Here is a 72,089-nt window from a genome sequence, read left to right on the forward strand (position 1 = left end):
CACTCACTGCTTCAATCAACACTCACTGTTTCAATCAACACTCACTGCTTCAATCAACACTCACTGCTTCCATCAACACTCACTGCTTCAATCAACACTCACTGCTTCAATCAACACTCACTGCTTCAATCAACACTCACTGCTTCAATCAACACTCACTTTTTCAATAAACACTCACTGTTTCCATCAACACTCACTGCTTCAATCAACACTCACTGTTTCAATAAACACTCACTGCTTCAATCAGCACTCACTGCTTCAATCAACACTCACTGTTTCAATAAACATTCACTGTTTCCATCAACACTCACTGCTTCAATAAACACTCACTGCTTCCATCAACACTCACTGCTTCAATCAACACTCACTGTTTCAATAAACACTCACTGCTGCAATCAACACTCACCGCTTCTATAGACATTCACTGTTTCAATAAACACTCACTGCTTCAATCAACACTCACTACGTCAATAAACATTCACTGCTTCAATCACCACTCACTGCTTCAATAAACACTCACTCCTTCAATCACCACTCACTGCTTCAATCAACACTCACTGTTTCAATAAACACTCACTGCTTCCATCAACACTCACTGTTTCAATAAACACTCACTGCTTCAATCAACACTCACTGCTTCCAGCAACACTCACTGCTTCCATCACCACTCACCGCTTCCATCACCACTCACTGCTTCAATAAACACTCACTGCTTCCATCACCACTCACTGCTTCAATAAACACTCACTGCTTCCACCAACACTCACTGTTTCAATCAACACTCACTCCTTCAATCAACACTCACTGCTTCAATAAACACTCACTGCTTCCACCAACACTCACTGTTTCAATCAACACTCACTGCTCCACCAACACTCACTGCTCCATCAACACTCACTGCTTCAATCAACACTCACTGCTTCAATCAACACTCACTGTTTCAATAAACACTCACTGCTTCCATCAACACTCACTGTTTCAATAAACACTCACTGCTTCAATCAACACTCACTGCTTCAATCAACACTCACTGCTTCAATCAACACTCACTGTTTCAATAAACACTCACTGCTTCCATCAACATTCACTGCTTCAATCAACACTCACTGCTTCAATCAACATTCACTGCTTCAATCAACACTCACTGCTTCAATCAACATTCACTGCTTCAATCAACACTCACTGCTTCAATCAACACTCACTGCTTCAATCAACACTCACTGCTTCCATCACCACTCACTGCTTCAATCAACACTCACTGCTTCAATCAACACTCACTGTTTCAATCAACACTCACTGTTTCCATCAACACTCACTGCTTCAATCAACACTCACTGCTTCCACCAACACTCACTGTCAATCAACACTCACTGCTCCATCAACACTCACTGCTCCATCAACATTCACTGCTTCAATCAACACTCACTGCTTCAATCAACACTCACTGCTTCAATCAACACTCACTGTTTCAATAAACACTCACTGCTTCCATCAACACTTACTGTTTCAATAAACACTCACTGCTTCAATCAACACTCACTGCTTCAATCAACATTCACTGCTTCAATCAACACTCATTGTTTCAATAAACACTCACTGCTTCCATCAACATTCACTGCTTCAATCAACACTCACTGCTTCAATCAACATTCACTGCTTCAATCAACATTCACTGCTTCAATCAACACTCACTGCTTCAATCAACACTCACTGCTTCCATCACCACTCACTGCTTCAATCAACACTCACTGCTTCAATCAACACTCACTGTTTCAATCAACACTCACTGTTTCCATCAACACTCACTGTTTCAATCAACACTCACTGCTTCAATTAACACACTGCTTCAATCAACACTCACTGCTTCCACCAACACTCACTGCTTCAATAAACACTCACTGCTTCATCAACACTCACTGCTTCATCAACATTCACTGCTTCATCACCACTCACTGCTCCATCAACATTCATCGCTTCCCCCACGCCCGCCGCTTTCCCTTAAGCTAATTTTAAACCGTTCCGCATTTCACCTAGATTTTATCTTTGTATTTTATCTTTGTATTTGTTTGTACAATGTGTTGGATATCGCCTGCAGTGTGTGTGTGTGGAGGTGGGGGGTGATATTACATTTCAAATAAAATATTAATAAACAGAAGAAAAACCACCCTTTAATGACAGCCGAAGACAGCAAAGCGATAAAACATCTTCGAGTGGAGCAGCCCGGTGGCGTCTCCTCCGCGTCGCCGACAGATCACGCGATTGGGAGACAAAGACAAAGATCCCCCGTGTAGCCTTCACAGACGGCGGGGGCAAGTGCTGTCGGCGAGCACCGATAACGGCTGGAAAGGCACACGAGGGGGTGAGTGGCCAGCACCACGCCCGGCCGCCTTTGTCTCCCTGGTGGTCGATGTTTATTACACACCGCGCCAAGTACTCATTTGAGGCTGAGTCGACCTAGGGGACGCCCAGGACTGGTTCAGATAATCGTCACCAGTGTTGGCCGTGAGCGGGAATCAAACTCTCGGCGCCGGGTTCGTAGCGCAGCGTAGCGCTAACCACTACACTACCACTCTCCACACACACACAGTACACACACACACAGTACACACACACAGTACACACAGTACACACACACACAGTACACACAGTACACACACACACAGTACACACAGTACACAGTACACACACACATAAGTACACACAGTACACACAGTACACAGTATACACACACGCACACAGTACACAGACACAGTACACACAGCACACAGTACACACAGTACACACACAGTACACACACAGTACACACACACAGTACACACACAGCACACAGTACACACAAACACACACACAGTACACACACAGCACACACAGTAGACACACACAATACACACAGCACACAGTACACACACACAGTACGCACACACAGCACACACACACAGTACACACAGCACACATTACACACAGCATACATTACACAGTACACACAGCACACAATACACACACAGTACACACACAGTACACACAGTACACAGTACACACAGCACACAGTACACACACAGTACACACACACAGTACACACACAGTATACACACAGTACACACAGTACACAGTACACACAGCACACAGTACACACACACACAGTACACACAGTACACACACAGTACACACACACAGTACCCACACAGTACACACACACAGTACACACACAGTACACACAGCACACAGTACACACACAGTACACACAGTACACAGTACACACAGCACACAGTACACACACACAGTACACACAAACACACAGCGCACACACACACACACAGTACACACACACAGTACACACACAGCACACACACAGTACACACACACAGCACACACAGTACACACACAGTACACACAGCACACACACACAGTACACACAGTAGACACATACACAGTACACACAGCACACACAGTACACACACAGCACACACAGCACATACACACAGTACACACACACAGTACACACACAGTACACACACACAGTACACACACACACAGTACACACGTCCTCACAGAGCCGCATGCGGCTTTATCGACTGTTTATGATCTCGACAACCACGCTCGCGATTGTTTCGAATTCCTCGCGTGACGTCATGTCGACCCGTGACTCCGCAGCGGAGAGAGACGCTCCTCGCTTTGGACATCTGTCGGTTCACCGGCATTGATTTGCGATGAGCCTGCCGCTGCTGATGAGACACTTGCGTGTGGATGCCGGTCCCGAGTTGTTGCTTGTTCTGAGTCAATGCCCCTGAAATGACGCCCTTCCAGAAGATCCTGCGGCTGGTGGGTTGTGTAAGAAATTATTTCTTTTGTAGACGCAGAGATGATGAAGGCCCCTTGTGTTGTGGCCGAAACGTCGTGAGAATATTATTGTGTTATTTTATTTTATCAATTTATTATTTTATTCTCATTCTACGTGACTTTACCGAAATAACCAAAGAAGATGAATCCTTGCAGTCACGAAAGCTTTAAATCGAGACGTTCCTTGTTTAGTGTTGTTGCTTGTGAATTATTGCATCAACAATTGTGCTCATCGCAAGCAAATGATCACGTGGCTTCTACCTGTTTTCATGCTGTCTTTGCTGCACGTTCAGCATGGTGCATCCACTTCGACTGTTTGCTTCAACATTCATTTAGATGTCCGCTTTGTTACAAACAACCCTGCTCATAAGCATCCGTGATCGGGAAAACCAATCGATCGTCCGGTGAACAGCAACATTGCATAACTGCAACGTGACATTAACGGCGGAGATTCAGGCCGCACCTCGCTAAGCTTCTGGCGTTACTGAAAACAGAAAACTCCATCCGATGTATGTGGTAGCAATAGCGCCGGAGTCACGAATCGAACTACAGAAACTCTTCGACTTATGAACGAGTTAGGTGTTGTACGGCATGTACACAAAACACGGGGAATGGCTTTTAAGGTTGTATAATCTCATGCAGATGTAGATGCCACTGGTTCTTCACATTCAATAGAAGTAGATGCCACTGGTTTTTCATGTTCTGCAGGTGTAGATGCCACTGGTTCTTCATGTTCTGCAGGTGTAGATGCCACTGGTTCTTCACGTTCTGCAGATGTAGATGCCACTGGTTCTTCACGTTCTGCAGATGTAGATGCCACTGGTTCTTCACGTTCTGCAGATGTAGATGCCACTGGTTATTCATGTTCTGTAGATGTAGATGCCACTGGTTCTTCACGTTCTGCAAATGTAGATGCCACTGGTTCTTCACGTTCTTCAGATGTAGATGTCACTGGTTCTTCACGTTCTGCAGATGTAGATGCCACTGGTTCTTCACGTTCTGCAGATGTAGATGCCACTGGTTCTTCACGTTCTGCAGATGTAGATGCCACTGGTTCTTCACGTTCTGCAGATGTAGATGTCACTGGTTTTTCACATTCAACAGAAGTAGATGCCACTGTTTCTTCATGTCTTGTAGATGTAGATGCCACTGGTTCTTCACGTTCTGCAGATGTAGATGCCACTGGTTATTCACGTTCTGTAGATGTAGATGCCACTGGTTCTTCACGTTCTGTAGATGTAGATGCCACTGGTTCTTCACGTTTTGCAGATGTGGATTCCACTGGTTCTTCACGTTCTGCAGATGTAATTTGCGCATGGCGGTTGAGCTTACAACTCTCGCTCCGAACATGCAACTGGACATACGGACCAGGTTTGTTCGTATGTCTGAAAGTTCGTAAGTCGAATATGCGTAAGGAGAGTAGCCCCCTAACGCTCAACGAATGAACGTCTCTGAGGGTGTCTGACTTCAGCATGGCACGTGCGCTGTTGCGCCGACAAGACGCAGACGCTTTGTGCGTGAGATTGATTCTCCCAGCATACAGAGGGTGGGGGGGGGGGTACATTTGAAATTCTGTCCCTGGTTGAGTCCCCTTGATGTCCTGGGCCTGTGCCCAGCGACCGTTATCGAATCCGTAAACAACGAGACAACACCCATCGCATACAGAATAATAATAATAATGATGAGGGCAACGATCGGGGACGGCCCGAGGAGCACGTCTTTTGAAACAGCACGCGCACATCAGCGCGTAAGAAAGCAAACAGCCGCTGTGCAGCAGAAAATCGTCCGTCGGCATTCCCTGACGTACTGCACTCGTGGCTTCTTGTCCGAGGAGACCCCCCCCCACCCCCCCAGAATCAATAATGATCAATTTGAGCGAACGCGACCGACTTGCAGCAGCAGCAGCAGCAGCAGCGGTCGACAACCGTGGGTCCGGTCTCGTCAGAATCGCGACGCATCAGCACGGCGCAGTCTCAGGACGCTGAGCGCTGCGGAGTGCACCTGCAGAGACTCGCTACGCCGTGAATTCTGCCGGGTGGTTTTTTAAAACACGTTTTGTGTTAGTGTGTGCGTGCCATCTCAGTCAGTCGACCCATGGCACCTGGGTCTGTCCTGTGACCTGCCAGCGGGCGTTCGACACTTCACGTGACCTTAACGTGCACCTAGCCTGGTACAAGTGCTGTGGGGACGTCACCGCCACTTAGTGGCGAATGGCGGTTGTTGTTATGTGTGGTGGTGGTGTTGGTGGTGGGGAGCGGTGGTGTAGTGGTTAGCGCGCTGCACTACGAGCCCGGCGACCCGAGTTCGATTCCCACTAACGGCCAACACCTGTGACGATTATTTGAACTGTTCCTGGGCCTCCCCTAGGTCGACGCAGCCTCAAATGAGTCCCTGGTTCGGTGTGTAGTGAACGTCGCCACTTGGGATATGAAAGGCGGTCGGGCGTGGTGCTGGCCACCCACCTTCTCGTGTGCCATGCGGGTCTTCATAGATTATCTCGCTAACAGCACTTGCCCTAACAGCATGCCACAGGCTATAGGGGAATCTTTGTCTTTTTTTCAAACGTTATAAAACGTGTTTAAAAAAATAGCAATGAAACTAATTCACTCATTGGTTTATTTGATCGATGGTTGACTTGAGGCTATAAAAATCTAATCTGGATCTGGCTCTCCACCAGGCTTCGGCTTTGCGTGGCCTCTTCACAATCCAACCTCAGTGTGCTCGGTCTCATCAGGGTATCTCTGTCTGCCTTCCTCCACCCCTCTCTCTGTCTCTGCCTCTGTCGAGAGAGACTTGTGGCTTTTGACGGAGGCTCGCCAGGCTGGGAGATTTTTGCCCGCCGAGGAGTGAACATCTTGGGGAGAGATAAAGATCCCCCATATAGCCTTAACAGACTGTTGAGGGCAAGTGCTGTTAGCGAGCACCTATGAAGGCCGGAACGGTACACGAGGGGGTGGGTGGCCAGCACCACGCCCGACCGCCTTTGTCTCCCTAGTGGAAATGTTTACACACCGCACCAGGTACTCATTTGAGGCTGAGTCGACGTAGGGGAGGCCCGATACCGGTTCAGATAATCGTCACTGGTGTTGGCCGTGAGCGGGAATCGAACCCGGGTCGCCAGGTTCATAGCGCAGAGCGCTAACCGCTACACTAGCGCTCCCCGTCGGAGAGATCCCGACGGAGCGAGCCACCACTGGACCCTCGAGCCGCCCAAGTTGTTTCACACGCGTGGCGCGCACACACGCAGCCACCAGTGCCGGACGAAGCTACTGCGGGGCCTCTAGCATATCTTATTAAGGGACCCTAAATAAATAAATAAAAACAGATATTAAAACACAAATGTTTTACTTGCATTTGCTATACAGCCAGATAATACCACAAATCGCTAACCTTAAACACCCAGTCGTTCATAAAAGTTGAAGGCGGTATAGTACTATAGTCATAGAGCAAGTGCAGAATCACTGAACCGGAATTGATAGCTTGAAAGCATTTAGCGCGGGGCCCTTGAATGTGCGGGGCCCATAGCTACTACTACATGTGTAGTAGCTACACATGTGTAGTAGCTACTACTACACATGTGTAGTAGCTACTACACGTGTAGTAGTACTACACATGCGTAGTAGTAGCTACTACTACACGTGTAGTAGCTACTACTACACGTGTAGTAGCTACTACTACACGTGTAGTAGCTACTACTACACGTGTAGTAGCTACTACTACACGTGTGTAGTAGCTACTTTGCTACGACCATAATCCGGCACTGACTACGGGGGACGCCTCCGTTCGCACTTCGATCGCAGCGCTTTCTGCGCGCGATGAGAGAAGGCGATCGCGGCGGGGATGTCCACACCGGGGGTGGGGGGGGGCTTGATGCGAACGAAGGCGTCGGCTGACAGAGTTGTTGCTGCTCGCAAGCGGCAGGAGGGGACGGCTCCATCCACGCGCCGTGCTGCTCCCATCCGGGTCCAGCGTCGCTCGCCGCGTGGTTGCGCCGTGCTCCGAGGGCAGTCTGCGTCCACAAAGTTCGGCCCAGGGTGGCACGGGTTTCATGGCCTGATGACTGACACCGTCCCTGCACCCCCACGCCATCTCCAGAGCCACGCACGTGAATTGTTTACTGGCGCACTAACACGACGCCCCCTCGCGAGTAGGCACACACACACAATCTCTCATGAACACACACACACAATCTCTCATGAACACACACACACAATCTCTCATGAACACACACACACAATCTCTCATGAACACACACACACAATCTCTCATGAACACACACACACAATCTCTCATGAACACACACAGAATCTCTCATGAACACACACACACACAATCTCTCATGCACACACACACACAATCCCCCATGAACACACACAATCCCCCATGAACACACACACAATCTCTCATGAACACACACACAATCCCCATGAACACACACACAATCTCTCATGAACACACACAAACAATCTCTCATGAACACACACACACAATCTCTCATGAACACATACACAATCCCCATGAACACACACACACACAATCTCTCATGAACACACACACACAATCTCTCATGAACACACACACACAATCTCTCATGAACACACACACAATCCCCCATGAACACACACACACATAATCCCCTATGAACACACACACAATCTCTCATGAACACACACACAATATCTCATGAACACACACACACACAATCTCTCATGAACACACACACAATCTCTCGTGAACACACACACAATCCCCCATGAACACACACACAATCTCTCATGAACACACACACACAATCTCTCATAAACACACACACAATCTCTCATGAACACACACACAATCTCTCATGAACACACACACACACAATCTCTCATGCACACACACAATCTCTAATGAACACACACACAATCCCCATGAACACACACACAATCTCTCATGAACACACACACACACAATCTCTCATGAACACACACACACAATCTCTCATGAACACACACACAAAATCTCTCATGAACACACACACAATTCCCCATGAACACACACACAATCTCTCATGAACACACACACACAATTCCCCATGAACACACACACACAACCTCTCATGAACACACACACGATCTCTCATGAACACACACACACAATCCCCCATGAACACACACACACAATCTCTCATGAACACACACACAATCCCTCATGAACACACACACACACTCCCCCATGAACACACACACACACGATCTCTCATGAACACACACACAATCTCTCATGAACACACACACAATCTCTCATGAACACACACACAATCCCCCATGAACACACACACATAATCTCTCGTGAACACACACACACAATGCCCCATGAACACACACACAATCTCCCGTGAACACACACACACAATCTCTCATGAACACACACACACAATCTCCCGTGAACACACACACACAATCTCTCATGCACACACACACACAATCCCCCATGAACACACACACACACAATCCCCCATGAACACACACACACACGATCTCTCATGAACACACACACACAATCTCTCATGAACACACACACAAGCTCTCATGAACACACACACAATCCCCCATGAACACACACACACATAATCTCTCATGAACACACACACACAATCTCCCGTGAACACACACACACACACAATCCCCCATGAACACACACACAATCTCCCGTGAATACACACACACACACAACCTCCCGTGAACAGACACACACACAAATCTCTCATGAACACACACACACAATCTCCCGTGAACACACACACAATCTCTCATGAACACACACACACACACAATCCCCCATGAACACACACACACACAATCTCCCGTGAATACACACACACAATCTCTCGTGAACACACACACACACAATCTCCCGTGAATACACACACACACACAACCTCCCGTGAACAGACACACACACAAATCTCTCATGAACACACACACACAATCTCCCGTGAACACACACACAATCTCTCATGAACACACACACACACAATCCCCCATGAACACACACACACACAATCTCCCGTGAATACACACACACAATCTCTCGTGAATACACACACACACAATCTCTCATGAATACACACACACACAATCTCTTGTGAACACACACACACAATCCCCCATGAACACACGCACACACAATCTCCCGTGAATACACACACACACAACCTCCCGTGAACAGACACACACACAAATCTCTCATGAACACACACACAATCTCCCGTGAACACACACACACAATCTCTCATGAACACACACACACAATCCCCCATGAACACACACACACACAATCTCCCGTGAATACACACACACAATCTCTCGTGAATACACACACACACACAATCTCTCATGAATATACACACACACACATAATCTCTTGTGAACACACACACATAATCCCCCATGAACACACACACACACAATCTCCCGTGAATACACACACACAATCTCTCGTGAATACACACACACACAATCTCTCATGAATACACACACACATAATCTCTTGTGAACACACACACACACAATCCCCCATGAACACACACACACACAATCTCCCGTGAATACACACACACACAATCTCCCGTGAATACACACACACATAATGTCTCGTGAATACACACACACACAATCTCTCATGAATACACACACACACACAATCTCTTGTGAACACACACACACAATCCCCCATGAACACACGCACACACAATCTCCCGTGAATACACACACACACAACCTCCCGTGAACAGACACACACACAAATCTCTCATGAACACACACACAATCTCCCGTGAACACACACACACAATCTCTCATGAACACACACACACAATCCCCCATGAACACACACACACACAATCTCCCGTGAATACACACACACAATCTCTCGTGAATACACACACACAATCTCTCATGAATATACACACACACACATAATCTCTTGTGAACACACACACATAATCCCCCATGAACACACACACACACAATCTCCCGTGAATACACACACACAATCTCTCGTGAATACACACACACACAATCTCTCATGAATACACACACACATAATCTCTTGTGAACACACACACACACAATCCCCCATGAACACACACACACACAATCTCCCGTGAATACACACACACACAATCTCCCGTGAATACACACACACATAATGTCTCGTGAATACACACACAATCTCCCATGAATACATGAACATAAATCTCCCCAATCTCCCAATGAATAAAAAACAAATACAAAGATCCCCGGTATAGCCTTAACATACTGTTGGGGCAAGTGCTGTTAGCGAGCACCTATGAAGGTTGCCATGGCGAATGAGCGGGTGGTGTTTGCCAGCACCACGCCTGGCCACCTTTGTCTCCCCAATGGAGACGTTTACACACTGAGGCCAGTTAGCAAGTGTGCTAACCACGGCATTACCACTCCCAAAGACAAAGATCTCCCGTGTAGCACCTACGAAGACCGGCACGGCACACGAGGGGTGGGTGACCAGCAGTAGCGATGTTTACACACCGCACCAGGTACTCATTTGAGGCTGAGTTCACCTAAGGGAGGCCTAGAACTGGTTTATATAATAGTCACTGGTGTTGGCCGTGGGTGGGAATCGAACTCGGGTCGACGGGGTTCGTAGCGCAGCGCGCTAACCACTACACCACCGCTCCTCACGACTTTATCGCTCCCACACACACATACTTCATTATGCAAACATTTCCACTCTTATGTACATGCATGAACATAGCAATATGCACAGCCGTAGAGACGAGGAAGCGCGCGCCTGGACGTGTGTCACCACACGCGCGCAACGCCCTCAATTTATGACCCCAATTTCTCCCAGGACGAGTGGCCGGAATCGAACAAGATCGAAGGCGTTTGCCCTCAATGTAAAAAGTTGCCCCCCACTTTTGAGACATCTCAAAACGTAAAAAAAAGTCTGCGACGGGAGCCTTAAGCGGGGAGGCTTCGAACGGACGTGGGCCCCACAACGGGAGCGCCACGTGTTTTACCGCGTGTCGGTCCGAGTTGGTTGGGGTCCTGCCCCGGGTTGATACTGCGGGGTGTGTGTGCGTCCTGGGCCTCTCCTAGGTCGACTCAGCCTCAGATGAGTACCTGGTGCGGTGTGTAAACATCGCCACCGGGAAGACAAAGGCGGCCGGGCAAGGTGCTGGCCACCCACCCCCTCGCGTGCCGTTCCAGCCTTCATAGGTTCTGCTATTCGCTAAGTGCACTTGCCCCAACAGTCTGTTAAGGCTACACGGGGGATCTTTGTCTTTGTGCAGTGTGGGGAGTGGTCGTGCAGTGGTCAGCGCCGCACTACGACCCAGGCAGAGACACGAGTTCGAATCCCACTCACGGCCGACACCAGTGACGATTATTTCAACCGGTCATGGGCCTCCTCTAGGTCGACTCAGCCTCAAACGAATATCTGGCGCGGTGTGTCGTAAACATCATCACTGGGGTAGAGACAAAGGCGGCCGGGCGTGGTGCTGGCCACCCACCCCTTCGCGTGCCGTGCCGGTCTTCATAGGTGCTCGCTAACAGCGAGCACCTATGAGACTCTACCTGCCTGTTTTAAGGGCCTGTGTGTGCGTATGCATGATGGCTTGTGTGCACGTGCGCGTGCATGAATGTGAGTGTGTCGATAATTCTAGGAGCGTGCGCGTGTGTGGGAGCGTGTGTGAGATCTGGGCACGGTCCCATCGGTGAGCTCCTCCGGCGGGCAAGGCTGCGTTGGCTGGGTCATGTAGCCCGCATGCCCAGCCACCGCATGCCGAAACAGCTTTTGTTCAGCCGGATCGAGGGGGCTAAACGGGCACGGCACGGGCTAGAGAAGAGATGGAGTGATGTGGTACAGGAGGACGTGGAGCTGAGTGGACTTGCCGATGACTGGTACCAGCGGTGTCAAGATCGGCCTCTGTGGAGGATGCTCGTGAAGGACGCTACTGGGCAGTTGGAGGTAGTCGCCCTCCAACAACAACGGAGGGCAGAGGAGCGACGCTCACAATAACGAGCGGAGCGCCGGGTGGCTAAAGCACAGCAGGTTGGCACAGTAGGGGGCACAGGTTGTGCATCAGCCAGTCATCACAGTCAGTCGACCCGTGGCACCTGGGTCTGCCCCCTGACCTCCTGCCAGCGGGCGTTCGACACTTCACGTGGCCTCAGGGTGCACATAGCCTGGCACAAGCGTCGTGGTGACGTCACCGCCACTTAGTGGCGAATGGCGGTTGTTGTTGTGAGAGTGTGTGTGAGCGTGTATGTGTGAGTGTGTGAGTGTGTGTGCGTGAGTGTGTGTGAGAGTGTGTGAGAGAGAGTGTGTGAGTGTGTGTGAGAGTGTGTGTGAGAGTGTATGAGTGTGTGTGAGAGTGTGTGTGAGAGTGTGGGGGGAGTGGTAGTGTAGCGGTTAGCGCGCTGCGCTATGAACCCGGCGACCCGAATTCGATTCCCGTTCACAGCCAACACCGGTAACGATTATATTATTTTAACCGGTCCTGGGCCTCCCCTAGGTCGGCTCAACCTCAAATTAGTACCTGATGCGACCGGGCGTGGTGCTGGCCACCCACCTCCTTGTGTACCGTTCCGTAAGCAGCAGTTGCCCCAACGGTCTGTAAAGGCTACACGGGGGATCTTGTCTTTGTTGTGTGAGTGCTGCCCAAGGTGGGTGAGCGGAACGCAGTGCGGTTAAGTTCCGCTGGGCCCACGAACCCGGCAATCTGAGTTCGATTTCCCCTGCCACTGAGCAGCAGAGTATCTATGGCAACCGGCCATGGTCATCCCCGCTTCGGAGGATGCGGCGCGGTGTGGAAACGTCGTCGGTTGGGGATCAACTAAAAAAGGCGACAGGATTTGCGGCATCCCGGCCTTAGCAGGTGCTCGCTTAGCAGCACCTGACCCCCTTTCCCCAGAGGACGCATTGTGTACTTTGTGGTGGCATTACGGTACAGATCAACGTCCTGTGTTTAGATGCCCCCCATGGGCAGTGGGGTAAATGCCTCACCATCCCAAAAGCCACTCTTCCTCCAAGTGGACACGATCCCTAGGGGTTACCGCCTGGAAAATTGGCAGGAATTCATTTGATACCGAGATTTGGTACCGGTGTTCTTGCGTTGAATTTTATTGCAGTCTAATTGCACCGTGTTTGATATAATAGGCCTGGTGCTTACTACAATATATATTAAACTATGTTTTATTTTACCACTGAGCTAGAGAGTAGCTCTTTTTCAGAAGCGACCTGGTTATCACAAATGACAGCTCAACGAAGTGGCTTATCGGGTGGAAATGTTTAGCAGGCAAATACTCTAAACGCGTGTGTCTAAACGTGGAGGGAGCCGTAGGACCCGGAGAAAAATCCACGTGACCACGGGGAGAGAGACACGCAAACTCCGAATGTACAGGTGTCAGGGTCGGGATCGAACCCACGACCTCCTGTATACCGGGCGAGGAAGTTAACATCTCATAGCCACCGTGGCGCCCCGATATATATCCGGGCTTGGTCTGCAGTGGAACAGGAGGCCACCCCTGGGTAGAAACTCTGAGTAAATCGTGTCCCGAGGCTTTCAGGAGCCTGGCCAAATCGTGGGAACCAAAACAGGACACCACTGTGGGTGTGCGCTGCTTCAGCAGAGGAGAAAGAACAGCAAAACGACTCCAACTCCCTCTCTCTCTCTCTCCTGAAGCCCTCTCGTCGTGGCTCGTAGCTGCAGACCTCGACATTGGCATCGAGCTCAGGAACATATCGCTTCTGTCATTGTGCGCCAGGATGGAGGGTAGGTCCACGGCCATGCTTGGACACGGGACCTGTCAGTGGAAGGCCCTCACATCCGCTATCCTTCTTAATCTTCTTCCTTCGTATGCCATTTTTTGGGGATTGCACCATATTGCAAATTGACGTCGAGATTTGATATCCATTCGTCTGCTTCAGGAGTAGCCACAGGGGGTTTGTTTCAGATCGCCGTTCAATGATCTGATTTTAGCAGTCGTCCGCCAATCGTTCCACCAGCACAACCTCCTCCACCATTCTGGTGTGTCCTATCCAGATTACAATTTACTACCGCTTCCCATATAACGCGGTACATCTTTTTTTACTCCGTCATTCATTTTGATCGTGATATCGATCAGCCTGTCTGCATCGTTTTTGTTTTAATCTGATGCGGTAAAAGGCTCGAGCTGCGGTTGTTTAACGCAAAGCGGTGCAGGGCCTCCTCCTGTCAAGGAGAGGGAGGGAGGGAGAAGTCCCTGATGGCTGCCACTTGCTGCACCTCCACGAGTGGCCCGGTCCGTACGAGTCAACGAGCACCGCGCTCACTCGGACGCGGGCGACGTTCCCCGCTTGCGGCGGGGGTGACGGCGGGGGGCCCTTCACCTCTCCCGGTGGTGGGGGGAGAATAACAAAGAAAACCCTCGCCCCATCGGCTCGCAAATGCGCGGACACAGCACCGACGGGGAGTTAAATTGGCCGACCAGCGAATTGCGCACGGCTCAATCGACACAGCACCTGGTGCAGACGGTGACGAGGTGCTGTGTAGCCTTTGACAAAGAAATATATACAAAACAAAAACTACGTCGCGTTTCCCCCCCCACTACCAGTAATATTCCAATCGTGAAACCAACATCGTGTCACGGTGAAAAGATTTCCATTTGAGCCGTTGCACAAATTAAAGGGCCGTAAATTCGCGTGGACAACGTCTCGCCTCGTCAAGAAGAAGTGGGGCGCGATCGCGTCCAAATAACCACTGTGGCGAAGTGACTCGGGTCGACACGTGCCACCCGTCTCGGTGTGTAACCCCAGTTGGGACGACACGTGTCACCCGACGTGGTGTGTAACCCCAGTTGGGTCGACACGTGCCACCCGTCTTGGTGTGTAACATCAGTTAGGGCGACACGTGCCACCCGTCTTGGTGTGTAACATCAGTTAGGGCGACACGTGCCACCCGTCTTGGTGTGTAACATCAGTTAGGGCGACACGTGCCACCCGACGTGGTGTGTAACATCAGTTGGGTCGACACGTGCCATCCGACGTGGTGTATAACATCAGTTAGGGCGACACGTGCCACCCGTCTTGGTGTGTAACATCAGTTAGGGCGACACGTGCCACCCGACGTGGTGTGTAACATCAGTTGGGACGACACGTGTCACCCGACGTGGTGTGTAACATCAGTTAGGGCGACACGTGCCACCCGACGTGGTGTGTAACATCAGTTGGGTCGACACGTGCCACCCGACGTGCTGTGTAACATCAGTTGGGTCGACACGTGCCACCCGACGTGGTGTAATCCCAGTTGGGGCGACACGTGCCACCTGCCGTCTTGGTGTGTAACATCAGTTGGGGCGACACGTATCACCCGTCTTGGTGTGTAACATAAGTTGGTTCGACACGTGCCACCCGGCTTGGTGTGTAACACCAGTTGGGGCGACACGTGTCACCTGACGTGGTGTGTAACACCAGTTAGGTCGACACGTGCCACCCGCCGTCTTGGTGTGTAACATCAGTTGGGGCGACACGTGTCACCCGTCTTGGTGTGTAACATCAGTTGCTAGGCACGGGGCCCAGAGATAGCGAAATGCAAAGAGACCAGCAACAAAGAGCGTGCTGCTGCTGCGGCAAATGTCCACACGATGAGGCCACTTGGTCGAGATATTAATTTTGATGGCCAGGTTGCTTCTGAAAGAGAGCCACGTAGCTCTGTGGGTCTTGCCTGCATAGAGGTGTTTCTGTTACGTGAGATTGCGTAGATATTAATACGTCTTTAAACCCGCCACAGACAAATTAGTAAGGGTTGTCACGTCAACGAAACATGCGAATCCCTTACTAGTTGAGTACTAACGGGTTGTGTGTTGGAGAATAAACCCCACTACGATATGAACAATTCGAGTAACGTGACGTAATTACAACAACAACACAATCAGACCGGTGAATGTTGAGCTTGTAACGAATTGGCACGTGTTGTTTACGTGACAAACCTTACTAATTGGCCGTGTCGGGTGGTGGCGGGTTTAATGACACATTTATATGTAGCCGAACTAACCCCAAAAAACCCCTTTATCATGGATAACGTTGGTCGCTAAAGCCGTACGTGTTAAACTGAGTCACTGTCAGCGATGTAATCGATAGTAATGCAACACGTGTCTTGAATTGACAAAAGCGATCGGAGCTTGGTAGGGAAAGAGGCGATGGGAGGACAGAAAGTCACGGTGGAGCTGTGCAAGGGAAGCAGCAACACAAAGTGTGGTGAGCAGTTGTGTGGTGAGTGGGTGAGTGAGTGAGTTGTTGTGAGCTGTAGTGTGGTGAGTGGGTGGGTGTTTTGTTGTGAGCTGTAGTGTGGTGAGGGGGTGGGTGAGTGAGTTGTTGTGAGCTGTAGTGTGGTGAGTGAGTGAGTTAGTGTGTTGTTGTGAGCTGTAGTGTGGTGAGTGGGTGAGTGTGTTGTTGTGAGCTGTAGTGTGGTGAGTGGGTGAGTGTTTTGTTGTGAGCTGTAGTGTGGTGAGTGGGTGAGTGTTTTGTTGTGAGCTGTAGTGTGGTGAGTGGGTGGGTGTGTTGTTGTGAGCTGTAGTGTGGTGAGCAGTTGTGTGGTGAGTGGGTGGGTGTTTTGTTGTGAGCTGTAGTGTGGTGAGTGGGTGAGTGTTTTGTTGTGAGCTGTAGTGTGGTGAGTGGGTGAGTCTTTTGTTGTGAGCTGTAGTGTGGTGAGTGAGTGGATGATTGAGTTGTTGTGAGCTGTAGTGTGGTGAGTGGGTGAGTGTGTTGTTGTGAGCTGTAGTGTGGTGAGTGGGTGAGTGAGTGAGTGTGTTGTTGTGAGCTGTAGTGTGGTGAGTGGGTGGGTGAGTGTTTTGTTGTGAGCTGTAGTGTGGTGAGTGAGTGAGTTGTTGTGAGCTGTAGTGTGGTGAGTGAGTGAGTGTGTTGTTATGAGCTGTAGTGTGGTGAGTGAGTGGGTGAGTGAGTTGTTGTGAGCTGTAGTGTGGTGAGTGGGTGGGTGAGTGAGTGTGTTGTTGTGAGCTGTAGTGTGGTGAGTGGGTGAGTGAGTGAGTGTGTTGTTGTGAGCTGTAGTGTGGTGAGTGGGTGGGTGAGTGTTTTGTTGTGAGCTGTAGTGTGGTGAGTGGGTGAGTGAGTGTGTTGTTGTGAGCTGTAGTGTGGTGAGTGTTTTGTTGTGAGCTGTAGTGTGGTGAGTGAGTGAGTTAGTGAGTTGTTGTGAGCTGTAGTGTGGTGAGTGGGTGGGTGAGTGAGTTGTTGTGAGCTGTAGTGTGGTGAGTGGGTGGGTGAGTGTGTTGTTGTGAGCTGTAGTGTGGTGAGTGGGTGGGTGAGTGTGTTGTTGTGAGCTGTAGTGTGGTGAGTGAGTGTGTTGTTGTGAGCTGTAGTGTGGTGAGTGAGTGAGCTAGTGTGTTGTTGTGAGCTGTAGTGTGGTGAGTGGGTGGGTGAGTGAGTTGTTGTGAGCTGTAGTGTGGTGAGTGAGTGTGTTGTTGTGAGCTGTAGTGTGGTGAGTGGGTGAGTGAGTTGTTGTGAGCTGTAGTGTGGTGAGTGGGTGGGTGAGTGAGTTGTTGTGAGCTGTAGTGTGGTGAGTGGGTGGGTGAGTGTGTTGTTGTGAGCTGTAGTGTGGTGAGTGGGTGGGTGAGTGTGTTGTTGTGAGCTGTAGTGTGGTGAGTGAGTGTGTTGTTGTGAGCTGTAGTGTGGTGAGTGAGTGAGTTAGTGTGTTGTTGTGAGCTGTAGTGTGGTGAGTGGGTGGGTGAGTGAGTTGTTGTGAGCTGTAGTGTGGTGAGTGAGTGTGTTGTTGTGAGCTGTAGTGTGGTGAGTGGGTGAGTGAGTTGTTGTGAGCTGTAGTGTGGTGAGTGGGTGGGTGAGTGAGTTGTTGTGAGCTGTAGTGTGGTGAGTGGGTGGGTGAGTGTGTTGTTGTGAGCTGTAGTGTGGTGAGTGGGTGGGTGAGTGAGTTGTTGTGAGCTGTAGTGTGGTGAGTGGGTGGGTGAGTGAGTTGTTGTGAGCTGTAGTGTGGTGAGTGTGTTGTTGTGAGCTGTAGTGTGGTGAGTGAGTGGGTGAATGAGTTGTTGTGAGCTCTAGTGTGGTGAGTGAGTGAGTGTGTTGTTGTGAGCTGTAGTGTGGTGAGTGAGTGAGTAAGTGTTTTGTTGTGAGCTGTAGTGTGGTGAGTGGGTGGGTGAGTGAGTGTGTTGTTGTGAGCTGTAGTGTGGTGAGTGAGTGAGTGTGTTGTTGTGAGCTGTTGTGTGGTGAGTGGGTGAGTGAGTGTGTTGTTGTGAGCTGTTGTGTGGTGAGTGGGTGAGTGAGTGTGTTGTTGTGAGCTGTAGTGTGGTGGGTGGGTGAGTGAGTTGTTGTGAGCTGTAGTGTGGTGAGTGAGTGTGTTGTTGTGAGCTGTAGTGTGGTGAGTGAGTGGGTGAGTGAGTGTGTTGTTGTGAGCTGTAGTGTGGTGAGTGAGTGAGTTAGTGTGTTGTTGTGAGCTGTAGTGTGGTGAGTTAGTGGGTGAGTGAGTGTGTTGTTGTGAGCTGTAGTGTGGTGAGTGGGTGAGTGTGTTGTTGTGAGCTGTAGTGTGGTGAGTGGGTGGGTGAGTGAGTTGTTGTGAGCTGTAGTGTGGTGAGTGGGTGGGTGAGTGTGTTGTTGTGAGCTGTAGTGTGGTGAGTGAGTTAGTGTTTTGTTGTGAGCTGTAGTGTGGTGAGTGGGTGGGTGAGTGAGTTGTTGTGAGCTGTAGGGTGGTGAGTGAGTGTGTTGTTGTGAGCTGTAGTGTGGTGAGTGAGTGAGTGTGTTGTTGTGAGCTGTAGTGTGGTGAGTGAGTGAGTTAGTGTTTTGTTGTGAGCTGTAGTGTGGTGAGTGGGTGGGTGAGTGTGTTGTTGTGAGCTGTAGTGTGGTGAGTGAGTTAGTGTGTTGTTGTGAGCTTTTGTGTGGTGAGTGAGTGAGTGAGTTGTTGTGAGCTGTGGTGTGGTGAGTGAGTGAGTGTGTTGTTGTGAGCTGTAGTGTGGTGAGTGAGTGAGTGTGTTGTTGTGAGCTGTTGTGTGGTGAGTGGGTGAGTGAGTGTGTTGTTGTGAGCTGTAGTGTGGTGGGTGGGTGAGTGAGTTGTGAGCTGTAGTGTGGTGAGTTAGTGTGTTGTTGTGAGCTGTAGTGTGGTGGGTGGGTGAGTGAGTTGTTGTGAGCTGGAGTGTGGTGAGTGAGTGAGTTGTTGTGAGCTGTAGTGTGGTGAGTGAGTGTGTTGTTGTGAGCTGTAGTGTGGTGAGTGAGTGAGTTGTTGTGAGCTGTAGTGTGGTGAGTGAGTGAGTTGTTGTGAGCTGTAGTGTGGTGAGTGAGTGTGTTGTTGTGAGCTGTAGTGTGGTGAGTGAGTGGGTGAGTGAGTGTGTTGTTGTGAGCTGTAGTGTGGTGAGTGGGTGAGTGTGTTGTTGTGAGCTGTAGTGTGGTGAGTGAGTGAGTTAGTGTGTTGTTGTGAGCTGTAGTGTGGTGAGTGGGTGGGTGAGTGAGTTGTTGTGAGCTGTAGTGTGGTGAGTGAGTGTGTTGTTGTGAGCTGTAGTGTGGTGAGTGGGTGAGTGAGTTGTTGTGAGCTGTAGTGTGGTGAGTGGGTGGGTGAGTGAGTTGTTGTGAGCTGTAGTGTGGTGAGTGGGTGGGTGAGTGTGTTGTTGTGAGCTGTAGTGTGGTGAGTGGGTGGGTGAGTGAGTTGTTGTGAGCTGTAGTGTGGTGAGTGGGTGGGTGAGTGAGTTGTTGTGAGCTGTAGTGTGGTGAGTGTGTTGTTGTGAGCTGTAGTGTGGTGAGTGAGTGGGTGAGTGAGTTGTTGTGAGCTCTAGTGTGGTGAGTGAGTGAGTGTGTTGTTGTGAGCTGTAGTGTGGTGAGTGAGTGAGTAAGTGTTTTGTTGTGAGCTGTAGTGTGGTGAGTGGGTGGGTGAGTGAGTGTGTTGTTGTGAGCTGTAGTGTGGTGAGTGAGTGAGTGTGTTGTTGTGAGCTGTTGTGTGGTGAGTGGGTGAGTGAGTGTGTTGTTGTGAGCTGTAGTGTGGTGGGTGGGTGAGTGAGTTGTTGTGAGCTGTAGTGTGGTGAGTGAGTGAGTTGTTGTGAGCTGTAGTGTGGTGAGTGAGTGTGTTGTTGTGAGCTGTAGTGTGGTGAGTGAGTGGGTGAGTGAGTGTGTTGTTGTGAGCTGTAGTGTGGTGAGTGAGTGAGTTAGTGTGTTGTTGTGAGCTGTAGTGTGGTGAGTTAGTGGGTGAGTGAGTGTGTTGTTGTGAGCTGTAGTGTGGTGAGTGGGTGAGTGTGTTGTTGTGAGCTGTAGTGTGGTGAGTGAGTGGGTGAGTGAGTTGTTGTGAGCTCTAGTGTGGTGAGTGAGTGAGTGTGTTGTTGTGAGCTGTAGTGTGGTGAGTGAGTGAGTAAGTGTGTTGTTGTGAGCTGTAGTGTGGTGAGTGGGTGGGTGAGTGAGTGTGTTGTTGTGAGCTGTAGTGTGGTGAGTGAGTGAGTGTGTTGTTGTGAGCTGTTGTGTGGTGAGTGGGTGAGTGAGTGTGTTGTTGTGAGCTGTAGTGTGGTGGGTGGGTGAGTGAGTTGTTGTGAGCTGTAGTGTGGTGAGTGAGTGAGTTGTTGTGAGCTGTAGTGTGGTGAGTGAGTGTGTTGTTGTGAGCTGTAGTGTGGTGAGTGAGTGGGTGAGTGAGTGTGTTGTTGTGAGCTGTAGTGTGGTGAGTGAGTGAGTTAGTGTGTTGTTGTGAGCTGTAGTGTGGTGAGTTAGTGGGTGAGTGAGTGTGTTGTTGTGAGCTGTAGTGTGGTGAGTGGGTGAGTGTGTTGTTGTGAGCTGTAGTGTGGTGAGTGGGTGGGTGAGTGAGTTGTTGTGAGCTGTAGTGTGGTGAGTGGGTGGGTGAGTGTGTTGTTGTGAGCTGTAGTGTGGTGAGTGAGTTAGTGTTTTGTTGTGAGCTGTAGTGTGGTGAGTGGGTGGGTGAGTGAGTTGTTGTGAGCTGTAGGGTGGTGAGTGAGTGTGTTGTTGTGAGCTGTAGTGTGGTGAGTGAGTGAGTGTGTTGTTGTGAGCTGTAGTGTGGTGAGTGAGTGAGTTAGTGTTTTGTTGTGAGCTGTAGTGTGGTGAGTGGGTGGGTGAGTGAGTGTGTTGTTGTGAGCTGTAGTGTGGTGAGTGAGTTAGTGTTTTGTTGTGAGCTTTTGTGTGGTGAGTGAGTGAGTGAGTTGTTGTGAGCTGTGGTGTGGTGAGTGAGTGAGTGTGTTGTTGTGAGCTGTTGTGTGGTGAGTGGGTGAGTGAGTGTGTTGTTGTGAGCTGTAGTGTGGTGGGTGGGTGAGTGAGTTGTGAGCTGTAGTGTGGTGAGTGAGTGTGTTGTTGTGAGCTGTAGTGTGGTGAGTGAGTGAGTTGTTGTGAGCTGTAGTGTGGTGAGTGAGTGTGTTGTTGTGAGCTGTAGTGTGGTGAGTGAGTGAGTTGTTGTGAGCTGTAGTGTGGTGAGTGAGTGAGTTGTTGTGAGCTGTAGTGTGGTGAGTGAGTGTGTTGTTGTGAGCTGTAGTGTGGTGAGTGAGTGGGTGAGTGAGTGTGTTGTTGTGAGCTGTAGTGTGGTGAGTGGGTGAGTGTGTTGTTGTGAGCTGTAGTGTGGTGAGTGAGTGAGTTAGTGTGTTGTTGTAAGCTGTAGTGTGGTGAGTGAGTGTGTGTTGTTGTGAGCTGTAGTGTGGTGAGTAAGTGGGTGAGTGTGTTGTTGTGAGCTGCAGTGTGGTGAGTGGGTGAGTTAGTGTGTTGTTGTGAGCTGTAGTGTGGTGAGTGGGTGAGTGAGTGTTTTGTTGTTAGCTGTAGTGTGGTGAGTGGGTGAGTTAGTGTGTTGTTGTGAGCTGTAGTGTGGTGAGTGGGTGAGTGAGTGTTTTGTTGTGAGCTGTAGTGTGGTGAGTGGGTGAGTGTTTTGTTGTGAGCTGCAAAAGAGCTGTATAGCTCAGTGGGCCTTACACCTTTGGTAAAATTTAATTTAAAAAAAAAGTTAAAGAGTTAAACCGCTTTCCGGGAACAAAAGTGTAGCTCGCACGGGAGCAGGCCGGTCGTGCCCGGTGACGGAGCCGCCTCTCTGCGCCTCTCTGCGGTCTTCTTTCAGTGTCGGCGTTGCCGGCTCGGAGCCTCGTTCCCACCTCGAAGACCGTCCGCTTGATCGCTTGGGGCTACGGCTGTGCCCACCCCATGCCCCCCCAGTGCCCCTGCATCCTAGGAACATCGGCGAGGAACATTCTAGCAACATCGGCTCTTGTAATTGTATGCACGCTGGAATATCCTTCAACTCCACCGCCTTTGTTCCTTCACAATCAAGGAATTGTCCGTTCTGGCAAAAACAACTAAAATGCGCGATGTTTTGCCGAATGTAATCAGCGGCGGAACTCCAGGGCACTCGAGTTGTACACGTGTGGGGCTTTAGTCTCCGACAGCGTTGGATTAGAGCGCGCGAATATACATGTTGTGTCGTTAAACCCGCTACCACCCGACACAGCCAACTAGGAAAGTTTGTCGCGTAAACAACATGTTCCAATTCGTTACTAGTTCAGCACTAACCTGTTGTGTAAAGCCACCACACCGTGACGTCTCGCCAGTAATTACAACAACAACAACCAGCATCATCAGACCGGTTAGTGCTGAACTAGTAACGAATTGGAACGTGTTTGTTTACGTGACACAACTTGACTAGTTGGCTGTGTCGGGTGGTGGCGGGTTTAACAAAACGTTTATTTTCACGCGACCTAACCGATACAACCTCTATTATGAATTATATTGGTCGCGAAGTCTACGTGTTAAACTGTATAACTTGTCTGTTTACATTCCAGTCCAAAATAATAATTACCTTCAAATCCATTTTAACGGTTCTGTAACCTAATTATTTTGAAAGTAATTTGTCAGCACCAACTTTTGTGACGGAAAATTTAGTTGATTTTCATATTGAGTTATGTTAATGTGCTATATAAGATTGCTCTGGTTTCTGTTTGCTTCATTATTTGTCCTTTATTTAAAGCTATTGCTTTTATGTGGCTGATGGAATTTATTTTTACTTAAAGAGACAAATATGGGAAGAAGGCAAAATAGTCTGCTCATTTATTTTGTTATTTGTATTCTGGACAGAGACGCAAACTGTGATATTGTGATGTCGGTGATAAGCGTGGCTGGCCACCTTTGTCTCAACTTCCCCCCTCTGGTGACAGCGATTCTGCGTCTCCCTGCGGGGCCCATCCTCGCCATCCTCGCGATCCCTCGCGATCCCACTCCATCACCACGATTCCTCGCCACTCCTCGCCGACTTGACAATCTCCTGCCACCCTCGCGCCTCTGCTCCGCCTCCGTGGAGAGATCTGTGCTGAGATCTGGTGACGTTGTGTCCCTTTTAATGATCCCGTCTCTTACATTCTCCACAAAGACGACTGACCTCATTCATCTCGTTCAGGTCTGTGAATCGGGTCCCCACAGACTAATCTGGCCAAGGCCTATCGCAAACCGCGCAGTACACTGTTAAAAAAATTATAAGTTCAAAAACAAAACACTGGCTGTTTCCTGATGATGCTGGTTGTTGTTGTTGCAATTACCGGCGAATCGTCACGGTACTCGAATTGTAAACGTTGTAGTGGGGTTTAGTCTCCAACACAAAACGGGTTAGTGCCGTACTAGTAACGATTTGGCACGTTTTGTTCACGTGACAAACACTCACTAAATGGCTGTGTCGATTGGTGGCGGGTTTAATGACAGATATTTACGCGATCTAATCCAAAAAAAACTCTATTTGAGACAATACCTGTACGGTACGAACATTCGACTTAGGAACTTTTAGAGATACGAAAAAATCTTTCTGTATGTCCAGTTGCCTGTTCGGACCAAGAGTCATAAGTTGAACTGCCACGCAACAGACGGCGGTGGTGACATTTACACCTGCAGAACGTGAAGAACCAGTGGCATCTACATCTACAGAACATTAAGAAGCAGTGGCATCTACATCTGCAGAACGGGAAGAACCAGTGGCATCTACTTCTGCAGGATGTGAAGAACCAGTGGCATCTACATCTGCAGAACGTGAAGAACCAGTGGCATCTACATTTGCAGAACGTGAAGAACCAGTGGTATCTACACCTGCAGAACGTGCAGAACCAGTGGTATCTACACCTGCAGAACGTGAAGAACCAGTGGCATCTACATTTGCAGAACGTGAAGAACCAGTGGTATCTACACATGCAGAACGTGAAGAACCAGTGGCATCTACATCTACAGAACGTGAAGAAGCAGTGGCATCTACATCTACAGAACGTGAAGAAGCAGTGGCATCTACTTCTGCAGAACGTGAAGAACCAGTGGCATCTACACCTGCATAACGTGACGAACCAGTGGCATCTACATCTGCAGAACGTGAAGAACCAGTGGCATCTACATTTGCAGAACGAGAAGAACCAGTGGTATCTACACCTGCAGAACGTGAAGAACCAGTGGTATCTACACCTGCAGAACGTGAAGAACCAGTGGCATCTACATTTGCAGAACGTGAAGAACCAGTGGTATCTACACATGCAGAACGTGAAGAACCAGTGGCATCTACATCTACAGAACGTGAAGAAGCAGTGGCATCTACATTTACAGAAGGTGAAGAAGCAGTGGCATCTACTTCTGCAGAACGTTAAGAACCAGTGGCATCTACACCTGCAGAACGTGAAGAACCAGTAGCATCTACATCTGCAGAACGTGAAGAACCAGTGGCATCTACATCTGCAGAACGTGAAGAACCAGTGGCATCTACATCTGCAGAACGTGAAGAACCAGTGGCATCTACACCTGCAGAACGTGAAGAACCAGTGGCATCTACATCTGCAGAACATGAAGAACAAGTGGCATCTACATTTGCAGAACGTGAAGAACCAGTGGTATCTACACCTGCAGAACGTGAAGAACCAGTGGTATCTACACCTGCAGAACGTGAAGAACCAGTGGAATCTACATCTGCAGAACGTAAAGAACCAGTGGTATCTACATCTGCAGAACGTGAAGAACCATTGGTATCTACATCTGCAGAACATGAAGAACCAGTGGTATCTACATCTGCAGAACGTGAAGAACCAGTGGAATCTACATCTGCAGAACGTGAAGAACCAGTGGTATCTACATCTGCAGAACGTGAAGAACCAGTGGCATCTACACCTGCAGAAGGTGAAGAACCAGTGGTATCTACATCTGCAGCACGTGAAGAACCAGTGGTATATACATGTGTAGAACGTGAAGAACCAGTGGAATCTACATCTACAGAACGTGAAGAACCAGAGGCATCTACATCTGCAGCACGTGAAGAACCAGTGGTATCTACATCTGCAGAACGTGAAGAACCAGTGGCATCTACATCTGCAGAACGTGAAGAACCAGTGGCATCTACATTTGCAGAACGTGAAGAACCAGTGGTATCTACATCTACAGAACGTGAAGAACCAGTGGTATCTACATTTGCAGAACATGAAGAACCAGTGGAATGTACATCTGCAGAACGTGAAGAACCAGTGGTATCTACATCTGCAGAACGTGAAGAACCAGTGGTATCTACATCTGCAGAGCGTGAAGAACCATTGGCATCTACATCTGCAGAACGTGAAGAACCAGTGGCATCTACATCTACAGAACGTGAAGAACCAGTGGCGTCTACTTCTGCAGAACGTGAAGAACCAGTGGCATCTACATCTGTCGAACGTGAAGAACCAGTTGCATCTACATCTACAGAACGTGAAGAACCAGTGGCATTTACTTATACAGAACGTGAAGGACCAGTGGTTTCTACTTCTGCAAAATGTGAAGAACCATTGCCATCTACTTCTGCAGAAGGTGAAGAGCCAGTGGCATCTACATCTACAGAACGGGAAGAGAAAGTGGCGTCTACATCTACGGAACATGAAGAACCAGTGGCATGTACACCTCCAGAACATGAAGAACCAGTGGCATCTACATCTACAGAACGTGAAGAACCAGTGGCATCTACTTCTACAGAACGTGAAGAACCAGTGGCATCTACATTTGTCGAACGTGAAGAACCAGTGGCATCTACATCTACAGAACGTGAAGAACTAGTGGCATCTACTTATACAGAACGTGAAGAACCAGTGGCTTCTACTTCTGCAAAACGTGAAGAACCAGTGCCATCTACTTCTGCAGAAGGTGAAGAGCCAGTGGCATCTACATCTACAGAACATGAAGAACCAGTGGCATCTACTTCTGCAGAACGTGAAAAACCAGTGGAATTTACATCTACATAACGTGAAGAACCAGTGGCATCTTCTTCTGCAGAAAGTGAAGAACCCGTGCCATCTACTTCTGCAGAAGGTGAAGAGCTACTGGCATCTACATATAATGAAAATGAAGAACCATTGGCATCTACTTCTGCAGAACGTGAGGAAACAGTGGAATCTACGTCTACAGAACGTGAAGAACCAGTGGCATCTACATCTGCAGCACGTGAAGAACCAGTGGTATCTACATCTGCAGAACGTAAAGAACCAGTGGCATCTACATCTGCAGAACGTGAAGAACCAGTGGCATCTACATTTGCAGAACGTGAAGAACCAGTGGTATCTACACCTGCAGAACGTGAAGAACCAGTGGTATCTACACCTGCAGAACGTGAAGAACCAGTGGTATCTACATCTGCAGAGCGTGAAGAACCATTGGCATCTACATCTGCAGAACGTGAAAAACCAGTGGCATCTACATCTACAGAACGTGAAGAACCAGTGGCATCTACTTCTGCAGAACGTGAAGAACCAGTGGCATATACATCTGTAGAACCTGAAGAACCAGTGGCATCTACATCTACAGAACGTGAAGAACCAGTGGCATTTACTTATACAGAACGTGAAGGTCCAGTGGCGTCTACTTCTGCAAAATGTGAAGAACCATTGCCATCTACTACTGCAGAAGGTGAAGAGCCACTGGCATCTATATCTACACAACGGGAAGAGAAAGTGGCGTCTACATCTACGGAACATGAAGAACCAGTGGCATGTACATCTCCAGAACATGAAGAACCAGTGGCATCTACATCTACAGAACGTGAAGAACGAGTGGCATCTACTTCTGCAGAACGTGAAGAACCAGTGGCATCTACATCTGTCGAACTTGAAGAACCAGTGGCATTTACATCTACTGAACGTGAAGAACTAGTGGCATCTACTTATACAGAACGTGAAGAACCAGTGGCATCTTCTTCTGCAGAACGCGAAGAACCCATGCCATCTACTTCTGCAGAAGGTGAAGAGCTACTGGCATCTACATCTAATGAAAATGAAGAACCATTGGCATCTACTTCTGCAGAACGTGAAGAAACAGTGGAATCTACATCTACAGAACGTGAAGAACCAGTGCCATCTACGTCTGCAGAAAGTGAAGAGTCAGTGACATTTACATCTACAGAACATGAAGAACCAGTGGCAACTACATAAGCAAAACGTGAAGAACCAGTGGAATCTACTTCTGCAGAACGTGAAGAACCAGTGGCATCTACATATGTCGAACGTGAAGAACCAGTGGCATCTATATCTAAAGAACGTGAAGAACCAGTGGCATCAACTTATACAGAACGTGAAGAACCAGTGGCTTCTACTTCTGCAAAACGTGAAGAAACAGTGCCATCTACTTCTGCAAAAGGTGAAGAGCCAGTGGAATCTACATCTACAGAAAGTGAAGAGCCAGTGGTATCTAGATCTGCAGAAAGTGAAGATCCAGTGGCATCCACATCTACATAACGTGAAGAACCAGTGGCATCTACTTCTGCAGAACGTGAAGAACCAGTGGCATCTACATCTACAGAACGTGAAGAACCATTGCCATCTACTTCTGCAGAAAGTGAAAAGCTGGTGGCATCTACATCTGTAGAACGTGAATAACCAGTGGCATCTACATCTACGGAATGTGAAGAAGCAGTGGCAAATACATCTGCAGAACGTGAAGAACCAGTGGCAACTACTTATGCAGAACGTGAAGAACCAGTGGCATCTACATTTTCAGGAGGTAACGAACCAGTGGCATCTACATTTACAGAACGTGAAGAACCCGTGGCATCTACTTCTGCAGAACGTGAAGAGCCAGTGGCATCGACATCTGTAGAACGTGAAGAACCAGTGGCATCTACATCTACAGAATGTGAAGAAGCAGTGGCATCTAAATCTGTCGAACGTGAAGAACCAGTGGCATCTACATCGACAGAACGTGAAGAACCAGTGGCATCTACTTATACATTACGTGAAGAACCAGTTGCTTCTACTTCTGCGAAACGTGAAGAACCAGTGGCAACTACATCTACAGAAGGTGAAGAGCCAGTGGCATCTACATCTGCAGAATGTGAATAACCATTTAGCATCTACATCTGCAGAACGTGAAGTACAAGTGGCATTTACATCTGCAGAACGTGAAGAAACAGTAGCATCTACTTATGCAGAACGTGAAGAACCAGTGGCATCTACATCTGTCGAACGTGAAGAACAAGTGGCATCTACATCTGCAGAACGTGAAGAAACAGTAGCATCTACTCCTGCAGAACGTGAAGAGCCAGTGGCATCTACACCAATGGAACGTGAAGAAACAGTGGCATCTACATCTACAGAACGTGAAGAGCCAGTGTCATCTACTTTTGCAGAAAGTGAGGAACCAGTGGCATCTACATCTGTAGAACGTGAATAACCAGTGGCATCTACATCTACGGAATGTGAAGAAGCAGTGGCAAATACATCTGCAGAACGTGAAGAACCAGTGGCAACTACTTATGCAGAACGTGAAGAACCAGTGGCATCTACATCTGTCGAACGTGAAGAACAAGTGGCATCTACATCTACAGAACGTGAATAACCAGTGGCATCTATTATACAGAACGTGAAGAAGCAGTGGCATCTACATTTACAGAACGTGAAGAACCAGTGGCATCTACTTCTGCAGAACGTGACGAGCCAGTGGCATCTACAGCTACAGAACGTGAAGAACCAGTGGCATCTACATCTATAGAGGGGTGGAGAACCAGTGGCATCTACATCTACAGAACGTGAAGAGCCAGTGGCGTCTACATATACAGAACAAGAAGAACCAGTGGCATCTACATTTTCAGGAGGTAACGAACCAGTGGCATCTACATTTACAGAACGTGAAGAACCCGTGGCATCTACTTCTGCAGAACGTGAAGAGCCAGTGGCATCGACATCTGTAGAACGTGAAGAACCAGTGGCATCTACATCGACAGAACGTGAAGAACCAGTGGCATATACTTATACATTACGTGAAGAACCAGTTGCTTCTACTTCTGCGAAACGTGAAGAACCAGTGGCAACTACATCTACAGAAGGTGAAGAGCCAGTGGCATCTACATCTGCAGAATGTGAATAACCATTTAGCATCTACATCTGCAGAACGTGAAGTACAAGTGGCATTTACATCTGCAGAACGTGAAGAAACAGTAGCATCTACTCCTGCAGAACGTGAAGAGCCAGTGGCATCTACACCAATAGAACGTGAAGAAGCAGTTGCATCTACATCTACAGAACGTGAAGAGCCAGTGTCATCTACTTTTGCAGAAAGTGAGGAACCAGTGGCATCTACATCTGTAGAACGTGAAGAACCAGTGGCATCTACATATGTCGAACGTGAAGAACCAGTGGCATCTATATCTAAAGAACGTGAAGAACCAGTGGCATCAACTTATACAGAACGTGAAGAACCAGTGGCTTCTACTTCTGCAAAACGTGAAGAAACAGTGCCATCTACTTCTGCAAAAGGTGAAGAGCCAGTGGAATCTACATCTACAGAAAGTGAAGAGCCAGTGGTATCTAGATCTGCAGAAAGTGAAGATCCAGTGGCATCCACATCTACATAACGTGAAGAACCAGTGGCATCTACTTCTGCAGAACGTGAAGAACCAGTGGCATCTACATCTACAGAACGTGAAGAACCATTGCCATCTACTTCTGCAGAAAGTGAAAAGCTGGTGGAATCTACATCTACAGAACGTGAAGAGCCAGTGGCGTCTACATATACAGAACAAGAAGAACCAGTGGCATCTACATTTTCAGGAGGTAACGAACCAGTGGCATCTACATTTACAGAACGTGAAGAACCCGTGGCATCTACTTCTGCAGAACGTGAAGAGCCAGTGGCATCGACATCTGTAGAACGTGAAGAACCAGTGGCATCTACATCTACAGAATGTGAAGAAGCAGTGGCATCTAAATCTGTCGAACGTGAAGAACCAGTGGCATCTACATCGACAGAACGTGAAGAACCAGTGGCATCTACTTATACATTACGTGAAGAACCAGTTGCTTCTACTTCTGCGAAACGTGAAGAACCAGTGGCAACTACATCTACAGAAGGTGAAGAGCCAGTGGCATCTACATCTGCAGAATGTGAATAACCATTTAGCATCTACATCTGCAGAACGTGAAGTACAAGTGGCATTTACATCTGCAGAACGTGAAGAAACAGTAGCATCTACTCCTGCAGAACGTGAAGAGCCAGTGGCATCTACACCAATGGAACGTGAAGAAACAGTGGCATCTACATCTACAGAACGTGAAGAGCCAGTGTCATCTACTTTTGCAGAAAGTGAGGAACCAGTGGCATCTACATCTGTAGAACGTGAATAACCAGTGGCATCTACATCTACGGAATGTGAAGAAGCAGTGGCAAATACATCTGCAGAACGTGAAGAACCAGTGGCAACTACTTATGCAGAACGTGAAGAACCAGTGGCATCTACATCTGTCGAACGTGAAGAACAAGTGGCATCTACATCTACAGAACGTGAATAACCAGTGGCATCTATTATACAGAACGTGAAGAAGCAGTGGCATCTACATTTACAGAACGTGAAGAACCAGTGGCATCTACTTCTGCAGAACGTGACGAGCCAGTGGCATCTACAGCTACAGAACGTGAAGAACCAGTGGCATCTACATCTATAGAGGGGTGGAGAACCAGTGGCATCTACATCTACAGAACGTGAAGAGCCAGTGGCGTCTACATATACAGAACAAGAAGAACCAGTGGCATCTACATTTTCAGGAGGTAACGAACCAGTGGCATCTACATTTACAGAACGTGAAGAACCCGTGGCATCTACTTCTGCAGAACGTGAAGAGCCAGTGGCATCGACATCTGTAGAACGTGAAGAACCAGTGGCATCTACATCGACAGAACGTGAAGAACCAGTGGCATATACTTATACATTACGTGAAGAACCAGTTGCTTCTACTTCTGCGAAACGTGAAGAACCAGTGGCAACTACATCTACAGAAGGTGAAGAGCCAGTGGCATCTACATCTGCAGAATGTGAATAACCATTTAGCATCTACATCTGCAGAACGTGAAGTACAAGTGGCATTTACATCTGCAGAACGTGAAGAAACAGTAGCATCTACTCCTGCAGAACGTGAAGAGCCAGTGGCATCTACACCAATAGAACGTGAAGAAGCAGTTGCATCTACATCTACAGAACGTGAAGAGCCAGTGTCATCTACTTTTGCAGAAAGTGAGGAACCAGTGGCATCTACATCTGTAGAACGTGAAGAACCAGTGGCATCTACATATGTCGAACGTGAAGAACCAGTGGCATCTATATCTAAAGAACGTGAAGAACCAGTGGCATCAACTTATACAGAACGTGAAGAACCAGTGGCTTCTACTTCTGCAAAACGTGAAGAAACAGTGCCATCTACTTCTGCAAAAGGTGAAGAGCCAGTGGAATCTACATCTACAGAAAGTGAAGAGCCAGTGGTATCTAGATCTGCAGAAAGTGAAGATCCAGTGGCATCCACATCTACATAACGTGAAGAACCAGTGGCATCTACTTCTGCAGAACGTGAAGAACCAGTGGCATCTACATCTACAGAACGTGAAGAACCATTGCCATCTACTTCTGCAGAAAGTGAAAAGCTGGTGGAATCTACATCTACAGAACGTGAAGAGCCAGTGGCGTCTACATATACAGAACAAGAAGAACCAGTGGCATCTACATTTTCAGGAGGTAACGAACCAGTGGCATCTACATTTACAGAACGTGAAGAACCCGTGGCATCTACTTCTGCAGAACGTGAAGAGCCAGTGGCATCGACATCTGTAGAACGTGAAGAACCAGTGGCATCTACATCTACAGAATGTGAAGAAGCAGTGGCATCTAAATCTGTCGAACGTGAAGAACCAGTGGCATCTACATCGACAGAACGTGAAGAACCAGTGGCATCTACTTATACATTACGTGAAGAACCAGTTGCTTCTACTTCTGCGAAACGTGAAGAACCAGTGGCAACTACATCTACAGAAGGTGAAGAGCCAGTGGCATCTACATCTGCAGAATGTGAATAACCATTTAGCATCTACATCTGCAGAACGTGAAGTACAAGTGGCATTTACATCTGCAGAACGTGAAGAAACAGTAGCATCTACTCCTGCAGAACGTGAAGAGCCAGTGGCATCTACACCAATGGAACGTGAAGAAACAGTGGCATCTACATCTACAGAACGTGAAGAGCCAGTGTCATCTACTTTTGCAGAAAGTGAGGAACCAGTGGCATCTACATCTGTAGAACGTGAATAACCAGTGGCATCTACATCTACGGAATGTGAAGAAGCAGTGGCAAATACATCTGCAGAACGTGAAGAACCAGTGGCAACTACTTATGCAGAACGTGAAGAACCAGTGGCATCTACATCTGTCGAACGTGAAGAACAAGTGGCATCTACATCTACAGAACGTGAATAACCAGTGGCATCTATTATACAGAACGTGAAGAAGCAGTGGCATCTACATTTACAGAACGTGAAGAACCAGTGGCATCTACTTCTGCAGAACGTGACGAGCCAGTGGCATCTACAGCTACAGAACGTGAAGAACCAGTGGCATCTACATCTATAGAGGGGTGGAGAACCAGTGGCATCTACATCTACAGAACGTGAAGAGCCAGTGGCGTCTACATATACAGAACAAGAAGAACCAGTGGCATCTACATTTTCAGGAGGTAACGAACCAGTGGCATCTACATTTACAGAACGTGAAGAACCCGTGGCATCTACTTCTGCAGAACGTGAAGAGCCAGTGGCATCGACATCTGTAGAACGTGAAGAACCAGTGGCATCTACATCGACAGAACGTGAAGAACCAGTGGCATATACTTATACATTACGTGAAGAACCAGTTGCTTCTACTTCTGCGAAACGTGAAGAACCAGTGGCAACTACATCTACAGAAGGTGAAGAGCCAGTGGCATCTACATCTGCAGAATGTGAATAACCATTTAGCATCTACATCTGCAGAACGTGAAGTACAAGTGGCATTTACATCTGCAGAACGTGAAGAAACAGTAGCATCTACTCCTGCAGAACGTGAAGAGCCAGTGGCATCTACACCAATAGAACGTGAAGAAGCAGTTGCATCTACATCTACAGAACGTGAAGAGCCAGTGTCATCTACTTTTGCAGAAAGTGAGGAACCAGTGGCATCTACATCTGTAGAACGTGAAGAACCAGTGGCATCTACATATGTCGAACGTGAAGAACCAGTGGCATCTATATCTAAAGAACGTGAAGAACCAGTGGCATCAACTTATACAGAACGTGAAGAACCAGTGGCTTCTACTTCTGCAAAACGTGAAGAAACAGTGCCATCTACTTCTGCAAAAGGTGAAGAGCCAGTGGAATCTACATCTACAGAAAGTGAAGAGCCAGTGGTATCTAGATCTGCAGAAAGTGAAGATCCATTGGCATCCACATCTACATAACGTGAAGAACCAGTGGCATCTACTTCTGCAGAACGTGAAGAACCAGTGGCATCTACATCTACAGAACGTGAAGAACCATTGCCATCTACTTCTGCAGAAAGTGAAAAGCTGGTGGAATCTACATCTACAGAACGTGAAGAGCCAGTGGCGTCTACATATACAGAACAAGAAGAACCAGTGGCATCTACATTTTCAGGAGGTAACGAACCAGTGGCATCTACATTTACAGAACGTGAAGAACCCGTGGCATCTACTTCTGCAGAACGTGAAGAGCCAGTGGCATCGACATCTGTAGAACGTGAAGAACCAGTGGCATCTACATCTACAGAATGTGAAGAAGCAGTGGCATCTAAATCTGTCGAACGTGAAGAACCAGTGGCATCTACATCGACAGAACGTGAAGAACCAGTGGCATCTACTTATACATTACGTGAAGAACCAGTTGCTTCTACTTCTGCGAAACGTGAAGAACCAGTGGCAACTACATCTACAGAAGGTGAAGAGCCAGTGGCATCTACATCTGCAGAATGTGAATAACCATTTAGCATCTACATCTGCAGAACGTGAAGTACAAGTGGCATTTACATCTGCAGAACGTGAAGAAACAGTAGCATCTACTCCTGCAGAACGTGAAGAGCCAGTGGCATCTACACCAATGGAACGTGAAGAAACAGTGGCATCTACATCTACAGAACGTGAAGAGCCAGTGTCATCTACTTTTGCAGAAAGTGAGGAACCAGTGGCATCTACATCTGTAGAACGTGAATAACCAGTGGCATCTACATCTACGGAATGTGAAGAAGCAGTGGCAAATACATCTGCAGAACGTGAAGAACCAGTGGCAACTACTTATGCAGAACGTGAAGAACCAGTGGCATCTACATCTGTCGAACGTGAAGAACAAGTGGCATCTACATCTACAGAACGTGAATAACCAGTGGCATCTATTATACAGAACGTGAAGAAGCAGTGGCATCTACATTTACAGAACGTGAAGAACCAGTGGCATCTACTTCTGCAGAACGTGACGAGCCAGTGGCATCTACAGCTACAGAACGTGAAGAACCAGTGGCATCTACATCTATAGAGGGGTGGAGAACCAGTGGCTTCTACATCTACAGAACGTGAAGAGCCAGTGGCGTCTACATATACAGAACAAGAAGAACCAGTGGCATCTACATTTTCAGGAGGTAACGAACCAGTGGCATCTACATTTACAGAACGTGAAGAACCCGTGGCATCTACTTCTGCAGAACGTGAAGAGCCAGTGGCATCGACATCTGTAGAACGTGAAGAACCAGTGGCATCTACATCGACAGAACGTGAAGAACCAGTGGCATATACTTATACATTACGTGAAGAACCAGTTGCTTCTACTTCTGCGAAACGTGAAGAGCCAGTGGCAACTACATCTACAGAAGGTGAAGAGCCAGTGGCATCTACATCTGCAGAATGTGAATAACCATTTAGCATCTACATCTGCAGAACGTGAAGTACAAGTGGCATTTACATCTGCAGAACGTGAAGAAACAGTAGCATCTACTCCTGCAGAACGTGAAGAGCCAGTGGCATCTACACCAATAGAACGTGAAGAAGCAGTTGCATCTACATCTACAGAACGTGAAGAGCCAGTGTCATCTACTTTTGCAGAAAGTGAGGAACCAGTGGCATCTACATCTGTAGAACGTGAAGAACCAGTGGCATCTACATCTACGGAATGTGAAGAAGCAGTGGCAAATACATCTGCAGAACGTGAAGAACCAGTGGCAACTACTTATGCAGAACGTGAAGAACCAGTGGCATCTACATCTGTCGAACGTGAAGAACAAGTGGCATCTACATCTACAGAACGTGAATAACCAGTGGCATCTATTATACAGAACGTGAAGAAGCAGTGGCATCTACATTTACAGAACGTGAAGAACCAGTGGCATCTACTTCTGCAGAACGTGACGAGCCAGTGGCATCTACAGCTACAGAACGTGAAGAACCAGTGGCATCTACATCTATAGAGGGGTGGAGAACCAGTGGCATCTACATCTACAGAAAGTGAATAAACATTGGCATTTACTCCTGCAGAACGTGAAGAGCCAGTGGCATCTACATCTACAGAAGGTGAAGAACCAAATCTGCAGAACGTGAAGAGCCAGTGGCATTTACATCTGCAGAATATGAAGAACCATTTAGCATCTACATCTGCAGGACGTGAAGAAACAGTAGCATCTACTCCTGCAGAACGTGAGGAGCCAGTGGCATCTACACCAATAGAACGTGAAGAAGCAGTGGCATCTACATCTACAGAACGTGAAGAGCCAGTGGCATCTACTTTTGCAGAAAGTGAGGAACCAGTGGCATCTACATCTGTAGAACGTGAAGAACCAGTGGCATCTACATATACAGAACAAGAAGAACCAGTGGCATCTACATTTTCAGGAGGTAACGAACCAGTGGCATCTACATTTACAGAACGTGAAGAACCCGTGGCATCTACTTCTGCAGAACGTGAAGAGCCAGTGGCATCGACATCTGTAGAACGTGAAGAACCAGTGGCATCTACATCTACAGAATGTGAAGAAGCAGTGGCATCTAAATCTGTCGAACGTGAAGAACCAGTGGCATCTACATCGACAGAACGTGAAGAACCAGTGGCATCTACTTATACATTACGTGAAGAACCAGTTGCTTCTACTTCTGCGAAACGTGAAGAACCAGTGGCAACTACATCTACAGAAGGTGAAGAGCCAGTGGCATCTACATCTGCAGAATGTGAATAACCATTTAGCATCTACATCTGCAGAACGTGAAGTACAAGTGGCATTTACATCTGCAGAACGTGAAGAAACAGTAGCATCTACTCCTGCAGAACGTGAAGAGCCAGTGGCATCTACACCAATGGAACGTGAAGAAACAGTGGCATCTACATCTACAGAACGTGAAGAGCCAGTGTCATCTATTTTTGCAGAAAGTGAGGAACCAGTGGCATCTACATCTGTAGAACGTGAATAACCAGTGGCATCTACATCTACGGAATGTGAAGAAGCAGTGGCAAATACATCTGCAGAACGTGAAGAACCAGTGGCAACTACTTATGCAGAACGTGAAGAACCAGTGGCATCTACATCTGTCGAACGTGAAGAACAAGTGGCATCTACATCTACAGAACGTGAATAACCAGTGGCATCTATTATACAGAACGTGAAGAAGCAGTGGCATCTACATTTACAGAACGTGAAGAACCAGTGGCATCTACTTCTGCAGAACGTGACGAGCCAGTGGCATCTACAGCTACAGAACGTGAAGAACCAGTGGCATCTACATCTATAGAGGGGTGGAGAACCAGTGGCTTCTACATCTACAGAACGTGAAGAGCCAGTGGCGTCTACATATACAGAACAAGAAGAACCAGTGGCATCTACATTTTCAGGAGGTAACGAACCAGTGGCATCTACATTTACAGAACGTGAAGAACCCGTGGCATCTACTTCTGCAGAACGTGAAGAACCAGTGGCATCGACATCTGTAGAACGTGAAGAACCAGTGGCATCTACATCGACAGAACGTGAAGAACCAGTGGCATATACTTATACATTACGTGAAGAACCAGTTGCTTCTACTTCTGCGAAACGTGAAGAGCCAGTGCCAACTACATCTACAGAAGGTGAAGAGCCAGTGGCATCTACATCTGCAGAATGTGAATAACCATTTAGCATCTACATCTGCAGAACGTGAAGTACAAGTGGCATTTACATCTGCAGAACGTGAAGAAACAGTAGCATCTACTCCTGCAGAACGTGAAGAGCCAGTGGCATCTACACCAATAGAACGTGAAGAAGCAGTTGCATCTACATCTACAGAACGTGAAGAGCCAGTGTCATCTACTTTTGCAGAAAGTGAGGAACCAGTGGCATCTACATCTGTAGAACGTGAAGAACCAGTGGCATCTACATCTACGGAATGTGAAGAAGCAGTGGCAAATACATCTGCAGAACGTGAAGAACCAGTGGCAACTACTTATGCAGAACGTGAAGAACCAGTGGCATCTACATCTGTCGAACGTGAAGAACAAGTGGCATCTACATCTACAGAACGTGAATAACCAGTGGCATCTATTATACAGAACGTGAAGAAGCAGTGGCATCTACATTTACAGAACGTGAAGAACCAGTGGCATCTACTTCTGCAGAACGTGACGAGCCAGTGGCATCTACAGCTACAGAACGTGAAGAACCAGTGGCATCTACATCTATAGAGGGGTGGAGAACCAGTGGCATCTACATCTACAGAAAGTGAATAAACATTGGCATTTACTCCTGCAGAACGTGAAGAGCCAGTGGCATCTACATCTACAGAACGTGAAGAAGCAGTGGCATCTACTTATACAGAACGTGAAGAGCCAGTGGCATCGACATCTGTAGAACGTGAAGAACCAGTGGCATCTACTTATACAGAACGTGAAGAACCAGTTGCTTCTACTTCTGCAAAACGTGAAGAACCAGTGGCAACTACATCTACAGAAGGTGAAGAACCAAATCTGCAGAACGTGAAGAGCCAGTGGCATTTACATCTGCAGAATATGAAGAACCATTTAGCATCTACATCTGCAGGACGTGAAGAAACAGTAGCATCTACTCCTGCAGAACGTGAGGAGCCAGTGGCATCTACACCAATAGAACGTGAAGAAGCAGTGGCATCTACATCTACAGAACGTGAAGAGCCAGTGGCATCTACTTTTGCAGAAAGTGAGGAACCAGTGGCATCTACATCTGTAGAACGTGAAGAACCAGTGGCATCTACATATACAGAATGTGAAGAAGCAGTGGCATCTACATCTGCAGACCGTGAAGAACCAGTGCCATCTACTTCTGCAGAACGTGAAGAACCAGTGACATCTACATCTGTCGAACGTGAAGAACAAGTGGCATCTACATCTACAGAACGTGAAGAACCAGTGGCATCTAGTTATACAGAACGTGAAGACGCAGTGGCATCTACATTTACAGACCGTGAAGAACCAGTGGCATCTACATCTACAGAAGGTGAAGAACCAGTGGCATCTACATCTACAGAACGTGAATAAACATTGGCATTTACTCCTGCAGAACGTGAAGAGCCAGTGGCATCTACATCTACAGAACGCGAAGAAGCAGTGGCATCTACTTCTGCAGAACGTGAAGGGCCAGTGGCATCGACATCTGTAGAACGTGAAGAACCAGTGGCATCTACAACGACAGAACGTGAAGAACCAGTGGCGTCTACTTTTGCAGAAAGTGAGGAACTAGTGGCATCTACATCTGTATAACGTTTAGAACCAGTGGCATCTACAACTATAGAATGTGAAGAAGCAGTGGCATCCACATCTGCAGAACGTGAAGAACCAGTGACATCTACATCTGTCGAACGTGAAGAACAAGTGGCATCTACATCTACAGAACGTGAAGAACCAGTGGCATCTAGTTATACAGAACGTGAAGACGCAGTGGCATCTACATTTACAGACCGTGAAGAACCAGTGGCATCTACATCTACAGAAGGTGAAGAACCAGTGGCATCTACATCTACAGAACGTGAATAAACATTGGCATTTACTCCTGCAGAACGTGAAGAGCCAGTGGCATCTACATCTACAGAACGCGAAGAAGCAGTGGCATCTACTTCTGCAGAACGTGAAGGGCCAGTGGCATCGACATCTGTAGAACGTGAAGAACCAGTGGCATCTACAACGACAGAACGTGAAGAACCAGTGGCGTCTACTTTTGCAGAAAGTGAGGAACCAGTGGCATCTACATCTGTATAACGTTTAGAACCAGTGGCATCTACATCTATAGAATGTGAAGAAGCAGTGGCATCCACATCTGCAGAACGTGAAGAACCAGTGACATCTACATCTGTCGAACGTGCAGAACCAATGGCATCTACATCTACAGAACGTGAAGAACCAGTAGCATCTACTTATACAGAATGTGAAGAAGCAGTGGCATCTACATTTACAGAACGTGAAGAGCCAGTAACATTTACATATACAGAATGTGAAGAAGCAGTGGCATCTACATCTGCAGATCGTGAAGAAACAGTGGCATCTACTTCTGTAGAACGTGAAGAACCAGTGGCATCTACATCTGTCGAACGTGAAGTACCAGTTGCATCTACGTATACAGAACGTGAAGAACCAGTGGGATCTACTTCTGCAGAACGTGAGCAACCAGTGCCATCTACAACTGCAGAAGGTGAAGAGCCAGTGGCATCTACATCTGCAGAACGTGAAGAACCATTTGCATTTACATCTGCAGAACGTGAAGAAACAGTGGCATCTACTCCTGCAGAACGTGAAGAGCCAGTGGCATCTACATCAATAGAACGTGAAGTAGCAGTGGCATCTACATCTACAGAACACGAAGAGCCAGTGGTGTCTACTTCTGCAGAACGTGAGGAAAAAGTGGCATCTAAATCTGCAGAACGTGAAGAACCAGTGGCATCTACATCTTCAGAATGTGAAGAAGCAATGGCACCTACATCTGCAGAACGTGAAGAACCAGTGGAATCTACTTCTGCAGAACGTGAAGAACCAGTGGCATCTACATCTGTCGAATGTGAAGAACCAGTGGCATCTACATCTACAGAACGTGAAGAACCAGTGGCATCTACTTATACAGAAAGTGAAGAACCAGTGGCTTCTACTTCTGCAAAACGTGAAGAACCAGTTGCATCGACATCTACAGAACGTGAAGAGCCAGTGGCATCTACATCTACAGAACGTGGAGAAACCGGTGGCATCTACATCTACAGCACGTGGAGAAAGAGTGGCATCTCCTCCTGCAGAACGTGAAGAGCCAGTGGCATCTACTTATACAGAACTTGAAGAACCAGTGGCTTCTACTTCTGCAAAACGTGAAGAACCAGTGCCATCTACTTCTGCAGAAGGTGAAGAGCCAGTGGCATCTACATCTACAGACCGTGAAGAACCAGTGGCATCTACTTCTGCAGAACGTGAAGAACCAGTGTCATCTACTTCTGCAGAAGGTGAAGAACCAGTGGCATCTACATCTACAGAACATGAAGAACCAGTGGCATCTAGTTCTGCAGAACGTGAAGAACCAGTGAAATCTACATCTACAGAAAGTGAAGAACCAGTGGCATCTACATCTGTAGAACGTGAAGAACCAGTGGCATATACATCTACAGAATGTGAAGAAGCAGTGGCATCTACATCTGTAGAACGTGAAGAACCAGTGGCATCTACTTCTGCAGAACGGGAAGAACCAGTGGCATCTACATCTGTCGAACGTGAAGAACCAGTGCATCTACATCTACAGAACGTGAAGAACCAGTGGCTTATACTTCTGCTAAACGTCAAGAGCCAGTGGCATCTACATCTGCAGAACGTGAAGAAACAGCGGCATCTTCTTCTGCAGAAGGTGACGAGCCAGTGGCATCCTCATCTACAGAACGTGAAGAACCAGTGGCTTCTACTTCTGCAGAACGTGAAGAACCAGTGGCATCTATTTCTGCAGAACGTGAAGAACCAGTGGCATCTACATATTTCGAACGTGAAGAGCCAGTGGCATCTACTTAGACAGAACGTGAAGAACCAGTGGCTTCTACTTCTGCAAAACGTGAAGAACCAGTGCCATCTACTTCTGCAGAAGGTGAAGAGCCAGTGGCATCTACATCTACAGACCGTGAAGAACCAGTGGCATCTACTTCTGCAGAACGTGAAGAACCAGTGCCATCTACACCAATAGAACGTGATGAAGCAGTGGCATCTACATCTACAGAACGTGAAGAGCCAGTGGCATCTACTTTTGCGGAAAGTGAGGAACCAGTGGCATCTACATTTGAAGAACGTGAAGAACCAGTGGCATCTACATCTACAGAATGTGAAGAAGCAGTGGCATCTACATCTGCAGAACGTGAAGAACCAGTGGCATCTTCTTCTGCAGAACGTGAAGAACCAGTGACATCTACATCTGTCGAACGTGAAGAACAAGTGGCATCTACATCTACAGAACGTGAAGAACTAGTGGCATCTAGTTATACAGAACGTGAAGAAGCAGGGGAATCTACATTTACAGAACGTGAAGAACCAGTGTCATCTACATCTACAGAAGGTGAAGAACCAGTGGCATCTACATCTACAGAACGTGAATAAACATTGGCATTTACTCCTGCAGAACGTGAAGAGCCAGTGGCATCGACATCTGTAGAACGTGAAGAACCAGTGGCATCTACATCGACAAAACGTGAAGAACCAGTGGCATCTACATCTATAGAAGGTGAAGAAACAGTGGCATCGACATCTGTAGAACGTGAAGAACCAGTGGCATCTACATCGACAAAACGTGAAGAACCAGTGGCATCTACATCTATAGAACGTGAAGAACCAGTGGCATTTACATCTGCAGAACGTGAAGAAACAGTAGCATCTACATCTACAGAACGTGATGAGCCAGTGGCGTCTCCTTTTGCAGAAAGTGAGGAACCAGTGGCATCTACATCTGTAGAACGTGAAGAACCAGTGGCATCTACATCTACAGAATGTGAAGAAGCAGTGGCATCCACATCTGCAGATTGTGAAGAACCAGTGGCATCTACATCTGTCGAACGTGAAGAACCAATGGCATCTACATCTACAGAACGTGAAGAACCAGTGGCATCTACTTATACAGAATGTGAAGAAGCAGTGGCATCTACATTTACAGAACGTGAAGAGCCAGTGGCATTTACATCTACAGAATGTGAAGAAGCAGTGGCATCTACATCTGCAGATCGTGAAGAAACAGTGGCATCTAATTCTGTAGAACGTGAAGAACCAGTGGCATCTACACCTGTCAAACGTGAAGAACCAGTGGCATCTACTTATACAGAACGTGAAGAACCAGTGGCTTCTACTTCTGCAAAACGTGAAGAACCAGTGCCATCTACAACTGCAGAAGGTGAAGAGACAGTGGCATCTACATCTACAGAACGTGAAGAACCAGTGGCATTTACATCTGCAGAACGTGAAGAAACAGTGGCATCTAATCCTGCAGAACGTGAATAACCAGTGGCATTTACATCAATAGAACGTGAAGTAGCAGTGGCATCTACATCTACAGAACACGAAGAGCCAGTGGCGTCTACTTCTGCAGAACGCGAGGAAAAAGTGGCATCTAAATCTGTACAACGTGAAGAACCAGTGGCATCGACATCTACAGAATGTGAAGAAGCAGTGGCATCTACATCTGCATAACGTGAAGAACCAGTGGAATCTACTTCTGCAGAACGTGAAGAACCAGTGGCATCTAAATCTGTCGAACGTGAAGAACCAGTGGCATCTACATCTACAGAAGGTGAAGAACCAGTGGCATCTATTTATACAGAAAGTGAAGAACCAGTGGCTTCTACTTCTGCAAAACGTGAAGAACCAGTGGCATCGACATCTACAGAACGTGAAGAGCCAGTAGCATCTACATCTACAGAACGTGGAGAAACCGGTGGCATCTACATCTACAGAACGTGGAGAAACAGTGGCATCTCCTCCTGCAGAAAGTGAAGAACCAGTGGCATCTACATTTGCAGAACGTGAAGAACCAGTGGTATCTACACCTGCAGAACGTGCAGAACCAGTGGTATCTACACCTGCAGAACGTGAAAAACCAGTGGCATCTACATTTGCAGAACGTGAAGAACCAGTGGTATCTACACATGCAGAACGTGAAGAACTAGTGGCATCTTTTTATACAGAACGTGAAGAACCAGTGGCTTCTACTTTTGCAAAACGTGAAGAACCAGTGCCATCTACTTCTGCAGAAGGTGAAGAGCTACTGGCATCTACATATAATGAAAATGAAGAACCATTGGCATCTACTTCTGCAGAACGTGAGGAAACAGTGGAATCTACATCTACAGAACGTGAAGAACCAGTGGTATCTACATCTGCAGCACGTGAAGAACTAGTGGTATCTACATCTGCAGAACGTGAAGAACCAGTGGAATCTACATCTACAGAACGTGAAGAACCAGTAGCATCTATATCTGCAGCACGTGAAGAACCAGTGGTATCTACATCTGCAGAACGTAAAGAACCAGTGGCATCTACATCTGCAGAACGTGAAGAACCAGTGGCATCTACATTTGCAGAACGTGAAGAACCAGTGGTATCTACACCTGCAGAACGTGAAGAACCAGTGGTATCTACACCTGCAGAACGTGAAGAACCAGTGGTATCTACATCTGCAGAGCGTGAAGAACCATTGGCATCTACATCTGCAGAACGTGAAAAACCAGTGGCATCTACAACTATAGAATGTGAAGAAGCAGTGGCATCCACATCTGCAGAACGTGAAGAACCAGTGACATCTACATCTGTCGAACGTGAAGAACAAGTGGCATCTACATCTACAGAACGTGAAGAACCAGTGGCATCTAGTTATACAGAACGTGAAGACGCAGTGGCATCTACATTTACAGACCGTGAAGAACCAGTGGCATCTACATCTACAGAAGGTGAAGAACCAGTGGCATCTACATCTACAGAACGTGAATAAACATTGGCATTTACTCCTGCAGAACGTGAAGAGCCAGTGGCATCTACATCTACAGAACGCGAAGAAGCAGTGGCATCTACTTCTGCAGAACGTGAAGGGCCAGTGGCATCGACATCTGTAGAACGTGAAGAACCAGTGGCATCTACAACGACAGAACGTGAAGAACCAGTGGCGTCTACTTTTGCAGAAAGTGAGGAACCAGTGGCATCTACATCTGTATAACGTTTAGAACCAGTGGCATCTACATCTATAGAATGTGAAGAAGCAGTGGCATCCACATCTGCAGAACGTGAAGAACCAGTGACATCTACATCTGTCGAACGTGCAGAACCAATGGCATCTACATCTACAGAACGTGAAGAACCAGTAGCATCTACTTATACAGAATGTGAAGAAGCAGTGGCATCTACATTTACAGAACGTGAAGAGCCAGTAACATTTACATATACAGAATGTGAAGAAGCAGTGGCATCTACATCTGCAGATCGTGAAGAAACAGTGGCATCTACTTCTGTAGAACGTGAAGAACCAGTGGCATCTACATCTGTCGAACGTGAAGTACCAGTTGCATCTACGTATACAGAACGTGAAGAACCAGTGGGATCTACTTCTGCAGAACGTGAGCAACCAGTGCCATCTACAACTGCAGAAGGTGAAGAGCCAGTGGCATCTACATCTACAGAACGTGAAGAACCAGTGGGATCTACTTCTGCAGAACGTGAAGAACCAGTGGCATCTACATCTGCAGAACGTGAAGAACCATTGGCATTTACATCTGCAGAACGTGAAGAAACAGTGGCATCTACTCCTGCAGAACGTGAAGAGCCAGTGGCATCTACATCAATAGAACGTGAAGTAGCAGTGGCATCTACATCTACAGAACACGAAGAGCCAGTGGTGTCTACTTCTGCAGAACGTGAGGAAAAAGTGGCATCTAAATCTGCAGAACGTGAAGAACCAGTGGCATCTACATCTTCAGAATGTGAAGAAGCAATGGCACCTACATCTGCAGAACGTGAAGAACCAGTGGAATCTACTTCTGCAGAACGTGAAGAACCAGTGGCATCTACATCTGTCGAATGTGAAGAACCAGTGGCATCTACATCTACAGAACGTGAAGAACCAGTGGCATCTACTTATACAGAAAGTGAAGAAACAGTGGCTTCTACTTCTGCAAAACGTGAAGAACCAGTTGCATCGACATCTACAGAACGTGAAGAGCCAGTGGCATCTACATCTACAGAACGTGGAGAAACCGGTGGCATCTACATCTACAGCACGTGGAGAAAGAGTGGCATCTCCTCCTGCAGAACGTGAAGAGCCAGTGGCATCTACTTATACAGAACTTGAAGAACCAGTGGCTTCTACTTCTGCAAAACGTGAAGAACCAGTGCCATCTACTTCTGCAGAAGGTGAAGAGCCAGTGGCATCTACATCTACAGACCGTGAAGAACCAGTGGCATCTACTTCTGCAGAACGTGAAGAACCAGTGTCATCTACTTCTGCAGAAGGTGAAGAACCAGTGGCATCTACATCTACAGAACATGAAGAACCAGTGGCATCTAGTTCTGCAGAACGTGAAGAACCAGTGAAATCTACATCTACAGAAAGTGAAGAACCAGTGGCATCTACATCTGTAGAACGTGAAGAACCAGTGGCATATACATCTACAGAATGTGAAGAAGCAGTGGCATCTACATCTGTAGAACGTGAAGAACCAGTGGCATCTACTTCTGCAGAACGGGAAGAACCAGTGGCATCTACATCTGTCGAACGTGAAGAACCAGTGCATCTACATCTACAGAACGTGAAGAACCAGTGGCTTATACTTCTGCTAAACGTCAAGAGCCAGTGGCATCTACATCTGCAGAACGTGAAGAAACAGCGGCATCTTCTTCTGCAGAAGGTGACGAGCCAGTGGCATCCTCATCTACAGAACGTGAAGAACCAGTGGCTTCTACTTCTGCAGAACGTGAAGAACCAGTGGCATCTATTTCTGCAGAACGTGAAGAACCAGTGGCATCTACATATTTCGAACGTGAAGAGCCAGTGGCATCTACTTAGACAGAACGTGAAGAACCAGTGGCTTCTACTTCTGCAAAACGTGAAGAACCAGTGCCATCTACTTCTGCAGAAGGTGAAGAGCCAGTGGCATCTACATCTACAGACCGTGAAGAACCAGTGGCATCTACTTCTGCAGAACGTGAAGAACCAGTGCCATCTACACCAATAGAACGTGAAGAAGCAGTGGCATCTACATCTACAGAACGTGAAGAGCCAGTGGCATCTACTTTTGCGGAAAGTGAGGAACCAGTGGCATCTACATTTGAAGAACGTGAAGAACCAGTGGCATCTACATCTACAGAATGTGAAGAAGCAGTGGCATCTACATCTGCAGAACGTGAAGAACCAGTGGCATCTTCTTCTGCAGAACGTGAAGAACCAGTGACATCTACATCTGTCGAACGTGAAGAACAAGTGGCATCTACATCTACAGAACGTGAAGAACTAGTGGCATCTAGTTATACAGAACGTGAAGAAGCAGGGGAATCTACATTTACAGAACGTGAAGAACCAGTGTCATCTACATCTACAGAAGGTGAAGAACCAGTGGCATCTACATCTACAGAACGTGAATAAACATTGGCATTTACTCCTGCAGAACGTGAAGAGCCAGTGGCATCGACATCTGTAGAACGTGAAGAACCAGTGGCATCTACATCGACAAAACGTGAAGAACCAGTGGCATCTACATCTATAGAAGGTGAAGAAACAGTGGCATCAACATCTGCAGAACGTGAAGAGCCAGTGGCATCTACATCTGAGGAATGTGAAGAACCATTTAGCATCTACATCTGCAGAACGTGAAGAACCAGTGGCATTTACATCTGCAGAACGTGAAGAAACAGTAGCATCTACATCTACAGAACGTGATGAGCCAGTGGCGTCTCCTTTTGCAGAAAGTGAGGAACCAGTGGCATCTACATCTGTAGAACGTGAAGAACCAGTGGCATCTACATCTACAGAATGTGAAGAAGCAGTGGCATCCACATCTGCAGATTGTGAAGAACCAGTGGCATCTACATCTGTCGAACGTGAAGAACCAATGGCATCTACATCTACAGAACGTGAAGAACCAGTGGCATCTACTTATACAGAATGTGAAGAAGCAGTGGCATCTACATTTACAGAACGTGAAGAGCCAGTGGCATTTACATCTACAGAATGTGAAGAAGCAGTGGCATCTACATCTGCAGATCGTGAAGAAACAGTGGCATCTAATTCTGTAGAACGTGAAGAACCAGTGGCATCTACACCTGTCAAACGTGAAGAACCAGTGGCATCTACTTATACAGAACGTGAAGAACCAGTGGCTTCTACTTCTGCAAAACGTGAAGAACCAGTGCCATCTACAACTGCAGAAGGTGAAGAGTCAATGGCATCTACATCTACAGAACGTGAAGAACCAGTGGCATTTACATCTGCAGAACGTGAAGAAACAGTGGCATCTAATCCTGCAGAACGTGAATAACCAGTGGCATTTACATCAATAGAACGTGAAGTAGCAGTGGCATCTACATCTACAGAACACGAAGAGCCAGTGGCGTCTACTTCTGCAGAACGCGAGGAAAAAGTGGCATCTAAATCTGTACAACGTGAAGAACCAGTGGCATCGACATCTACAGAATGTGAAGAAGCAGTGGCATCTACATCTGCATAACGTGAAGAACCAGTGGAATCTACTTCTGCAGAACGTGAAGAACCAGTGGCATCTAAATCTGTCGAACGTGAAGAACCAGTGGCATCTACATCTACAGAAGGTGAAGAACCAGTGGCATCTATTTATGCAGAAAGTGAAGAACCAGTGGCTTCTACTTCTGCAAAACGTGAAGAACCAGTGGCATCGACATCTACAGAACGTGAAGAGCCAGTAGCATCTACATCTACAGAACGTGGAGAAACCGGTGGCATCTACATCTACAGAACGTGGAGAAACAGTGGCATCTCCTCCTGCAGAAAGTGAAGAACCAGTGGCATCTACATTTGCAGAACGTGAAGAACCAGTGGTATCTACACCTGCAGAACGTGCAGAACCAGTGGTATCTACACCTGCAGAACGTGAAGAACCAGTGGCATCTACATTTGCAGAACGTGAAGAACCAGTGGTATCTACACATGCAGAACGTGAAGAACTAGTGGCATCTTTTTATACAGAACGTGAAGAACCAGTGGCTTCTACTTTTGCAAAACGTGAAGAACCAGTGCCATCTACTTCTGCAGAAGGTGAAGAGCTACTGGCATCTACATATAATGAAAATGAAGAACCATTGGCATCTACTTCTGCAGAACGTGAGGAAACAGTGGAATCTACATCTACAGAACGTGAAGAACCAGTGGTATCTACATCTGCAGCACGTGAAGAACTAGTGGTATCTACATCTGCAGAACGTGAAGAACCAGTGGAATCTACATCTACAGAACGTGAAGAACCAGTAGCATCTATATCTGCAGCACGTGAAGAACCAGTGGTATCTACATCTGCAGAACGTAAAGAACCAGTGGCATCTACATCTGCAGAACGTGAAGAACCAGTGGCATCTACATTTGCAGAACGTGAAGAACCAGTGGTATCTACACCTGCAGAACGTGAAGAACCAGTGGTATCTACACCTGCAGAACGTGAAGAACCAGTGGTATCTACATCTGCAGAGCGTGAAGAACCATTGGCATCTACATCTGCAGAACGTGAAAAACCAGTGGCATCTACATCTACAGAACGTGAAGAACCAGTGGCATCTACTTCTGCAGAACGTGAAGAACCAGTGTCATATACATCTGTCGAACCTGAAGAAGCAGTGGCATCTACATCTACAGAACGTGAAGAACCAGTGGCATTTACTTATACAGAACGTGAAGGTCCAGTTTCGTCTACTTCTGCAAAATGTGAGGAACCATTGCCATCTACTACTGCAGAAGGTGAAGAGCCACTGGCATCTATATCTACACAACGGGAAGAGAAAGTGGCGTATACATCTACGGAACATGAAGAACCAGCGGCATGTACATCTCCAGAACATGAAGAACCAGTGGCATCTACATCTACAGAACGTGAAGAACCAGTGGCATCTACTTCTGCAGAACGTGAAGAACCAGTGGCATCTACATCTGTCGAACTTGAAGAACCAGTGGCATTTACATCTACAGAACGTGAAGAACTAGTGGCATCTACTTATACAGAACGTGAAGAACCAGTGGCATCTTCTTCTGCAGAACGTGAAGAACCCGTGCCATCTACTTCTGCAGAAGGTGAAGAGCTACTGGCATCTACATCTAATGAAAATGAAGAACCATTGGCCTCTACTTCTGCAGAACGGGAAGAAACAGTGGAATCTACATCTACAGAACGTGAAGAACCAGTGGCATCTACTTCTGCAGAACGTGAAGAACCATTGCCATCTACGTCTGCAGAAAGTGAAGAGCCAGTGACATTTACATCTACAGAACATGAAGAACCAGTGGCAACTACATAAGCAGAACGTGAAGAACCAGTGGAATCTACTTCTGCAGAACGTGAAGAACCAGTGGCATCTACATATGTCGAACGTGAAGAACCAGTGGCATCTATATCTAAAGAACGTGAAGAACCAGTGGCATCAACTTATACAGAAAGTGAAGAACCAGTGGCTTCCACTTCTGCAAAACGTGAAGAAACAGTGCCATCTACTTCTGCAGAAGGTGAAGAGCCAGTGGAATCTACATCTACAGAAAGTGAAGAGCCAGTGGTATCTAGATCTGCAGAAAGTGAAGATCCAGTGGCATCCACATCTACATAACGTGAAGAACCAGTGGCATCTACTTCTGCAGAACGTGAAGAACCAGTGGCATCTACATCTACAGAACGTGAAGAACCATTGCCATCTACTTCTGCAGAAAGTGAAAAGCTGGTGGAATCTACATCTACAGAACGTGAAGAGCCAGTTGCGTCTACATCTACAGAACAAGAAGAACCAGTGGCATCTACATTTTCAGGAGGTAACGAACCAGTGGCATCTACATTTACAGAACGTGAAGAACCCGTGGCATCTACTTCTGCAGAACGTGACGAGCCAGTGGCATCTACATCTACAGAACGTGAATAAACATTGGCATTTACTCCTGCAGAACGTGAAGAGCAAGTGGTATCTTCATCTACAGAACGTGAAGAAGCAGTGGCATCTACTTCTGCAGAACGTGAAGAGCCATTGGCATCTACATCTACAGAATGTGAAGAAGCAGTGGCATCTAAATCTGTCGAACGTGAAGAACCAGTGGCATCTACTTCTGCAGAAAGTGAAGATCCGGTGTCATCCACATCTACATAACGTGAAGAACCAGTGGCATCTACTTCTGCAGAACGTGAAGAACCAGTGGCATCTACATCTACAGAACGTGAAGAACCATTGCCATCTACTTCTGCAGAAAGTGAAAAGCTGGTGGAATCTACATCTACAGAACGTGAAGAGCCAGTTGCGTCTACATCTACAGAACAAGAAGAACCAGTGGCATCTACATTTTTAGGAGGTAACGAACCAGTGGCATCTACATTTACAGAACGTGAAGAACCCGTGGCATCTACTTCTGCAGAACGTGACGAGCCAGTGGCATCTACAGCTACAGAACGTGAATAAACATTGGCATTTACTCCTGCAGAACGTGAAGAACCAGTGGCATCAACTTATACAGAAAGTGAAGAACCAGTGGCTTCCACTTCTGCAAAACGTGAAGAAACAGTGCCATCTACTTCTGCAGAAGGTGAAGAGCCAGTGGAATCTACATCTACAGAACGTGAATAAACATTGGCATTTACTCCTGCAGAACGTGAAGAGCAAGTGGTATCTTCATCTACAGAACGTGAAGAAGCAGTGGCATCTACTTCTGCAGAACGTGAAGAGCCATTGGCATCTACATCTACAGAATGTGAAGAAGCAGTGGCATCTAAATCTGTCGAACGTGAAGAACCAGTGGCATCTACTTCTGCAGAAAGTGAAGATCCGGTGTCATCCACATCTACATAACGTGAAGAACCAGTGGCATCTACTTCTGCAGAACGTGAAGAACCAGTGGCATCTACATCTACAGAACGTGAAGAACCATTGCCATCTACTTCTGCAGAAAGTGAAAAGCTGGTGGAATCTACATCTACAGAACGTGAAGAGCCAGTTGCGTCTACATCTACAGAACAAGAAGAACCAGTGGCATCTACATTTTCAGGAGGTAACGAACCAGTGGCATCTACATTTACAGAACGTGAAGAACCCGTGGCATCTACTTCTGCAGAACGTGACGAGCCAGTGGCATCTACATCTACAGAACGTGAATAAACATTGGCATTTACTCCTGCAGAACGTGAAGAACCAGTGGCATCAACTTATACAGAAAGTGAAGAACCAGTGGCTTCCACTTCTGCAAAACGTGAAGAAACAGTGCCATCTACTTCTGCAGAAGGTGAAGAGCCAGTGGAATCTACATCTACAGAAAGTGAAGAGCCAGTGGTATCTAGATCTGCAGAAAGTGAAGATCCAGTGGCATCCACATCTACATAACGTGAAGAACCAGTGGCATCTACTTCTGCAGAACGTGAAGAACCAGTGGCATCTACATCTACAGAACGTGAAGAACCATTGCCATCTACTTCTGCAGAAAGTGAAAAGCTGGTGGAATCTACATCTACAGAACGTGAAGAGCCAGTTGCGTCTACATCTACAGAACAAGAAGAACCAGTGGCATCTACATTTTCAGGAGGTAACGAACCAGTGGCATCTACATTTACAGAACGTGAAGAACCCGTGGCATCTACTTCTGCAGAACGTGACGAGCCAGTGGCATCTACATCTACAGAACGTGAATAAACATTGGCATTTACTCCTGCAGAACGTGAAGAGCAAGTGGTATCTTCATCTACAGAACGTGAAGAAGCAGTGGCATCTACTTCTGCAGAACGTGAAGAGCCATTGGCATCTACATCTACAGAATGTGAAGAAGCAGTGGCATCTAAATCTGTCGAACGTGAAGAACCAGTGGCATCTACTTCTGCAGAAAGTGAAGATCCGGTGTCATCCACATCTACATAACGTGAAGAACCAGTGGCATCTACTTCTGCAGAACGTGAAGAACCAGTGGCATCTACATCTACAGAACGTGAAGAACCATTGCCATCTACTTCTGCAGAAAGTGAAAAGCTGGTGGAATCTACATCTACAGAACGTGAAGAGCCAGTTGCGTCTACATCTACAGAACAAGAAGAACCAGTGGCATCTACATTTTTAGGAGGTAACGAACCAGTGGCATCTACATTTACAGAACGTGAAGAACCCGTGGCATCTACTTCTGCAGAACGTGACGAGCCAGTGGCATCTACAGCTACAGAACGTGAAGAACCAGTGGAATCTACATCTATAGAAGGTGAAGAAACAGTGGCATCTTCATCTACAGAACGTGAATCAACATTGGCATTTACTCCTGCAGAACGTGAAGAGCCAGTGGCATCTACATCTACAGAACGTGAAGAAGCAGTGGCATCTACTTCTGCAGAACGTGAAGAGCCAGTGGCATAGACATCTGTAGAACGTGAAGAACCAGTGGCATCTACATCTACAGAATGTGAAGAAGCAGTGGCATCTAAATCTGTCGAACGTGAGGAACCAGTGGCATCTACATCGACAGAACGTGAAGAACGAGTGTCATCTACTTATACATAACGTGGAGAACCAGTTGCTTCAACTTCTGCGAAACGTGAAGAACCAGTGGCAACTACATCTACAGAAGGTGAAGAGCCAGTGGCATCAAAATCTGCAGAACGTGAAGAGCCAGTGGCATCTACATCAGCAGAATGTGAATAACCATTTAGCATCTACATCTGCAGAACGTGAAGTACCAGTGGCATTTACATCTGCAGAACGTGAAGAAACAGTAGCATCTACTCCTGCAGAACGTGAAGAGCCAGTGGCATCTACACCAATAGAACGTGAAGAAGCATTGGCATCTACATCTACAGAACGTGAAGAGCCAGTGGCATCTACTTTTGCAGAAAGTGAGGAACCAGTGGCATCTACATCTGCAGAACGTGAAGAACCAGTGGCATATACATCTACAGAATGTGAAGAAGCAGTGGCATATACATCTGCAGAACGTGAAGAACCAGTGGCAACTACTTCTGCAGAACGTGAAGAACCAGTAGCATCTACATCTGTCGAACGTGAAGAACAAGTGGCATCTACATCTACAGAACGTGAATAACCAGTGGCATCTACTTATACAGAACGTGAAGAAGCAGTGGCATCTACATTTACAGAACGTGAAGAACCAGTGGCATCTACTTCTGCAGAACGTGACGAGCCAGTGGCATCTATAGCTACAGAACGTGAAGAACCAGTGGCATCTACATCTATAGAGGGGTGAAGAACCCGTGGCATCTACATCTACGGAAAGTGAATAAACATTGGCATTTACTCCTGCAGAACGTGAAGAGCCAGTGGCATCTACATCTACAGAACGTGAAGAAGCAGTGGCATCTACTTATACAGAACGTGAAGAGCCAGTGGCATCGACATCTGTAGAACGTGAAGAACCAGTGGCATCTACTTATACAGAACGTGAAGAACCAGTTGCTTCTACTTCTGCAAAACGTGAAGAACCAGTGGCAACTACATCTACAGAAGGTGAAGAACCAGTGCCATCAAAATCTGCAGAACGTGAAGAGCCAGTGGCATTTACATTTGCAGAATGTGAAGAACCAGTAGCATCTACTCCTGCAGAACGTGAAGAGCCAGTGGCATCTACACCAATAGAACGTGAAGAAGCAGTGGCATCTACATCTACAGAACGTGAAGAGCCAGTGGCATCTACTTTTGCAGAAAGTGAGGAACAAGTGGCATCTACATCTGTAGAACGTGAAGAACCAGTGGCATCTACATCTACAGAATGTGAAGAAGCAGTGGCATCTACATCTGCAGACCGTGAAGAACCAGTGGCATCTACTTCTGCAGAACGTGAAGAACCAGTGACATCTACATCTGTCGAACGTGAAGAACAAGTGGCATCTACATCTACAGAACGTGAAGAACCAGTGGCATCTAATTATACAGAACGTGAAGAAGCAGTGGCATCTACATTTACAGAACGTGAAGAACCAGTGGCATCTACTTCTGCAGAACGTGACGAGCCAGTGGCATCTATAGCTACAGAACGTGAAGAACCAGTGGCATCTACATCTATAGAGGGGTGAAGAACCCGTGGCATCTACATCTACGGAAAGTGAATAAACATTGGCATTTACTCCTGCAGAACGTGAAGAGCCAGTGGCATCTACATCTACAGAACGTGAAGAAGCAGTGGCATCTACTTATACAGAACGTGAAGAGCCAGTGGCATCGACATCTGTAGAACGTGAAGAACCAGTGGCATCTACTTATACAGAACGTGAAGAACCAGTTGCTTCTACTTCTGCAAAACGTGAAGAACCAGTGGCAACTACATCTACAGAAGGTGAAGAACCAGTGGCATCAAAATCTGCAGAACGTGAAGAGCCAGTGGCATTTACATTTGCAGAATGTGAAGAACCAGTAGCATCTACTCCTGCAGAACGTGAAGAGCCAGTGGCATCTACACCAATAGAACGTGAAGAAGCAGTGGCATCTACATCTACAGAACGTGAAGAGCCAGTGGCATCTACTTTTGCAGAAAGTGAGGAACCAGTGGCATCTACATCTGTAGAACGTGAAGAACCAGTGGCATCTACATCTACAGAATGTGAAGAAGCAGTGGCATCTACATCTGCAGACCGTGAAGAACCAGTGGCATCTACTTCTGCAGAACGTGAAGAACCAGTGACATCTACATCTGTCGAACGTGAAGAACAATTGGCATCTACATCTACAGAACGTGAAGAACCAGTGGCATCTAGTTATACAGAACGTGAAGAAGCAGTGGCATCTACATTTACAGAACGTGAAGAACCAGTGGCATCTACATCTACAGAAGGTGAAGAACCAGTGGCATCTACATCTACAGAACGTGAATAGACATTGGCATTTACTCCAGCAGAACGTGAAGAGCCAGTGGCATCTACATCTACAGAACGCGAAGAAGCAGTGGCATCTACTTCTGCAGAACGTGAAGGGCCAGTGGCATCGACATCTGTAGAACGTGAAAAACCAGTGGCATCTACAACGACAGAACGTGAAGAACCAGTGGCGTCTACTTTTGCAGAAAGTGAGGAACCAGTGTCATCTACATCTGTATAACGTTAAGAACCAGTGTCATCTACATCTACAGAATGTGAAGAAGCAGTGGCATCCACATCTGCAGAACGTGAACAACCAGTGGCATCTACATCTGTCGAACGTGCAGAACCAATGGCATCTCCATCTACAGAACGTGAACAACCAGTGGCATCTACTTATACAGAATGTGAAGAAGCAGTGGCATCTACATTTACAGAACGTGAAGAGCCAGAGGCATTTACATCTACAGAATGTGAAGAAGCAGTGACATCTACATCTGCAGATCGTGAAGAAACAGTGGCATCTACTTCTGTAGAACGTGAAGAACCAGTGGCATCTACATCTGTCGAACGTGAAGTATCAGTTGCATCTACGTATACAGAACGTGAAGAACCAGTGGGATCTACTTCTGCAGAACGTGAGGAACCAGTGGCATCTACATCTGCAGAACGTGAAGGACCAGTGGCATTTACATCTGCAGAACGTGAAGAAACAGTGGCATCTACTCCTGCAGAACGTGAAGAGCCAGTGGCATCTACATCAATAGAACGTGAAGTAGCAGTGGCATCTACATCTACAGAACACGAAGAGCCAGTGGCGTCTACTTCTGCAGAACGTGAGGAAAAAGTGGCATCTAAATCTGCAGAACGTGAAGAACCAGTGGCATCTACATCTTCAGAATGTGAAGAAGCAGTGGCATCTACATCTGCAGAACATGAAGAACCAGTGGAATCTACTTCTGCAGAACGTGAAGAACCAGTGGCAGCTACATCTGTCGAATGTGAAGAACCAGTGGCATCTACATCTACAGAACGTGAAGAACCAGTGGCATGTACTTATACAGAAAGTGAAGAACCAGTGGCTTCTACTTCTGCAAAACGTGAAGAACCAGTTGCATCGACATCTACAGAACGTGAAGAGCCAGTGGCATCTACATCTACAGAACGTGGAGAAACCGGTGGCATCTACATCTACAGAACGTAGATAAACAGTGGCATCTCCTCCTGCAGAACGTGAAGAGCCAGTGGCATCTACTTATACAGAACGTGAAGAACCAGTGGCTTCTACTTCTGCAAAACGTGAAGAACCAGTGCCATCTACTTCTGCAGATGGTGAAGACCCAGTGGCATCTACATCTACAGACCGTGAAGAACCAGTGGCATCTACTTCTGCAAAAAGTGAAGAAACAGTGCCATCTACTTCTGCAGAAGGTGAAGAGCCAGTGGAATCTACATCTACAGAAAGTGAAGAGCCAGTGGTATCTAGATCTGCAGAAAGTGAAGATCCAGTGGCATCCACATCTACATAACGTCAAGAATCAGTGGCATCTACTTCTGCAGAACGTGAAGAACCAGTGGCATCTACATCTACAGAACGTGAAGAACCATTGCCATCTACTTCTGCAGAAAGTGAAAAGCTGGTGGAATCTACATCTACAGAACGTGTAGAGCCAGTGGCGTCTAAATCTACAGAACAAGAAGAACCAGTGGCATCTACATTTTCAGGAGGTACCGAACCAGTGGCATCTACATTTACAGAACGTGAAGAACCCGTGGCATCTACTTCTGCAGAACGTGACGAGCCAGTGGCATCTACAGCTACAGAACGTGAAGAACCAGTGGAATCTACATCTATAGAAGGTGAAGAACCAGTGGCATCTACATCTACAGAACGTGAACAAACATTGGCATTTACTGCTGCAGAACGTGAAGAGCCAGTGGCATCTACATCTACAGAACGTGAAGAAGCAGTGGCATCTACTTCTGCAGAACGTGAAGAGCCAGTGGCATCGACATCTGTAGAACGTGAAGAACCACTGGCATCTACATCTACAGAATGTGAAGAAGCAGTGGCATCTAAATCTGTCAAACGTGAAGAACCAGTGGCATCTACATCGACAGAACGTAAAGAACCAGTGGCATCTACTTATACATAACGTGAAGAACCAGTTGCTTCTACTTCTGCGAAACGTGAAGAACCAGTGGCAACTACATCTACAGAAGGTGAAGAGCCAGTGGCATCAAAATCTGCAGAACGTGAAGAGCCAGTGGCATCTACATCTGCAGAATGTGAATAACCATTTAGCATCTACATCTGCAGAACGTGAAGTACCAGTGGCATTTACATCTGCAGAACGTGAAGAAACAGTAGCATCTTCTCCTGCAGAACGTGAAGAGCCAGTGGCATCTACTTTTGCAGAAAGTGAGGAACCAGTGGCATCTACATCTGTAGAACGTGAAGAACCAGTGGCATCTACATCTTCAGAATGTGAAGAAGCAGTGGCATATACATCTGCAGAACGTGAAGAACCAGTGGAAACTACTTCTGCAGAACGTGAAGAACCAGTGGCATCTACATCTGTCGAACGTGAAGAACAAGTGGCATCTACATCTACAGAACGTGAATAACCAGTGGCATCTACTTATACAGAACGTGAAGAAGCAGTGGCATCTACATTTACAGAACGTGAAGAACCAGTGGCATCTACTTCTGCAGAACGTGACGAGCCAGTGGCATCTACAGCTACAGAACGTGAAGAACCAGTGGCATCTACATCTATAGAGGGGTGAAGAACCAGTGGCATCTACATCTACAGAAAGAGAATGAACATTGGCATTTACTCCTGCAGAACGTGAAGAGCCAGTGGCATCTACATCTACAGAACGTGAAGAAGCAGTGGCATCTACTTATACAGAACGTGAAGAGCCAGTGGCATCGACATCTGTAGAACGTGAAGAACCAGTGGCATCTACTTATACAGAACGTGAAGAACCAGTTGCTTCTACTTCTGCAAAATGTGAAGAACCAGTAGCAACTACATCTACAGAAGGTGAAGAACCAGTGGCAGCAAAATCTGCAGAACGTGAAGAGCCAGTGGCATTTACATCTGCAGAATGTGAAGAACCATTTAGCATCTACATCTGCAGAACGTGAAGAAACATTAGCATCTACTCCTGCAGAACGTGATGAGCCAGTGGCATCTACACCAATATAACGTGAATAAGCATTGGCATCTACATCTACAGAACGTGGAGAAACCGGTGGCATCTACATCTACAGAATGTGAAGAAGCAGTGGCATCTACATCTGCAGACCGTGAAGAACCAGTGGCATCTACTTCTGCAGAACGTGAAGAACCAGTGACATCTACATCTGTCGAACGTGAAGAACAAGTGGCATCTACATCTACAGAACGTGAAGAACCAGTGGCATCTAGTTATACAGAACGTGAAGAAGCAGTGGCATCTACATTTACAGAACGTGAAGAACCAGTGGCATCTACATCTACAGAAGGTGAAGAACCAGTGGCATCTACATCTACAGAACGTGAATAAACATTGGCATTTACTCCTGCAGAACGTAAAGAGCCAGTGGCATCTACATCTACAGAACGCGAAGAAGCAGTGGCATCTACTTCTGCAGAACGTGAAGGGCCAGTGGCATCGACATCTGTAGAACGTGAAGAACCAGTGGCATCTACAACGACAGAACGTGAAGAACCAGTGGCGTCTACTTTTGCAGAAAGTGAGGAACCGGTGGCATCTACATCTGTATAACGTTAAGATCCAGTGGCATCTACATCAACAGAATGTGATGAAGCAGTGGCATCCACATCTGCAGAACGTGAAGAACCAGTGGCATCTACATCTGTCGAACGTGCAGAACCAATGGCATCTACATCTACAGAACGGGAAGAACCAGTGGCATCTACTTATACAGAATGTGAAGAAGCAGTGGCATCTACATTTACAGAACGTGAAGAGCCAGTGGCATTTACATCTACAGAATGTGAAGAAGCAGTGGCATCTACATCTGCAGATCGTGAAGAAACAGTGGCATCTACTTCTGTAGAACGTGAAGAACCAGTGGCATCTACATCTGTTTTACCTGAAGTACCAGTTGCATCTACGTATACAGAACGTGAAGAACCAGTGGGATCTACTTCTTCAGAACGTGAGGAACCAGTGCCATCTACAACTGCAGAAGGTGAAGAGCCAGTGGCATCTACATCTACAGAACGTGAAGAACCAGTGGGATCTACTTCTGCAGAACGTGAAGAACCAGTGGCATCTACATCTGCAGAACGTGAAGAACCAGTGACATTTACATCTGCAGAACGTGAAGAAACAGTGGCATCTACTCCTGCAGAACGTGAAGAGCCAGTGGCATCTACATCAATAGAACGTGAAGTAGCAGTGGCATCTACATCTACAGAACACGAAGAGCCAGTGGCGTCTACTTCTGCAGAACGTGAGGAAAAAGTGGCATCTAAATTTGCAGAACGTGAAGAACCAGTGGCATCTACATCTTCAGAATGTGAAGAAGCAGTGGCATCTACATCTGCAGAACGTGAAGAACCAGTGGAATCTACTTCTGCAGAACGTGAAGAACCAGTGGCATCTACATCTGTCGAATGTGAAGAACCAGTGGCATCTACATCTACAGAACGTGAAGAACCAGTGGCATCTACTTATACAGAAAGTGAATAACCAGTGGCTTCTACTTCTGCAAAACGTGAAGAACCAGTTGCATCGACATCTACAGAACGTGAAGAGCCAGTGGCATCTACATCTACAGAACGTGGAGAAACCGGTGGCATCTACATTTACAGAACGTGGATAAACAGTGGCATCTCCTCCTGCAGAACGTGAATAGCCAGTGGCATCTACTTATACAGAACGTGAAGAACCAGTGGCTTCTACTTCTGCAAAACGTGAAGAACCAGTGCCATCTACTTCTGCAGAAGGTAAAGAGCCAGTGGCATCTACATCTACAGACCGTGAAGAACCAGTGGCATCTACTTCTGCAGAACGTGAAGAACCAGTGTCATATACTTCTGCAGAAGGTGAAGAACCAGTGGCATCTACATCTACAGAACATGAAGAACCAGTGGCATCTACTTCTGCAGAACGTGAAGAACCAGTGAAATCTACATCTACAGAAAGTGAAGAACCAGTGGCATCTACATCTGTAGAACGTGAAGAACCAGTGGCATCTACATCTACAGAATGTGAAGAAGCAGTGGCATCTACATCTGTAGAACGTGAAGAACCAGTGGCATCTACTTCTGCAGAACGTGAAGAACCAGTGGCATCTACATCTGTCGAACGTGAAGAACAAGTGGCATCTACATCTACAGAATGTGAAGAAGCAGTGGCATCTACATCTGCAGAACGTGAAGAAACAGTGGCATCTTCTTCTGCAGAAGGTGACGAGCCAGTGGCATCCTCATCTACAGAACGTGAAGAACCAGTGGCTTCTACTTCTGCAGAACGTGAAGAACCAGTGGCATCTATTTCTGCAGAACGTGAAGAACCAGTGGCATCTACATCTTTCGAACGTGAAGAGCCAGTGGCATCTACTTATACAGAACGTGAAGAACCAGTGGCTTATACTTCTGCAAAACGTGAAGAACCAGTGCCATCTACTTCTGCAGAAGGTGAAGAGCCAGTGGCATCTACATCTACAGACCGTGAAGAACCAGTGGCATCTACTTCTGCAGAACGTGAAGAACCAGTGCCATCTACACCAATAGAACGTGAAGAAGCAGTGGCATCTACATCTACAGAACGTGAAGAGCCAGTGGCATCTACTTTTGCAGAAAGTGAGGAACCAGTGGCAACTACATCTGTAGAACGTGAAGAACCAGTTGCATCTACATCTACAGAATGTGAAGAAGCAGTGGCATCTACATTTGTCGAACGTGAAGAACAAGTGGCATCTACATCTACAGAACGTGAAGAACCAGTGGCATCTAGTTATACAGAACGTGAAGAAGCAGTGGCATCTACATTTACAGAACGTGAAGAACCAGTGTCATCTACATCTACAGAAGGTGAAGAACCAGTGGCATCTACATCTACAGAACGTGAATAAACATTGGCATTTACTCCTGCAGAACGTGAAGAGCCAGTGGCATCTACATCTACAGAACGCGAAGAAGCAGTGGCATCTACTTCTGCAGAACGTGAAGGGCCAGTGGCATCGACATCTGTAGAACGTGAAGAACCAGTGGCATCTACTTATACATAACGTGAAGAACCAGTTGCTTCTACTTCTGCGAAACGTGAAGAACCAGTGGCAACTACATCTACAGAAGGTGAAGAGCCAGTGGCATCAAAATCTGCAGAACGTGAAGAGCCAGTGGCATCTACATCTGCAGAATGTGAATAACCATTTAGCATCTACATCTGCAGAACGTGAAGTACCAGTGGCATTTACATCTACAGAACGTGAAGAAACAGTAGCATCTTCTCCTGCAGAACGTGAAGAGCCAGTGGCATCTACTTTTGCAGAAAGTGAGGAACCAGTGGCATCTACATCTGTAGAACGTGAAGAACCAGTGGCATCTACATCTTCAGAATGTGAAGAAGCAGTGGCATATACATCTGCAAAACGTGAAGAACCAGTGGAAACTACTTCTGCAGAACGTGAAGAACCAGTGGCATCTACATCTGTCGAACGTGAAGAAGAAGTGGCATCTACATCTACAGAACGTGAATAACCAGTGGCATCTACTTATACAGAACGTGAAGAAGCAGTGGCATCTACATTTACAGAACGTGAAGAACCAGTGGCATCTACTTCTGCAGAACGTGACGAGCCAGTGGCATCTACAGCTACAGAACGTGAAGAACCAGTGGCATCTACATCTATAGAGGGGTGAAGAACCAGTGGCATCTACATCTACAGAAAGAGAATGAACATTGGCATTTACTCCTGCAGAACCTGAAGAGCCAGTGGCATCTACATCTACAGAACGTGAAGAAGCAGTGGCATCTACTTATACAGAACGTGAAGAGCCAGTGGCATCGACATCTGTAGAACGTGAAGAACCAGTGGCATCTACATCTTCAGAATGTGAAGAAGCAGTGGCATATACATCTGCAGAACGTGAAGAACCAGTGGAAACTACTTCTGCAGAACGTGAAGAACCAGTGGCATCTACATCTGTCGAACGTGAAGAACAAGTGGCATCTACATCTACAGAACGTGAATAACCAGTGGCATCTACTTATACAGAACGTGAAGAAGCAGTGGCATCTACATTTACAGAACGTGAAGAACCAGTGGCATCTACTTCAGCAGAACGTGACGAGCCAGTGGCATCTACAGCTACAGAACGTGAAGAACCAGTGGCATCTACATCTATAGAGGGGTGAAGAACCAGTGGCATCTACATCTACAGAAAGAGAATGAACATTGGCATTTACTCCTGCAGAACGTGAAGAGCCAGTGGCATCTACATCTACAGAACGTGAAGAAGCAGTGGCATCTACTTATACAGAACGTGAAGAGCCAGTGGCATCGACATCTGTAGAACGTGAAGAACCAGTGGCATCTACTTATACAGAACGTGAAGAACCAGTTGCTTCTACTTCTGCAAAATGTGAAGAACCAGTGGCAACTACATCTACAGAAGGTGAAGAACCAGTGGCATCAAAATCTGCAGAACGTGAAGAGCCAGTGGCATTTACATCTGCAGAATGTGAAGAACCATTTAGCATCTACATCTGCAGAACGTGAAGAAACAGTAGCATCTACTCCTGCAGAACGTGATGAGCCAGTGGCAACTACACCAATATAACGTGAATAAGCATTGGCATCTACATCTATAGAACGTGAACAGCCAGTGCCATCTACTTTTGCAGAAAGTGAGGAACCAGTGGCATCTACATCTACAGAACGTGAAGAGCCAGTGGCATCTACATCTACAGAACGTGGAGAAACCGGTGGCATCTACATCTACAGAACGTCGATAAACAGTGGCATCTCCTCCTGCAGAACGTGAAGAGCCAGTGGCATCTACTTATACAGAACGTGAAGAACCAGTGGCTTCTACTTCTGCAAAACGTGAAGAACCAGTGCCATCTACTTCTGCAGATGGTGAAGACCCAGTGGCATCTACATCTACAGACCGTGAAGAACCAGTGGCATCTACTTCTGCAAAAAGTGAAGAAACAGTGCCATCTACTTCTGCAGAAGGTGAAGAGCCAGTGGAATCTACATCTACAGAAAGTGAAGAGCCAGTGGTATCTAGATCTGCAGAAAGTGAAGATCCAGTGGCATCCACATCTACATAACGTCAAGAATCAGTGGCATCTACTTCTGCAGAACGTGAAGAACCAGTGGCATCTACATCTACAGAACGTGAAGAACCATTGCCATCTACTTCTGCAGAAAGTGAAAAGCTGGTGGAATCTACATCTACAGAACGTGTAGAGCCAGTGGCGTCTAAATCTACAGAACAAGAAGAACCAGTGGCATCTACATTTTCAGGAGGTACCGAACCAGTGGCATCTACATTTACAGAACGTGAAGAACCCGTGGCATCTACTTCTGCAGAACGTGACGAGCCAGTGGCATCTACAGCTACAGAACGTGAAGAACCAGTGGAATCTACATCTATAGAAGGTGAAGAACCAGTGGCATCTACATCTACAGAACGTGAACAAACATTGGCATTTACTGCTGCAGAACGTGAAGAGCCAGTGGCATCTACATCTACAGAACGTGAAGAAGCAGTGGCATCTACTTCTGCAGAACGTGAAGAGCCAGTGGCATCGACATCTGTAGAACGTGAAGAACCACTGGCATCTACATCTACAGAATGTGAAGAAGCAGTGGCATCTAAATCTGTCAAACGTGAAGAACCAGTGGCATCTACATCGACAGAACGTAAAGAACCAGTGGCATCTACTTATACATAACGTGAAGAACCAGTTGCTTCTACTTCTGCGAAACGTGAAGAACCAGTGGCAACTACATCTACAGAAGGTGAAGAGCCAGTGGCATCAAAATCTGCAGAACGTGAAGAGCCAGTGGCATCTACATCTGCAGAATGTGAATAACCATTTAGCATCTACATCTGCAGAACCTGAAGTACCAGTGGCATTTACATCTGCAGAACGTGAAGAAACAGTAGCATCTTCTCCTGCAGAACGTGAAGAGCCAGTGGCATCTACTTTTGCAGAAAGTGAGGAACCAGTGGCATCTACATCTGTAGAACGTGAAGAACCAGTGGCATCTACATCTTCAGAATGTGAAGAAGCAGTGGCATATACATCTGCAGAACGTGAAGAACCAGTGGAAACTACTTCTGCAGAACGTGAAGAACCAGTGGCATCTACATCTGTCGAACGTGAAGAACAAGTGGCATCTACATCTACAGAACGTGAATAACCAGTGGCATCTACTTATACAGAACGTGAAGAAGCAGTGGCATCTACATTTACAGAACGTGAAGAACCAGTGGCATCTACTTCTGCAGAACGTGACGAGCCAGTGGCATCTACAGCTACAGAACGTGAAGAACCAGTGGCATCTACATCTATAGAGGGGTGAAGAACCAGTGGCATCTACATCTACAGAAAGAGAATGAACATTGGCATTTACTCCTGCAGAACGTGAAGAGCCAGTGGCATCTACATCTACAGAACGTGAAGAAGCAGTGGCATCTACTTATACAGAACGTGAAGAGCCAGTGGCATCGACATCTGTAGAACGTGAAGAACCAGTGGCATCTACTTATACAGAACGTGAAGAACCAGTTGCTTCTACTTCTGCAAAATGTGAAGAACCAGTAGCAACTACATCTACAGAAGGTGAAGAACCAGTGGTAGCAAAATCTGCAGAACGTGAAGAGCCAGTGGCATTTACATCTGCAGAATGTGAAGAACCATTTAGCATCTACATCTGCAGAACGTGAAGAAACAGTAGCATCTACTCCTGCAGAACGTGATGAGCCAGTGGCATCTACACCAATATAACGTGAATAAGCATTGGCATCTACATCTACAGAACGTGAACAGCCAGTGGCATCTACTTTTGCAGAAAGTGAGGAACCAGTGGCATCTACATCTGTAGAACGTGAAGAACCAGTGGCATCTACATCTACAGAATGTGAAGAAGCAGTGGCATCTATATCTGCAGACCGTGAAGAACCAGTGGCATCTACTTCTGCAGAACGTGAAGAACCAGTGACATCTACATCTGTCGAACGTGAAGAACAAGTGGCATCTACATCTACAGAACGTGAAGAACCAGTGGCATCTAGTTATACAGAACGTGAAGAAGCAGTGGCATCTACATTTACAGAACGTGAAGAACCAGTGGCATCTACATCTACAGAAGGTGAAGAACCAGTGGCATCTACATCTACAGAACGTGAATAAACATTGGCATTTACTCCTGCAGAACGTAAAGAGCCAGTGGCATCTACATCTACAGAACGCGAAGAAGCAGTGGCATCTACTTCTGCAGAACGTGAAGGGCCAGTGGCATCGACATCTGTAGAACGTGAAGAACCAGTGGCATCTACAACGACAGAACGTGAAGAACCAGTGGCGTCTACTTTTGCAGAAAGTGAGGAACCGGTGGCATCTACATCTGTATAACGTTAAGATCCAGTGGCATCTACATCAACAGAATGTGATGAAGCAGTGGCATCCACATCTGCAGAACGTGAAGAACCAGTGGCATCTACATCTGTCGAACGTGCAGAACCAATGGCATCTACATCTACAGAACGGGAAGAACCAGTGGCATCTACTTATACAGAATGTGAAGAAGCAGTGGCATCTACATTTACAGAACGTGAAGAGCCAGTGGCATTTACATCTATAGAATGTGAAGAAGCAGTGGCATCTACATCTGCAGATCGTGAAGAAACAGTGGCATCTACTTCTGTAGAACGTGAAGAACCAGTGGCATCTATATCTGTTTTACCTGAAGTACCAGTTGCATCTACGTATACAGAACGTGAAGAACCAGTGGGATCTACTTCTTCAGAACACGAAGAGCCAGTGGCGTCTACTTCTGCAGAACGTGAGGAAAAAGTGGCATCTCAATTTGCAGAACGTGAAGAACCAGTGGCATCTACATCTTCAGAATGTGAAGAAGCAGTAGCATCTACATCTGCAGAACGTGAAGAACCAGTGGAATCTACTTCTGCAGAACGTGAAGAACCAGTGGCATCTACATCTGTCGAATGTGAAGAACCAGTGGCATCTACATCTACAGAACGTGAAGAACCAGTGGCATCTACTTATACAGAAAGTGAATAACCAGTGGCTTCTACTTCTGCAAAACGTGAAGAACCAGTTGCATCGACATCTACAGAACGTGAAGAGCCAGTGGCATCTACATCTACAGAACGTGGAGAAACCGGTGGCATCTACATTTACAGAACGTGGATAAACAGTGGCATCTCCTCCTGCAGAACGTGAATAGCCAGTGGCATCTACTTATACAGAACGTGAAGAACCAGTGGCTTCTACTTCTGCAAAACGTGAAGAACCAGTGCCATCTACTTCTGCAGAAGGTAAAGAGCCAGTGGCATCTACATCTACAGACCGTGAAGAACCAGTGGCATCTACTTCTGCAGAACGTGAAGAACCAGTGTCATATACTTCTGCAGAAGGTGAAGAACCAGTGGCATCTACATCTACAGAACATGAAGAACCAGTGGCATCTACTTCTGCAGAACGTGAAGAACCAGTGAAATCTACATCTACAGAAAGTGAAGAACCAGTGGCATCTACATCTGTAGAACGTGAAGAAGCAGTGGCATCTACATCTGTAGAACGTGAAGAACCAGTGGCATCTACTTCTGCAGAACGTGAAGAACCAGTGGCATCTACATCTGTCGAACGTGAAGAACCAGTGCATCTACATCTACAGAACTTGAAGAACCAGTGGCATCTACTTATGAAGAACGTGAAGAACCAGTGGCTTCTACTTCTGCTAAACGTCAAGAACCAGTGGCATCTACATCTACAGAATGTGAAGAAGCAGTGGCATCTACATCTGCAGAACGTGAAGAAACAGTGGCATCTTCTTCTGCAGAAGGTGACGAGCCAGTGGCATCCTCATCTACAGAACGTGAAGAACCAGTGGCTTCTACTTCTGCAGAACGTGAAGAACCAGTGGCATCTATTTCTGCAGAACGTGAAGAACCAGTGGCATCTACATCTTTCGAACGTGAAGAGCCAGTGGCATCTACTTATACAGAACGTGAAGAACCAGTGGCTTATACTTCTGCAAAACGTGAAGAACCAGTGCCATCTACTTCTGCAGAAGGTGAAGAGCCAGTGGCATCTACATCTACAGACCGTGAAGAACCAGTGGCATCTACTTCTGCAGAACGTGAAGAACCAGTGCCATCTACACCAATAGAACGTGAAGAAGCAGTGGCATCTACATCTACAGAACGTGAAGAGCCAGTGGCATCTACTTTTGCAGAAAGTGAGGAACCAGTGGCAACTACATCTGTAGAACGTGAAGAACCAGTTGCATCTACATCTACAGAATGTGAAGAAGCAGTGGCATCTACATTTGTCGAACGTGAAGAACCAGTGGCATCTACATCTACAGAACGTGAAGAACCAGTGGCATCTAGTTATACAGAACGTGCAGAAGCAGTGGCATCTACATTTACAGAACGTGAAGAACCAGTGTCATCTACATCTACAGAAGGTGAAGAACCAGTGGCATCTACATCTACAGAACGTGAATAAACATTGGCATTTACTCCTGCAGAACGTGAAGAGCCAGTGGCATCTACATCTACAGAACGCGAAGAAGCAGTGGCATCTACTTCTGCAGAACGTGAAGGGCCAGTGGCATCGACATCTGTAGAACGTGAAGAACCAGTGGCATCTACTTATACATAACGTGAAGAACCAGTTGCTTCTACTTCTGCGAAACGTGAAGAACCAGTGGCAACTACATCTACAGAAGGTGAAGAGCCAGTGGCATCAAAATCTGCAGAACGTGAAGAGCCAGTGGCATCTACATTTGCAGAATGTGAATAACCATTTAGCATCTACATCTGCAGAACGTGAAGTACCAGTGGCATTTACATCTGCAGAACGTGAAGAAACAGTAGCATCTTCTCCTGCAGAACGTGAAGAGCCAGTGGCATCTACTTTTGCAGAAAGTGAGGAACCAGTGGCATCTACATCTGTAGAACGTGAAGAACCAGTGGCATCTACATCTTCAGAATGTGAAGAAGCAGTGGCATATACATCTGCAGAACGTGAAGAACCAGTGGAAACTACTTCTGCAGAACGTGAAGAACCAGTGGCATCTACATCTGTCGAACGTGAAGAAGAAGTGGCATCTACATCTACAGAACGTGAATAACCAGTGGCATCTACTTATACAGAACGTGAAGAAGCAGTGGCATCTACATTTACAGAACGTGAAGAACCAGTGGCATCTACTTCTGCAGAACGTGACGAGCCAGTGGCATCTACAGCTACAGAACGTGAAGAACCAGTGGCATCTACATCTATAGAGGGGTGAAGAACCAGTGGCATCTACATCTACAGAAAGAGAATGAACATTGGCATTTACTCCTGCAGAACCTGAAGAGCCAGTGGCATCTACATCTACAGAACGTGAAGAAGCAGTGGCATCTACTTATACAGAACGTGAAGAGCCAGTGGCATCGACATCTGTAGAACGTGAAGAACCAGTGGCATCTACATCTTCAGAATGTGAAGAAGCAGTGGCATATACATCTGCAGAACGTGAAGAACCAGTGGAAACTACTTCTGCAGAACGTGAAGAACCAGTGGCATCTACATCTGTCGAACGTGAAGAAAAAGTGGCATCTACATCTACAGAACGTGAATAACCAGTGGCATCTACTTATACAGAACGTGAAGAAGCAGTGGCATCTACATTTACAGAACGTGAAGAACCAGTGGCATCTACTTCTGCAGAACGTGACGAGCCAGTGGCATCTACAGCTACAGAACGTGAAGAACCAGTGGCATCTACATCTATAGAGGGGTGAAGAACCAGTGGCATCTACATCTACAGAAAGAGAATGAACATTGGCATTTACTCCTGCAGAACTTGAAGAGCCAGTGGCATCTACATCTACAGAACGTGAAGAAGCAGTGGCATCTACTTATACAGAACGTGAAGAGCCAGTGGCATCGACATCTGTAGAACGTGAAGAACCAGTGGCATCTACTTATACAGAACGTGAAGAACCAGTTGCTTCTACTTCTGCAAAATGTGAAGAACCAGTGGCAACTACATCTTCAGAAGGTGAAGAACCAGTGGCATCAAAATCTGCAGAACGTGAAGAGCCAGTGGCATTTACATCTGCAGAATGTGAAGAACCATTTAGCATCTACATCTGCAGAACGTGAAGAAACAGTAGCATCTACTCCTGCAGAACGTGATGAGCCAGTGGCATCTACACCAATATAACGTGAATAAGCATTGGCATCTACATCTACAGAACGTGAACAGCCAGTGCCATCTACTTTTGCAGAAAGTGAGGAACCAGTGGCATCTACATCTATAGAACGTGAAGAACCAGTGGCATCTACATCTACAGAATGTGAAGAAGCAGTGGCATCTACATCTGCAGACCGTGAAGAACCAGTGGCATCTACTTCTGCAGAACGTGAAGAACCAGTGACATGTACATCTGTCGAACGTGAAGAACAAGTGGCATCTACATCTACAGAACGTGAAGAACCAGTGGCATCTAGTTATACAGAACGTGAAGAAGCAGTGGCATCTACATTTACAGAACGTGAAGAACCAGTGGCATCTACATCTACAGAAGGTGAAGAACCAGTGGCATCTACATCTACAGAACGTGAATAAACATTGGCATTTACTCCTGCAGAACGTGAAGAGCCAGTGGCATCTACATCTACAGAACGCGAAGAAGCAGTGGCATCTACTTCTGCAGAACGTGAAGGGCCAGTGGCATCGACATCTGTAGAACGTGAAGAACCAGTGGCATCTACAACGACAGAACGTGAAGAACCAGTGGCGTCTACTTTTGCAGAAAGTGAGGAACCAGTGGCATCTACATTTGTATAAGGTTAAGATCCAGTGGCATCTACATCAACAGAATGTGAAGAAGCAGTGGCATCCACATCTGCAGAACGTGAAGAACCAGTGGCATCTACATCTGTCGAACGTGCAGAACCAATGGCATCTACATCTACAGAACGGGAAGAACCAGTGGCATCTACTTATACAGAATGTGAAGAAGCAGTGGCATCTACATTTACAGAACGTGAAGAGCCAGTGGCATTTACATCTACAGAATGTGAAGAAGCAGTGGCATCTACATCTGCAGATCGTGAAGAAACAGTGGCATCTACTTCTGTAGAACGTGATGAACCAGTGGCATCTACATCTGTTTTACCTGAAATACCAGTTGCATCTACGTATACAGAACGTGAAGAACCAGTGGGATCTACTTCTTCAGAACGTGAGGAACCAGTGCCATCTACAACTGCAGAAGGTGAAGAGCCAGTGGCATCTACATCTACAGAACGTGAAGAACCAGTGGGATCTACTTCTGCAGAACGTGAAGAACCAGTGGCATCTACATCTGCAGAACGTGAAGAACCAGTGGCATTTACATCTGCAGAACGTGAATAAACAGTGGCATCTACTCCTGCAGAACGTGAAGAGCCAGTGGCATCTACATCAATAGAACGTGAAGTAGCAGTGGCATCTACATCTACAGAACACGAAGAGCCAGTGGCGTCTACTTCTGCAGAACGTGAGGAAAAAGTGGCATCTAAATCTGCAGAACGTGAAGAACCAGTGGCATCTACATCTTCAGAATGTGAAGAAGCAGTGGCATCTACATCTGCAGAACGTGAAGAACCAGTGGAATCTACTTCTGCAGAACGTGAAGAACCAGTGGCATCTACATCTGTCGAATGTGAAGAACCAGTGGCATCTACATCTACAGAACGTGAAGAACCAGTGGCATC

The sequence above is a fragment of the Petromyzon marinus genome, chromosome 48 (assembly GCF_048934315.1).
Source record: "Petromyzon marinus isolate PM22_M1 ecotype Great Lakes invasive population chromosome 48, UKy_Petmar_22M1.pri1.0, whole genome shotgun sequence".
In the NCBI taxonomy this organism is placed as follows: domain Eukaryota; kingdom Metazoa; phylum Chordata; class Hyperoartia; order Petromyzontiformes; family Petromyzontidae; genus Petromyzon; species Petromyzon marinus.